The sequence below is a fragment of the Ascidiella aspersa genome, chromosome 6 (assembly GCF_963924565.1).
Source record: "Ascidiella aspersa chromosome 6, kaAscAspe10.2, whole genome shotgun sequence".
Taxonomy (NCBI): domain Eukaryota; kingdom Metazoa; phylum Chordata; class Ascidiacea; order Phlebobranchia; family Ascidiidae; genus Ascidiella; species Ascidiella aspersa.
The window spans coordinates 19660357-19732445 of NC_139452.1; the positions used below are offsets into that span (position 1 = coordinate 19660357).

General features: G+C 35.5%; 2 protein-coding genes across 2 annotated transcripts in view; one reads left to right on the forward strand and one right to left on the reverse strand.

Annotated features, from left to right (window-relative positions):
• The first annotated feature begins 15455 nt into the window (after positions 1–15455).
• On the forward strand, positions 15456–50224 carry LOC146140635 (cell division control protein 45 homolog). Its single transcript, XM_083391127.1, has 16 exons — positions 15456–15533; positions 18085–18210; positions 21978–22099; positions 25250–25370; positions 25671–25742; positions 34128–34223; positions 36635–36753; positions 36927–37040; positions 37119–37277; positions 37411–37537; positions 37978–38028; positions 38715–38782; positions 40208–40346; positions 40451–40543; positions 40895–41010; positions 50028–50224. Exons 1-16 carry the CDS (start codon positions 15456–15458, stop codon positions 50167–50169), a joined length of 1743 nt encoding a protein of 580 aa, XP_083247253.1. The 3' UTR covers positions 50170–50224.
• Positions 50225–68333: 18109 nt separating this feature from the next.
• LOC146140636 (uncharacterized) overlaps positions 68334–72089 on the reverse strand; it is a 20906-nt gene continuing 17150 nt past the window's right edge. The window contains exons 10-15 of the mRNA XM_083391229.1: positions 71694–71750; positions 70414–70495; positions 70210–70330; positions 70042–70123; positions 69137–69311; positions 68334–69048 (exon numbers count right to left, since the gene is read on the reverse strand). Of these exons, the coding sequence (XP_083247355.1) occupies positions 68706–69048; positions 69137–69311; positions 70042–70123; positions 70210–70330; positions 70414–70495; positions 71694–71750 (860 nt within the window). The 3' untranslated portion in view covers positions 68334–68705. The remainder of the gene's footprint in view (positions 69049–69136; positions 69312–70041; positions 70124–70209; positions 70331–70413; positions 70496–71693; positions 71751–72089) is intronic.

A 72089-nucleotide genomic window follows, 5' to 3' on the forward strand; every position in this document is an offset into this window, starting at 1 on the left:
AGTTGTTGTGTGCAAAATTTTATCTATTTTAACCTCAAGCTGTTGGGTTAAAGCCCCCAAACACTTGATTAATGCCAACACATCAAGGAATGCACTTATATTTTATCTGTGCTCAACGTATATATATATTTTTAAATATATTTTTTAAATACCAAGACAATATTTTAAATACACAGACAAGAAATGCCTTCTCATTTGAATTACAATGATCTTCAAATTACCACACAAGTGCAGTCATTGTAGCTCTGATAGATTCACTGTCGCGCCCTTACAGAACAAGACAAAGGCTTTCTAAGATTTTTAATGTTGGCATCAAAATGACTTCTGGTTGAAGAAAACTACTTGTCCTCTCATCTACCATTCCACTGCCTTATAACCAACATTACCATAAAAGTTTTTCAGACTTTTCGCATAATTATGCAGATTCCATACAGCAAACACCTAAGTATGAAAACGAACTATGTTGAAAGCATGCCTATAAGGACCCTTCTTGAATGTTCTCCAGCCCCGAGTACACTTTTAAACCGAAAACCGACACGCACTGTTATATAGGGCGCAAAATGAAATCACCATTCCAACGTAAACCAATAATTACTGCGCCTTAGGGACGCCAGCGAAATAGCAACGCGAGAAACGCGTGTACAAGGCGTGCATGTTGCATGGTAGTAGATTCGAAGAGAGTGCGAAAACGAAATACACGTACTAAAAGGATACGGTGGTCGAACTCCATGAAACCTCCCCAATAAGCCTGAAAAACAAATGTTTTGGTTAAAGGGTTAGCAACCAAATAGTGGAATCAGGAACCGCCGGTGGAGGTTCGCCGGGGTCTTCATCTTCGATCGTGGCATAATGTGGACGTAATTGCTTCACATGGCGTCGCCATGTGGTTCCCCCATTCCCCGGAACCACTCGTACGTTGACACTGCGACTGCCGTGCTTCTTGATAACAATGGCCGGAACCCAGCGGGGTTTCGGTTCCACCTTGGCCCAAAGTATAGAGCGTAACAAGGATCACCCAGCTGTTAACTTTATGTATTTTCTCCCTTGTTTGAGATTTGGTAGCCTCTCTGGCTTGCTTGCCCTGGGCCACGTGAGCTGGAGAAGGGAGTAATGTGTCGATTTTCGTGCGTATCTGCCGATTGTTTAGTAGTTCACTGGGAAAGTAGTATCCGCTTTCCGTGGGTGTCCGCCTGTACTGCATGAGAAACTCGAGCAGAGCTTCTCTCGGAGGCTTGGACGACTTGCATAAAGCCTGTTTAAAGGTTTGTACCAAGCGCTTAGCAGCTCCATTGTTTGCAGGATGATATGGGTTCCTGTCAGGTGAACTATACCGCGCGTCTTGCAGTTGTTGTGGAATTCTTCCGAACGAAATGTCGGCGCATTGTCCGACACAATGGTGTGAGGATAGCCAAAATGGGAAAAGTCTCTTTCAAGGTGATCCATCGCGGTCTTCGCTGATATCGACTGTGTAAAATGTATACAAGGGTACTTGGAGTAAGCATCAATCATCACTAACCAGTTGTACCCCATGAAATTGGTTGCATGGTCCACATGTTAAACGACTCCATGGATGGACAGCCACCTTTGAAGGAGCGTTTTGGTGCTCGGCACAGGTGTTACATTTCCTGCACAGGACGACTATATCGCTATCCATGCTGGGCCAATAGACGGATGTTCGGGCTAACTGCTTCATACGCTGCATGCCGAAATGACCTTCGTGTAGTAGGGCCAGGACGTTTGTGCGGAGACTTGTTGGCACCACTATTCGTGAGCCGCTTCAACTTTCCGAAACTTTTCGACTGGATCATCGATGTCGACTCTATTTTTAGCTGGCCAGCCTTCGCGAGTAAAACGCATAACTTTGGTATCTATGTCCTCGGCACTTTCCCTCCCATCAAAATTGGGTCGTTACCAACGGGTAACCGGCTCAAAGCATCTTCATTCTGATGTTCAGAAGTCTTGCGGTATTGTATCTCGTACCTGAATTGACTCACAAATAGCGCCCATCGCGCTAGACGATTCGCCGCGAGTGCTGGTGTAGGTTTGTCCGGTCCAAACAATGACAGCAATGGCTTGTGGTCGGTCACCAGAATAACCTTTCTGCCGAAAAGATATTGATAAAAACTTCTTTAGCGCATAGATAATAGCCAATGCCTCTTTCTGGATCTGGATGTAGTTGCGTTGACTATTTGTCAACGTTTTTGATGCATTGGCGATCGTACGCTCGCTACCATCGGGATAGTGGTGAAACAAGACAGCTCTGATGCCAACACTAGACGCATCACATGCGATGCCAGTTGGACGGTTTGAATTAAAATGGGTGAGAACGTTGTTGGACAACAAAAGAAGCTTCAGTTCATTGGAAGCATCTTGCTCTTACTTACCCCATTTCCAAGCAATGCCTTTCCTAGTGAGCCGATGCAGAGGCTCGGATGTAGTCGCGAAAGTATACGGTAAAAACTTTCCGTAAAACTTTCCGAAGCCAAGGAACGAACGTAGCGAGGACACGTCTTGCGGAGAAGGCATCTCATTGACGTCATTGACTTTACGCCCTTTTTGAATTCCTTCTTTGGAGAGGACGTGGTCCAAATATCCCACTTTTGTTTTGGCAAATTGGAACTTCTCTGCAGCAAGCGTTCAAGATTTTGCAAATGATCTTCCTTTGAAGTTCCGCTCACAAGGATATCATCAAGATACACGGCAACCCTGGAAGGTCGCTAGTAAGGCTTTCCATGATTTCTTAGAAATGACCAGGCGCAGAAGCGATTCCGAGGGGAGAACATTCTGCAGCAATACACCACGGTGTGTACTAAGTGCCAGTCTCTTGCGACTTTCAGGGCACAGCTTGATCTGGTTGTACGCGGCGGCCAGATCAATTTTTGTAGATCCATAACCTCCTCCTAGTTTGCGCATCAAATCTTCCGGGAGAGATAGCGGTTGACGATGACTTTCAAGTTGCGGATTCACCGTGACGGAATAATCACCACACACTCGGATACGTGCAATAGCTTGTCCAGGAAGTGGCGATTTACGGACTGGTACTACGGGGGTTCCCCAGTTGTTGAGCTGGGTTGGCGTCCAGATGCCTTTTGCAATTCCCTCGGCGTATGCTCCGTTAAGACTGTCCTGCAATGCAAAGGGGACAGCTCTTGGTTTGCAGTACACTGGCCTTGTATCCGGTTTAAACTTTACTACCAGTTCCAAACCTTTAAGACAACCAAGTTCGGCTTTAAATATAACCAGATACTTTTCGCAAATTTCCGTGCAGCTTCCTGGAGATGAAGATCCGGTTTTGAACATACGTCGGTAAAAACTGAGTTGACGAGAGAATCTACTTTGTCCTTGTAGAGAACCTCGTCTAGAGATATATTCAGCGCTTAGATTCGCTGCTGCAGTGAAAGAACCAAGGATTGGCAAAGGGTGCTTTGTTGCGGATTGGTAAAGGGAATCAGGCTTCTGTAGCTGTGGTTCTCCCAAACTCTTCCGAACTTCGGCAGACAAGAAGCTCCCTCCTGCCGAAGTATCGAGTTCGATCAAACAAGATTTAAAATTGATCAAAATAGGAATCTCTAACCTTCCCAGAAACCTGACCTGCAATGGCCCGGATGGTTAACCGGTCGACCCATTTGACTTGCATAGTGTGATTGCAGAAATGGCAAATAGCGTCCTTGTAACGGCAGTCAGGTGCAATATGACCGACTTTAACACATCGGTAACACTTCCTTTGTGTCTTGCCTTCCATTTTGCTACTTTGAGTACGCAGGGGTGATGATCGCCGCTTGTCGGGTAGTCTACGAATTTTCGCGCACTTTGTTTACTACAGACCTCTGTTTTGTTCCGTAAACCGGCAGCATCCTCGGTTTGTATAGGAAACTTTTATAGCGCGAGAAAAAGGCAGTTCGTCGCATCGAATCTTGAAGAGTTAAGCACTGCTTCGTTATTGACAGAGCAGATGAAACGTGTGCGCAGCGACTCATCCCATGGATCCTCGATTGTAAAGAAATCGCACGTGCTGGCGTCTAACGGATCCGTGCTGCCAACTCTTGAATGGATTCACCCGGCTTGCGTTGCATGTCGCTCAAGAATTTGAAACGTTCACGAATCACGAAGCGTTTTGGGGCGAACTGCTCCTTCATAAAGGCAACTATCTCATCTAATGTAAAGTCGTTGACTTGCTTGGCCGGTCAACTTTCAGCAGCGTGATTAGAAAGCAACTTGTAGATTGTTGCTGCCTGGCTTGTAAGAAAGACTTGCGCTTTTCTATCCTCGGGCACAGCGTGCGCTTTAGCGAAGGTGCTAAAGCGTGACCAGTATCGCCAGATTATCGCCAGATATGTAAACTTATTATCGCCAGATATGTAAACTTTTCAAGGCATCAAACCGTCCTGACAGTAAATGCTAATGTTTACACAGTAGGCCAGACTTTTCTGTTTCACCATCAGAAGTCTACATTGTTATTTCAACTTTTCTTAATTTTTTAAGTTTGTAAATATATGGTGTAAGCTTTAAAATTTTCTATGTATATATTAAACCTACTGTGTAATTAGGCCAGTAAATCTAGGCGAAAAAAGGCTTAAACCTAGGACTAATTGCAACAGAAGGTTTTTTTGCTGAATCATATAGAAAAAGGTCCCCGGAACTCCTAAAAAAAATTCCCCGAAAAAATATAGTGTCTAACACGCAATAATGACGTCAAAACCATAAGCATGGTAATATAGGCTAAAATTTCATAATAGTCCTAATACCTTGAGATTAGTCTCATATGAAAGGTGAAGTTAAAAGAAAAAAAATAATTTAAATAAAAACGATTAGACCAGCATATGACGTCATAATGACATCACAATTTTAAACTTTAAGGCAACTGTTCCATTACCGCGATACACTTTAACAAATACATTTCGAAACATTAAATTGCATAAACGCTTTGGTAAATAGTCTCCCATTGTAAAACCAAAATATAAATTCAGTTAAATCCAGGGATTCGAACCGGAACCGAACCGGAACTTTATGAACCGGTTTTGGGTCAATTTTGTCCGAACCGTAACCGAACCTGAACCGTTTTTTTCAAGATTTTAAGGAGCCGAACCGGAACTGAACCGAATATTTTGAAAGTACCTGAACCTTAACCGAACCCGAACCTGTAAACAAAAGCGGTTCGCTCCAGCATGACGTCACAATTTCTATTTTGCATAGTTAAGTTACGCCATGTAAGTTTTTAATAAATAAAACGTATATTTTTTAATTTTTAGATATTTCAATAGTGAGTTGCTGTTTTTTTAATACGTCGCGTAACTAAGATTAAATGACTCACAATTCAAAGATTATTCTCTACATTTATCGACCCACATTTTGAGATTTAACGCGAATTATATTGTATCCGAACCGGAACGTTATGAACCGGTTTTGAAATAACGATGGTCGAACCGGAGCTGAACCGGAACTTTTAAATTGCTCAAAACCGAAACCGGAACTGAACTGGATTCCGAAAAAATCTTTGAACCCGAACCGAACCTGAACCGGAAAAGTCAAACGGTTCGACTCCCTGGTTAAATCAAGGCTTATGTATTGGTTAAATTAGCCAGATTGCTTTGTTTCGAAATATGTATTCAGCTTATGAATATTGTATGTAGCCTACCTAGGTGCCAAAACATAGAGTGCTATTATGACGTCATATTGACTCAAGATATATGCAAGATTAATATTTTTGTGCAATAGAACAGACAAGTCGTAGTTCATTTGCTGTTGTAGACGTAGACGGGCTGATTAACGGCTATAAATAGTTAATTCTATTGTAAATTGTAGCTTTTATATGGCTTAAAAATGTGTAATGTGGACTATTGCGGACCAACGAGTATGAGCAGAATGTACAGGAGTTGTTGAGGAACCGCCAAGTACTGAGGCAACTCCCTCACACTCATCCTGGCATTTATACGAGCTTTAAAATGATTTCCACATTGTGAGAAAAAAAAAGTTTTAAAGTTTGGGCTGGACTTTCGACCGATCTTGGTATAGAACAAGTTCTTATATGAGAAGCCTAAAATTAACTGGTGGCTCGACTAGGGGCCGTGGAATGACGAAGCAACAAATAATTACATTTATCAATGCCAAAATGTGCAAAATTTACTAAGACTCTTTAGTATTAAGCCTTGCAGCATTGTAACGAAGACGTACGCTGACAAAGATGTTAACATTTTGGAAGCAAAGTCACCTGGCCTAAAAATCCTAAAATTAATGAACAGGAAAAATGCTTCAGAAATTGTTTTTTGGAAAATTCAACAGGTTAAGGTTATTGGGCATAAGTCTATGTGTAAACTTGATCGTGATGAAATACACATCAATACACAAGTGTTGTTTCAACGCTTTGTAATTGCTGCGAAGAACTTTGAAAATGTTTTCAAAGAGTGTTTTAAGTTTGAATCGTGTACTTATTCGCCAGTCCTTGTTGAGTTCCCTTTCGTAATGCGGTAAGCATGCAAACCAACTTTGGCAAATGCGTTATGGACAAAACCGAAATCTGTTAATGTTGATATAAAATTTGCCCCCTAAATCCGCTTCTATAAAATAGCATAGTATGTATGCGCACTTTCAGGTTCAAAAGTGTAACTTTAAAGCCTATTATGACGGATTTATGAGCAGCTCCACAGAACCGCCTTAAGGTGATACGATGTAATTGTACAACGACATGAACAACCGTAATCTGTACGTGCAGAAAGCATATTTTTCAATGTACGTTTGCATGCGGTCAATGCTAGGGAATGTCCTGTAGAAATGTTTTGCCGAAGAAGAAACGTTGGACGATAATCTATAAGTGACAACTGTTATCCATGTGGTAGGCTACCTTAGTTTATTCTTAATTTTTTGAAAATTAACAGAAGTGATTGCGTAATTTTCTTTAGTTTTAATTAAATAACTGTAACTAGTAACGTCATAATGATGTCATATCATGTGTTATTAATATAACAATTTAATGTTTTTTTACTTGTAAGCGTAAGTTTCTTTACGAGGTCATTTTTACTAGCCTGCGCTACGTGCAAATTTTACCTCAATCACAGGATTTTTTTCTTAAAGGCTCCTTAATGACGCCGAAAGTTAACTTAATCGATTTGACCCAATTGATTTTTTTGTTAACAATAATATATTCTGTAATTTGAGACCAGTCGCGAGTGTCTAGAACAGTGGAACTCAAGCTTTTTTAAAAAAATTACGAAACGGTCCCCCAGCATTTTTTTTAATTGCTCACGGTCCCTTAAAAATATACCCAATAAACACAAATCAACACGTTGTTTTCAATGGTATAGGAAGGGTGCACTTGCTTCTTTACGTTATGCTCGGCTATGTTAACCTTTAACGAATCACTTTATTTTAGTGACTGACCGTAAAGCCCACAGTGTCAGCGCAGCAAACTGTAAAACGCAATTCTCATTAGCAGTACGCAACATTATGACGTCATAATGGAGAATTCAACTTAAAGCGGGCAATAACGTGAATGAACAACTATGGATAATAATCAGCTTGGTTGGGAAACGTAAGTTGCCTAAAGTTTTTCTTCATCAGGAGCGTCGTGTTGATGTTTTTCTATGTGCTTCACGGTCCCAGAAAATTGTCTCGCGGACCCCATTTTGAGAACCACTGGTGTAGAAGCACTTTGAATTTTTGATCCTACAAGGAATATTGATGACGTCATTATGACGTGTTGCACTGGTTTAATTTCCGGGGACTTTTTTTGGGAGGTCCTTGCACCTTTCTCATCATGAATCAACAGAAAAATCTTCTGTTGCAATTTGTTCCGTTTTTTTCACTTAGTTTACTGGCCTAAATCTCTACCTGTTTGGTGTTTCAGAGATTAACAAGTCGCTATATATGGAACTGATTCTGAATGTCAGTGTTGAAAACAAGTCAAAGAGTCAGTCAGGTCATTTGTAAAATTACTAAAGTACGTCTAAGTAAAGTCATATGTAACATAACTTTAGTCCGAGTAGTCTTTTTGAGTAAATAAGTAAGAATTAAAGCAAGTCAATTCCAAGTCCTTGTAATAAAAAAAATGTAGGCTACTTTAATCTATTAAAATTGGGTAACTCGTCCTATTATGAGCAATATTTTCACTAAAAAATACAAAAAAGGCCATAGAAGGCAAGAAAATGGTTTCATGCGCAAAAATTAGGCTAAATAACCTAATTTTGCAAAAAAAATGATTAATGAAAACACTTATTTCAACCCAAGTCATTTGTCTAAAAGACTTCAGTCAGTTGCTATCTGTTGTATTATGTCTTTATTATTCCTTGACAAGGCAAATGGATGTTATTTACGCTGGATCAATAGAGCGCGGCCGTAAGAAAACTTGTTGTAGTCCTTCATCCGCTGATGCTCCTTCGCCTCCCTGTGACGGAAGGTGAGTATAGTGATGTTATTTCTTGGAGCGGGAATCTCGTCGGTGGTAAATTCTGTGTCGTACCGCTTCACTGATTCTATCGCGAATTGGTTGCTGAGGCAGGTGACCAGATCTTCGGCCGCCATCTCGTCAACGCAGATAAACTTGAATTCGCCGCGTCGTTCGACGATGCCTTTAAGTCGGGTGTAATTGTAGCGCGCCTTCTGCAGAAGTTCATAAATGAAGTTGCAATATCTCTTGTTTTGGGGTTGAACCTTGTTACCGTTCAGGCGGAAAAACTCCTGAAAAACTAGTAGCCTGATGCGCTCTTTGCTGGCAACGGCGTGGGACGGGTTCCGGGTGCTAAACCTGTTTAAGGAATTCCTATAGTCCAAACCTTCGGGACTACGCTGGAGTTAATTCTCTTTTTCTTCCTGATCCAAGTAGATCTGGCAGGGTATTGCACAGATCTTGCTCTTGTAGACGGTTTGTTGAGTCCTCTCGGATCCCTATACACACTTACCGTTCTAGGTCTGATGTTGAGGACTAGTTTCACTGACAACTTTCGGAGGCTATGAAGAATAATGATTTTCAATTTGAAATAGCTAGCAACTGGCTTGGCAAGTGCTTAGCTTTGGTTTGTACTCTTTTGCACGTATGTTTCGAGTCAAATCAAAAGAAGCACTGACGTTCACCAGTCAACAACGAACAAAATAACTTTTAACGAATTTAACTGTATAACAGCTTACAAAATGACTGAACAAACTGATAAAGATTATGACGATGCTCAACCATGGATCAAATGTATTAATTTAACAGTAGGGGAGCGTGGAGAAATAATTACAAAGAGGTTGGTCATTTTAACCATATATCATCGAACACACTATGAAGCTCCAGTAATATTTTTTGGCTAACAAGCATTTCTGTGTGGATGACACAATATTGGCCTCACACTGATTGCCGACCGCTGGTTTAAAACATCTGTTCGCCTACAAATATTATTATAACATGTTTTATTTAAGCTTTCATATCGGGCTTGCCAACCAGTAATATAAGACAAAAGCCTTCTACGCCTTAAACGTTTTCTGTCAACTACGAGAAGCCACAGAGTACGGTACACTTATACAATTGGCGACGACTTAGAAAAGCTGTACACTGCAGAAAGGCTCAATTTTCTAGGCCTGTAACCAGGGTCGGATTAAAGGTAGGCCTACTGTAAGCCTAAGGCTGTTTACTTGGGAAGGGCCTTATTTTGCAAACCAAGCTACAAAAACTCACACATATGGACAGGGCAGATAATGACTGGAATCAGTCATTCGTTTTTAAGCAAAAACTGTACCGGTTCTGTAGTGGTAGGACTGGATCTCTATACCGTTTGACTTTTCCGGTTCAGGTTCGGTTCGGGTTCAAGGATTTTTTCGGAATCCGGTTCAGTTCCGGTTTCGGTTCGGAGGAATTTAAAAGTTCCGGTTCAGCTCCGGTTCAACCATCGTTATTTCAAAACCGGTTCATAAAGTTCCGGTTCAGATTCAATATAATTTGCGTTAAATCTCAAAATGTGGGTCGATAAATGTAGAGAATAATCTTTGAATCGTAAGTCATTTAATCTGTAGTGTCATAAGTAATAATTAGTTGATAATTTGGAATTCATCGTATTGCATATTTTTACCTCGTTTGTTTTCACATAAAACCTGTCGTTTATCGCTATGACGTAATGGAAATTTTCCGTTATTTTTCCGCTCGTAAGAACTTGCTAACCAAAACATTCCCAGCAAAACGCGCCGTTATGTGATGACACACATTTGCGCTGCCCTAAAAAGGTTTTTCGTGCTGTGACACGTAACCTGTTTCCGTCATGCGAAGTGTAAATATATTTATGTGTTGGCGTTTCGATATACCCAGTTGGTCGCCAGTTAAATACTGAAAGGTTGTGTTGCTCGCCGGCTTCTGGCTGGCTTGCTAAACACCAGACTACAAACACTGAGTGGATTTGTAATCAGACTACAACAATACCTTGAAGTAATACTGAGGTTGATTGGTCGAGGCAAATTAGTTTAATGAGACTTGCAATTAAACCCGCCTGCTTCAAACCTAAGTTACGTGACTTAATTGAAAAAACAGCAACTCATTATTGAAATATCTAAAAAATAAAAAATCAACAATTTTTTTATTCAATATTCATATTTTTTTCATAAAATTTCGAACATGGCGTAACTTGACGCTGTAAAAAAGAAGTTGTGACGTCATGCAGGAGCGAACCGTTTTTATTTACAGGTTCGGGTTCGGTTAACGTTCAGGTACTTTTAAATTATTCGGTTCAGTTCCGGTTCGGCTCCTTAAAATCTTATAAAACCGGTTTAGGTTCGGTTACGGTTCGGAAAAAAATGATTCAAAACCGGTTTATAAAGTTCCGTTTCGGTTCCGGTTCGACTCCCTGATATATATTGTACAAAGTTGTTTTAAATAAAAATAAAAATTCGCCTATTTGTTATGATAGGGTGGGTAATGAATAATGATTGAATATGTATGCATATTGCTATTAAAATAACTTAAGTGACTTAGGTATTTAAAAAAAAAACTGCTTGTTACTTGAACAAATATTCTTTTTGTTTTTTTGATATAATTGAATCCGACCCTAAATCCTTCTTTTACCTAAACACCGTTATTTTACCTTAATACCGCTAATCAAGTTTATACAATAGGGAAATTTCCCGAATTTTAAAGCTTCAAAACTTTTAGCGGGTTCGCTGGGTTGAGTTATTGTCTTATAAAGCGCTGGAATGCCAGCAGCGCGGCCGACCCAAGCTCTAGGTTTTTCAACCTAGATATAGCCTTTTTCGGAGTTTATCTAGGTTTCTAGGTTTTTTTTTTAATATTAAAAACTAAATCTTCGATTTAGTACTAGCTTTGTATCTAGAATAATTAAACTATAGATAATAAAATACATCTAAAAAATAAATGATAACATTTTAAGTATTTTTTTGAGTTAAATTTGTATTTCACAGTAAAAAAGCTCGTACTAAATGGCAATGTAGATGTGCAGTTATATTTTGAAACTCTTTGCAGTTATATTTTGAAAGTGTATGGACGTTTCACTTTTTGGCGCTCTTTCACTATTGTACGTAAAAATTAATAAAAAAAAACGCATATTGTTTGGGTTAGGGTACGGGTTAGCGTTTGGGTCAGGGTGGGTCAAGTAATATTATGTTTATTATTAATAATAACTTGACCCACCCTCACCCAAACGCTAACCCACACCTATCTTGGTACTAAAATGTTAATTATACCCTGCCGTTCTCAAAGCCGCCAATGTCCTTTTAGCCTTTTAGAGTGATTTTATATCAAATCACCCAATTTGGCGCTCTTTTACTATTGTACGTAAAAAATTATAAAAAAAAAATTTTCTTCAAATGCCCCATACCACAACACATATTGTTTGGGTTAGGGTGCGGGTTAGCGTTTGGTTGAGGGTGGGTCAAGTTATTATTAATAATAAACATAATATTACTTGACCCACCCAAACGCTAACCCGCACCTTTTTTGCTAATTTTTCACCCATTTTTTATTGGATCTACAATTTTGGGCAAAGGTAAAGCCCAACTATATAGGCCTATACTAGTGATTTACAGGATTACCTAATAATTTACCTAATGGCAGAAATAAGTAAGGATTTATCATTGCATCATATAGTACAGGGTCGTCCAAGTGGCCCGCGACATCATTTTTCGTGGCCCGCGAAGCACTATTGAATTATTGCAACGCATACCTTTGAGTTTATTCAAAGAAAAATCTAAGTGACCAACAAACAGTAAGCATACTGCAATTCTTTGTATATGATCACATTTTTCTGTTTATACCATTGATTAAACCAGTTTCCTATCGCTCACCAAATTCGGATCCAGGGGGTGGCAAGAACACCTAATTTTTGGGATGGGTTAGACCGGTTTGAGAGAAGTGCGTCTTATATGGAACTTTCTTTCTAAAATGGCTGTTTTGCGAACTATAAGTTATATTTGCGTTTTAAGCAAATGTACGATAAAATATATCGCGCTGCTAGAAAATATTGTTTTAAAGTTTTACCGTGACTTGAGGCTAAACGCCCTGACCCTTTCCAAGATGCAATTTCAGATAAATTAATCTGGTTGAAACGACCTTTTTCCGCAAAAGGATAACTTCTGTGTATTTAGCGATTGTGTAGTATGCAACATCTCTCTTACGCGAACATTCTACAAATACAAAATGTCAAATACGCAAATTTTTCTCGCTACGCGCACACCATTTTTACCGTTCTCATAACATTCAATTTAATTTGCGCACAAGTTCGACGACAAAACAGGTTTCTGAAGCTTATGTGTCTTTCAATGTTACTTTGTCTAGTTATCTTTAAACATTTTATGCCCCGACCTAACGAAAATTGTTGATCCGCTCCTGGTATGCATGTAGCCTACCTTATGTGGCCCGCAAAAAATAAGGCAAGAATTATTGTGGCCCACGATGCAGTCAAGGTTGGGTGATTTTAATATGAAATCACTCTTTAATAGAAAAACCAGGTCACTTGTATTTAATAAACATCTACTTCAGCAGAGTTGGACTCACTAATTTTAACCACTTCTCCTTTCTCCAAGAACTATTCTTATCAAGAAACAACCAAAGCTTTCTACAACTGTATATATCAAATTGTTCGTCAAATTATTAACCTTATAAACTAAAAATCATAGAGCAGTAATAACATATAGTATACCTTATAGCAGACCCGGGCAAAATACGGCCCGCCAAGCATTTCAATCTGCCCTAGGCTCATTTTTCTTAAAATACAAATCAAGGCAACTTTTTACATGTCTGGTTAAAACATAACTATTCACTCTTTCCAGGAATGGATCTTTGCCTCTGACAAACTGCATTCCTAGCCTGTTTTAAAGTCTAAAATGGAATTTTTTTTGCATGCTGTGCGAATTCTTCTGTCGTTCGTGAAGTAGGTTCCACATGTTTTTGAGCGTCTTTACGAGGAAAGTCGTCCTCTGCACTGTGGAACTCTTTCAAACATAAATTTGTCAAACTTAGCCTACTATAATTTTAAAATAGATTTTTGCGCTGTAATTGTAAGTATTGCGTCTTAAAAATACAAATTTATATTAGGATAATAGTCGTTTTTCTACCTCTGAAGCATACTGATTGACATTTTATCAACCTAATTGGTAATGCCATGTTTGTGTTTCTCCCGATTTATACTGTCTTTACAATATGTTCATTATATCCTAAGAAACACATGGGTAACTGAAACCCCTCACAAATCAAAAAAATCAAGTTACTGTGTGCAGAATTTTCATGTATTTCAACCTTTAGTTGCTGGGGTAATGCCCCCAACAATGCCAACATATCAAGAAATGCACATAAATTCTATCTGTACTCAATGCACATCTCCTAATTTGAACTAAAATTTGTATTTTGAGCGAAATTTGTTTGCACTTTTTGCGATGCCTTTTCACCGTTTCTTTACGCATTTGGGTACAACTACCTTTTTAATGACGTCATACCAGTCACTATTTTCTGATGTCATTATTGATGACTGAAAAATCCGGAAATTCCCTAAGTTGAAAATTCGGGACCACCATTTGCTTTTTTAGATTTTTGATTCTCCCTGCTTGAAATCCCTATGGCGATGGGTTTCTGACCCACAACTGAGATGCCAGATTTATATTCAGGATGTAGCAATTGAACTCCGTAATAAGGTTTTCTAAATGCTCCAATTAAGATGGTTTTGATGACATCAAATCTGCTAATTGCAATTTGATTCCATTCCTCCAAATACTCGTTCATGGATGGAACGAGCTATTCGTAGTAAAGCAAGCGCTATAAATGTGTTGCCGCAGAAACATGTCTTAATCCAAACTTGCCACTCACGTTCGCACAATTTGGCGCAACAATCAGCGCTAAAAACTTGAATTATATCAGTTTCAATTACCCGAAATAAACGACATAGTTGGATTCGAATCCAGGATTCAATATTCTACTTTGAACATCCCTACATAAAGCAACCCATCTTTTGACAACCACTGGTATAAACATTATAAACCATCTTGTTATATTTCCCCTTGATTACTTTTTTTGGACTCAAACATGAACATAGATAATTTCTATTAGCTGGTGCATGAAAAATATTAGTTTGCTGTTTCTCCCAACTATGCAACTGGTTTTCAACCTATACAAATATGTATTTAGCCTTGGCAACATTTTAATCTATACTTACTATTGCATTGCCTATTACAAGTTTAGTATATATATATTGAAATAATGTTAATTTTTTGATACCACCAACACTGCAAAACAGTACTACACACTTAACCACAAAACATTTTAGGCCACAAATGGATTAAAAACCACTCCTTAGGAAGTTAGGACGACTTAAGGATCGAGAAAACTTAATACGTTCCAGCGCCAAAATGAGAGAAAAGGGATTAACGGAACATATTCCAATCTGGCTAAACGTGCATGTAAACAAGCTTATTTTGTACTGTATGTGATACCGGTAAATAGAAAGATAGTAAACAATAGTATTTTGTATAATACAGGGGTGTCCAACTCAAACATGCCGGCGTGCCAATTTTTATCTTATAACTTCTTCCCGTGCCAAAGTTTCGTAACCGAACCAATTCTTTTTAATCATAAAAGCGCTTTTTTTACCAAAAATAAGACCGTTTATTTAAACATAAAAAAATGTCTAGTAGAAATGCGCATCACTACATCAATGAGTCTCTCTGAGCTGACTTTTGTTTCTTCACACCAAGCTATATAATATTATGTGAATGCTAGCCTCCACACAGTATAATGTTATTATATCAAAAGTAATTGTTGGTTGTCGTGATTGCCGCGATTGTTTTATATTGTGAGCAAACAATGGCAATTGGCTGTATAACAAACTTTGTATTTTCTGACAATTGGCTGAATAACCATTTTAGTATTTTTTGGGGAGGGCTTGCGTGCCAATGTTTATTAGGTCGCGTGCCACATTTGGCACGTATGCCGCTTGTTGGACACCCCTGGTCTAGTATAATGTATTTATCATATTTTCTCTTTTTGTTGTAGTTTCATGGTAATACAGTTAACAAAAATTATAATGCTGATAACAGATCCTGTTAAGGACTTCTTTCACAAAGTCATAGATCAGGTAAAAAAAAGTTTTATTTATCATATTTTTTAAAACTCTTTTTTTTGTAGTTTCATGCTAATCTTGTTAACACAAATTATAATGCTGATAACAGATCCTGTTAAGGAATTCTTTCCCAAAGTCATAGATCAGATGAAAAAATGGTTTATTTATAATTTTTGTGCTTATGGAAAAAATATGGATCAAATCCAACGGTATGACCAAAATGCTACGTAAACATACTTTTATATGCGTTTTTACAACTCTAGCATTTATATGTAGTTTTCCAATTTTGGTATGTCCTATAACAGGGATGGTGAACATTTTTTAATGCGCGGGCCACCAACGACATCTTAATCCTCAAAAACTTAATCCTCAAAAAAAGTCTGCTTGAGACTAAGAAGGAGGGAGCTTTTGGCATGATGTACGCAAAAGTGTCCAACCGGAAATGTGTAAACATTTTGAGACATCCTGGCATGTACGCATTTGCACATTCTTAAATAATTTGGCGGTTTATTTTTGGCATGTGCAGTGTGCACATCTTATGAAAGTGTGCTAATTTTTTTGAATATTTTGCCGAAAACGCAACATTTCCTTATGGATTGCAATGTAAGTGAAAGTAGAATAGTTTCTTGACGGAACTATGAAATATTTCCATTATGTAACGCATATATTTCTTAAGGAATGTTTTTATGTTATAATGAGACGTCTAAAACAAATAATCTTAGGAAACACAAGGTTATTTTCGAGTAGATTACCACCATTCATGTGGAATTTGTGTTTGAAGAAATTTAATGAGGTGGCGGAATGGGCAAGTGAAAAAGGGACGTTGTCTAAATAAAAGGTATTTTTTACAAAGCGGTGTACCAGCAGTGGCGTATCCAGGGGGGTTTGGGGGTTCGGATCCCCCCTTTTCCTATGTGATATTATCGCTTTTGTCAAGGTCTTACCCACCGTCAGAAGCGGCAATGTTTTTAATGTAATTGGGTCACGCGTCTTAAGCTAATGCAAAACCAAAATCAACTGCAAAACGCCAATTTTCGTCTCTTGTTTGATTGACCATAAACGCAGAATATGTATTCTCTTTCACCTTTCATTGTTAGTTCAGGTTGGCTGATTAGCTACTGAGTATTCGACAAGTCATGTCTTCTGCCTTTTTTTGCTAAAGAGGTCAAGTTAGGGCCTAACCCAGTGGTTCTCGACCGGAGTGCTATTTCTAATGCTCAAGGGTGCCGATAGATATTTAAAAATCTTTAGGAATCCAAAACTCTTACAACATTTTGTGTAGGATTAGAGTGGAATAAATCCAATTTGTCCTATGTTGTGTAGAGCTGATGTGTGTTGTTCCAGTTCTGTTTATTGTCACTTTCTAGTGAATTACCTACGGAAAAACTTGTTCGGATGCCGCTACCCATGAAAGGCTTAGAAACACTGGCCTAACCTAACTGTTGGGCGTATGTTTTCTCGCTGTTAGTTGTCTGCCCTAATATCTGATGTTGGTGTAATAATGTCATTTTTTAAATAAAGTCTTTAAAGGTGGTCTAACTGTAACTGTTCAAAGTCGCTGTTTTATGTAATGATGGTTACCGCACAGTTATTCGCTATAAGCATATCCTAAGACCATGTGTTTAGTGTGCATTTCAAATAACTTATTTTCTCTTAATCGCAGCCTGTAGTTTAGCTGACTCGGCACACTGCTTGGCGCAGATGACAATATCTTGCCAGCCTTCTGGAGACAAGCATTTTTTGCCTGTTAAATAGATAAACTGTTTTCAGACGAATTTGTGTGGAAACATGCAGCTGAAAACCATATTAAAAAGCGCACACAAAATATTCTTTGGATAAATTTTCAATTTATATTCCTCAAAATAGTGATATTTATAATACAATTTAATAGAAATTGTCACAATCACAGTGCAACATGCCACATAGTATGCATATTACTTTTGGGAACGATAGATTTGTTTGAAACAAAGACACTTAAACCTAGCAAAACCAGGTTCAAGTTCAGTATACAGAAAATTTAACTTAATATAGGATTACTTGTAATATAGGATTACAGTAAATCTGCAAACACACAACAATTCTATAATCCAATTTTTGTTCTTTTTAAAATAATAAACAATACATATGCCTAATACTGGCTTTTTCTCACTAAACAACGTGTTTAACACTACCGTAACTTTTTTTCAAATGGCACAACAAAATAATTTCTGCCAATTGTAGTGTGTAATCTTATTACATATTCCTCATTTTAAAAATAGATGTGATTAAATATGTTTGGAAACAAAAAAAAATTATTTTCCTTCTAAAATTTTTTTGATTCAATTTCTTCGCTTTTCTGTGTGATTCTTCAGCCGACATAGTCGCCAATTCACCAGCATTCTGCCATGCTGCCTATAACCTCCTCTAGTTGTTAAATTTAAAAATTCTGCAACTACAAGGCCTGGAATTATTTTTCCGCAAACCTAATTTTTGAGCCATATTTTTCATAGAAAACATGTCATTAAAATTTTTTTAGTATTGCTTTGATATGGAATACCCCATTTATCTTTATATTCTTTAATTTCAGAGAGTGCTTGTTATGGTTGCACTTGATGTTGATGCGTTGTGTGCGTGCAAGATTTTACAGTATTTATTCAAATGTGACAATGTGCAATACACCCTTGTTCCAGTTACTAATAAAGTGGATTTAGTGGTAAGTTAACCTTTGTTATTTTATTTAAGTGTTTATAACCAAGGTTTAATGCTGGGTGGGCAACTTCCCCAGTCAGCGGGCCCGATTTGGGAAAATAAAGTAATTGGCATGCCAGATTCCTAAATCGATACTTTAATCTGGCAGCTAATGTTGTACTCTTCAAACACGGCAACGATTTCATTGCACATCAAACATACTGCTTTCTTGCCGACTTGGGTATCATTCTTGTTAAATTCGCGACACTCTTTCGCGAATTCAACTTTAAGTTATTGGCAAAAACCATGGGAAAATGTTTGGTTGTAAATTCTTAATCTGAAAAGTACATTGTAGCCTATAGAAGTGTGGTAGGTTGCTTTAGCAATCAAGTAAACTTTCGGCTTAACATGACGACTGTTTTTTTTTTGTGTCAGTACAGACAAAATGCTAAATCACCCCATATAGGCTATTGAAAACACAATGTTACTACAAAAAAATTGCTAGATGCATTACAGTAAATCATTCAATGAATAATTTTATTACAAACCAAACTCTACCAAGTGAACCAAACTTAACTACCAGGCAGGGTCAGAATTAGGCGTTTCATGCTACTATACACCATGGTTTAAAACAGTGGTCGGCAACCTACGGCCCGCTGGCCGGATCCGGCCCGCTGATGTAATTCATCCGGCCCGCCGCCTCTTTGACAAATTAGACACGAGTCTATTACATAAACTTTTTGTCCATTTTAACCACGTAATTGCGAAAAATTTTTGCGCTATGCGCAAATGTTTATTCTACATCCGGTTTGTTTACGTTTTGATTCTGCCTTTTCAACTAGATCAGCGATTCTTTACCATTGGAAGGCTGCCATGCGTCGCGCAAAAACGGAAAACATATTAAAAAATATTGGACGTATATTTTTTAACATTTTTTTATTTTTCATTTGGCAATGTAATAAAAACTTGCAAGAAATTGAAAGAAATACCACTATATCAAAAAAAAAATCGCGCTCGCTCGCCAGGTGCCGCCTTGACTTAATAAGTTAACAAACACTGAGCTAGATTAACTTTAAATGTTATCGCGTTCCCTTAAAGTATTTTTGTTTGCAAACATGCAAAAATGCAAAAAAAATCCTTGATCAAATTTAATTGAAATTGTTTGCTGAGGTTAGAGTCAAATGCAACACTCCATATTATGATTAGTGGCTACGTGCTGAATAGATATGCTTAAAATGGAGACAGAATCATAGCAAAACAAGGCAAAAGTCTGCCCGAAGTGCGGAAATTTTTTTCCGGTACTTAATTAAAACAGCCAAAAATATAGTTTAAGCCTAGGATGGAACAGCATGGCCTGGTACATCCTTGTTATGCCCATGCGAATGTCATACTCATACCTGTCTATTTAACAGGAAAGGCGAATATTGTGATTACTTTTTTACTCAATATAGGAGTACTTGCCAAATTGAAGTAAAACTGCAAACACACGAAAATTCTATGATCGAAGTTTAGTACTTTTCAAAAAATAATAAACAATCTATATAACTTACACTGGCTTTTCATTTAAGAATTGCAGAACAAAATTGATTCCTGTTAACTGTAGTGCATAATGTTTCTACGTATTCTGCATTTCAAAAATAAATGTGAAGTAGAAACAGCAAGTTATTTTTAGTTGAAAATTTTATTTTATTTTTTTTTTTATAAAAATTATTTTTTGCACAAATTTTTTAGGCCCACATAGTCCCCAAGTCACCGGCATTCTGCCATACTGATAGCATGTCATACACATTTTAAATACTGTAAGGAAAATCTGCGATATTTGTCAATTGGAAATAACACTCAGACAAAAAAACTTTAGGTTGTGGCAGCAATTGTTTAGAATTTCTTGATGGCGTGATATGTAAGCCAATAAGTAATCAGTAATCACAGTGCTAAACTGTGTCAAAGATGAGAAATCCTAATTCAAAATAAAAATTGCTTAACTGTTAAACAGGGGCAATAAACAAAATATTTTGCCAACTCTGCCTAAGTAAAACACATTGTAAGAAGATCCAAGCAAAACCACAAAGGTTGTAAAAAAGCAACTTTATTTAACAGAATACTATATAGTTGCGCCAATTGCATCATCAGTTCTGCTAAGATTCTGCAAACAAAATTTTTTTTTGGTGATTCGTTGTTTTTGCAGTCTTGGAAGAACTGATGATGCTATTTGCATAACTCTATAGTATTCTGCTCTTGTTAAATAAAGTTGTTTTGGACCTTTTTTACAACCTTTGTGGTTTTGCTTGGATCAAACAATATGGAAAAAGATCAACAACTAGAAATGTCGGAGCAGGCTTCGATCCCAAAATCCGTAATGTGTTGTGTAACATAACATAATTCTTTGCACTTTGTGTCAAGTTCCAATAGTTTCTATGCAGCCTTAACGCTTTTGCTGAGTTTATAGCCCTCGCTTATTGTTTTTCAAAATTGGCTTACGTAAAGCAATATTTCAAGCACAAGCAATGCGAAATTTTTTATGTGTGTCATTAAACTCAATTTATTTGTTATTCATCAAATTAACAATTAAGGGTTGTCTCACTGTTATAATCAATGGTACACTAATTTCCTTTGGAATGATACTTATTTAATATCTGAGAAGGGTGCAAGCCACTTGAAAACTACAAAAGAGGTGTGTTAAAAAAAAACGTTAAGAACCACAAATTATAAACTTGATCCTCTACCTATATATTTTAATAGTTTAATAAGAGTGCAAAATAATAAAAAACTTAAAAATACCTTGGATGTTTAATACCAGCGCTAAAACTTTCTGTGTTTAATTTAAACATTTATAAAACATATTTTAAAATTTAGAATTGCGCAGTGGGGGCGATGATGCTGTACAGATTACTATAAGGGTGTGAAAGTGCATATAAATTTGAGAACCACTGTGTAGATTACATGTATGACAAACAATTCAGATTGAACATCAATTTATTGTCTTCAGACTATCTAATTGCTAACAAATGTTTATAAGGGTTTAACTTGCAAGATGATATGAACATAAAGATGATATAAACATTTTAGAAAAGTTTTACGCATGCTTGTAACTTTTGGAAGTTGTTTAGCCCATTTTTCTTTAGGACGCAAAAGATCTAAAGGTGCTTGTCTAAATTCTCCACATTTTCAAATCGATCTGTAGGACGTCATTTAGTGGCACAACAGGGTTGCACTTTTTATTTAAAATTTAGTTAAATAGTGATCTTATTCCTCTAACTTGTAAAAAATGGCTTTGATATGAATGGCCTGATTTCCAAATGGTTGTTTTCGGTTGTCTAAAAGCTTGAAAGCATTGCTATAGAATAATCATTTGGAGTACTCTACTGCTAACTTTTTAATGGATTATTATATTTTTGTATTTTTCTGTGGTTTCATTGTGGTGTAATTTAAATATTGAGAAACTAAGATGCTATGTAGTTTAAATGTTAAGACATTAAGATACTAATTATTTAAAATTATTGATGCAGATTTTCAATATAGGTCAATATAGGACTTTTAAAATTTTAAATGTTTGTAATTATTGCATTTGTTTTTAAACCCCAAAGGATATTGATATCTGTGATTTCTTCAAACAGAAAGTTTGTTTATTTCCATATTTTGTGAACTACCTTAACAAATATTGACATAAGCCAAATAATTATACAATAACAAACTCTGGTAAGTATCTTCAAACCGACAGAAATCTGTACTTAAAACTGCGCTTTAGATAGACATCAGACAATAAAAATAACCCATGTTGTTCATGCTTTTCAGCGCGAGTTTGAGGAACATAAAGAACAAACAAAGCACATTATTCTTTTAAATTGTGGATCAAACATTGATTTATTGGACACACTTGATCCACCTGACAGTGTATCATTTTATGTAATAGACAGGTACCCATGTTGGTCTGTTTCCTTTTATTATATTTCTTGCTTAGTACACTAACAAAACAAAATATTAGCTGTAGAATAATTTTTTTTTATTTTTAAGAAAAATTTTATCAATACCCAACATAATACTGTTTTTAAGATTTTAAGGTGGTTTTTAGTGTACTTTTGGATACTGGTTCTGTCAACCTTTTTTTTTGGTCTATATTTTTACAAATTAAAGTTAAAATTTAGAAGATTGAGATTAAGAATAATATTAAAAATATTTGCATTAAATGTTTGAAAAAAAATGTTGAAACTTCAGTGACATCATAATGAGAAAGTATGTGTTAAGTCACATTGGTAGAGGTAAGTAAGGAATATACTGGATTATGGATTGTAAGTTAGTAATAGTGGTATACAGGAGGTTGAGTAAGTTAATTGAAAATCATAAAACAAGACCATAGCCTGCCACGGCCACTTATTATGGCTTAGTGGGACGTATTTAGCAAAAAAACTGTAGATATCTTATTCCTGATGTTCAGTGAGAACTGAATATTCACATTGCATCATGTTTATGTAATCAAGTCAATAGATTTAGGCTTGCTAAACCTATATGCATTGTGCAAATTGTTGAGACAAGAGAAGTTAGAACATGTTTCCAATAAAATAATTTATAAATATATATATATATATATATCTTCTGCAGATTTACAATCCTGCATTTTGGTCTTTAAATTCTTGCAATCCAATATTGTACTAAACCAGTGATCTGCAACCTTTTATCACTTGCGGCACACCAACAGGATTTAAAGTTCTGGGTGGCACACCAACAAAAATATACCCAAAATGTCAATAAACACATGGGCTAATATTCAATGCAGCCGATGAATGATAAGGGCAAAATTTGTATGTTTTATGTTTCCTGATCTCTAATTTTAGACTTTTAAGTTGTGAAGCAATCCACTCAAAGGCTTGGGTCTTGACTCGGTTACTCTTCATGGTGGCTTATTAATGAATTTTAAAGACTTCTGGCAAACAGAAAAAATAGGCATTAAAAAATAAAACTCACAAAAGCATTATGTTTCGTCATTCTTTAATGTTCCAATAGTTTCTGGAAAACTAACCAACATAAAATTGTGCCACAACAATCAAGATTAAAATAATTACAGTGCTAACCAGGGCAGATAATAAAACAAAAATGCCTATTATTTTACTTGAAAGTTGCAGGGGTTTCAAGTTTATGGATAATATATCAGGGGTTTCTCGTCTGTACAGCAGTTAAAAAAACCTTTGTTGTATTGTTTAGACACGCAAATGGCGTGGTATTTGACCTCTGACTTATTGCGATTGAATGAAACATAAATTTTAAAACAAATTGTGGATACTATTAATACTGAAGGTTATACAGTTACAAAGTATTGTTACACCGCGGCACACCTAGGATGTTGTAGGTCGTGTCTTTGTTCACTTTAATCCTTCACTGAGACCATTTATCTTGCGTCTGCAGCTGGTAACACTGTCTTAAAACTAGCCATAGCCAAATTTGTTACTGCCCCCCAAAATTAATATGTTACTTAGTTTGGCTGGCAATCTTACTTAGTTAAGACATATTTAACAATAATCATGTAAAGTAAATGTGCATAAACGAAAACCAGTTTCTCAGGAAGCCAATGAATCTTTTTGAATAAATTTTACACACAGTTAGGACTTTGTTTTTTAAGAAATAATAATTATATTTTGTTACTGAAGACAGGTATTCCCATCTCAGTTACATAGTTTATTATGATTAGAACCAAATGAAGTCCAAACAGGTTGAATGCCAGTCATTTTAATTTTTTAAGATTATAGACATTTATATCTAATTACAGAGTAACACCTACAGAATGAAATAGTGACAAATATTACTCTGGTTGACTTAAGTGCAAAACTCTACCCAATATGCTAATGCCAACTGATACAGATAACTAATTTTTATTACTGAAATTATTAGGAAATTCACATCATTACATTCTATAGCAAGGTGCTCCAAGGTTGACAGCATTTGCAGGCCACAACACAAAAGTGCTACATGCTTGCCAGGAGCGAATCAACCATTTTCGTTTGGTCGGGGCATGAAAATAGTATGAGCGAAGCATGAAAAAATTGCATATTTAACAAATCTTTTAATTTAGGTTGTAAGCGTAAAATGTTTTTTTGACTGGATTAAGTAGGCTGAAATCATGATGGAATGGGTCAGGGCGTTAGTCCTTGGTCACAGTGAAAACCTGTAAAACAATATACTTTCCAGAAGCCCTGTAAAACAATATGCTTTCCTATATTTTATCGCATTTTTGTCGCAAAATATATTTTATCCTATTTAAGTGGCAAAAATAGTAATTTATCTAGGGTCGTCCTTTTTATGTTATGTTTATTTTGGAACAATGGAAAACAAGTCGCAAATTAACTAACAAAATGCAAAGATATAGGTATAAGGGTTCGCAAAATAGCCATTATGGAAAGTTTCACATAGAACGTATACTGCAACTTTCGAACAGGGCTAACACATATAAAAAAAAGAGATTTTCTTGCCACCCCCTTGACCCTAACTTGATCGATAATTAAAATAGATAAACTGGTTTATTTAATCGTGTACCGCTAACTGGAAAAATGTAATCATTACCAAAGGATTGCGGTATGCTTGCCGATCATTGGTCACTTAAGTTTATTTGATTAAACCCGTAACTCAACGCATTAAAATAATTCAACAGTGCTTCGCGGGCCACAATGATGTCGGGCATGGGTTTGAACCACCCTGATCTATAGATATATGAAGTGAATACCTAGTAATTTGTTTTGACCTGTTTGACTGTTTTAAGTTTGTTTTAAATTTTGCTTTTTTAATTGTTATAATATTATCACTACATTGCTGTTATTTTCAAATTTAGTTTACCAAGTGGGTCGCATAAGTTTTTGAAAAAAAAAATTGGATTAGGAGGACAAAATGGAAACCACTGTGTGAAACATTATAACAGATTTATGTATTAGCCATATGGCTAACAGCCTATTTATTTTATTTATGTATACAAACCTGCAAAACCTAAAACTGTTGTGTGCTTTTGTAGCAAGTAGTGCACAAAATAGTTTAGGTATGTGCAGTTAAGTAAACGGGTTAATTATTTGTTGTATTTCTTGCAGTCACAGACCAATTGATCTTGTAAACTTTTATTGTAATGAACAAGTATACCTCATACTTAAGCACAATCAGGAAGAGATCCAGTGTATCCCTGACTATGACTCAATATACAGAGAGGACAATGTAAGTTTGTGAAAAAGGGAGTGATTTGTTCACAGTTGTTCCCTAAAGTGCTAATGAATAAAATTATTCTCAATTAGGGATACATATTGCACTAGTTTGAATGGTGGTATTTTGACTGCTATTAAATTTAGTTTCATTATTTTGGATATGGTTTTAAATATTTAAAACGATATCTTAATTTGTAAACATTGCATAATCTCATTTATGTGCTATTTACTAACAATACAATTTTTACACATATCTATGTTTAATGTTGTGCCTTTTAACAAAAACTTTTTTCAAAACCTGCTTTTAATTTAGTCTGCAGATGAGAAAAGCGATGATGATGATGGAGATTCTGCAAATGGTTTAAAAAGAAGAAGATTTGACGAGGTCAGTTTATATTGTTTTTACAAAAATCCTTGAATACTTGCTTCCAAAGAGAAATAAAACACATATTTTTAAAATGGAAGAAATTTCACTTTACTCAAAGATGCATGATCATAGTTCCAAATAACTAGAATGCTTGTGATTAAAAAGTGTCATACTCAAGGTTTGCATTGATTTAAAATTTGCTGCTGTCAGTGGGGTGACTATTTACCAATCAGAACTCACCTGGACAAAATAACACTTGCCAAAAATGCTGTCTCATGGTTTATGAATTTATATCCTACAAATAATGTTTGTTATAATTTAAACTGTCTTTCTATTTTGATATACCTAGTTCTTAAACGTTATTCCACCTTTCAATCTAAATAGGCTTAACCGCAGAAAACCCTTTTTTAGTCATCACTCTCTTTCTGTTGGTCGGCTGACATAGATTCACTTGAGCAATGCGACAGATAAATCAACGTTTAGCCATTTTACAGAGCGTCTTGTCTTTTATTGACATCATGAGAATTATGAGAATTTATCTAACTTGTAAATTCTATAAAATTGATGCCTGGTGAAAAGAGTATAACTTTGTTTGATACTTTTTTTTTTATTGACTCCCAAATATCATTTTAAATTATTTGGCTTGTTTTTTCGGACATGTTTTCATTGCAAGAAAGATATGGACCAATGTGCCTGAAGAGCATACTCGCTAGGGTTGTTCAGACTTTGATTTCAGATTTTTGAAAAAACTGTTTATAATTACTTCTGGCTGCTTTTTTACTTCATCCATTTGGGACACACAACATTGCTTTTTGGGTATATATTAATTTTGCCTTGTGCAGTGTTTTAACAAAACAGTAAGCTTAATTTGTTTTTTCATCTTAAGTATAAAACAGTGCCAAAAGCCCTTTTTTTACTAATAAAAGCTACATGCAGATAATTGAGATACTTTTCTTGAAAACGTTTAATGCTGTTATGCTACAAGGTTTTCGTGTATAATAGCAAAATTTAGAAACTTAGTTTACAAGACAAACAATTCAATTTGACTTTTTACAGACACACCAATATCTGCGATAATTTATATTACACCAGTTGTTTAAATGCCGCTTTCCACACAGGCCTCTTTACATAGGGATGACCATCTCCTTTCTGTTATCTAGATGTAGAGTATGTGTTTCCGATCACAGTGAAACACTAAACAACGCACATATCACATGTTGTAAAATTTTATTTTACGTAGGGGTATGTAGTAGACTATTTAGGCAAGGTAAAATGTTGTGTCATTTGAAAAAATATTTTCATGTTATTTAGTCCTCCACCGAAGATGTTACGCTACTTTTTTAGTTACACAGTAATTGCCACATTCATTTTTTATAACTCACAAGGGTAGCAAATTTATTTAGACATTTTACAACTTAATATCCTTTAGTGGTAAAGAGCCCACATCACTATGGATTCTTACAAAATTCTGCTACTACAACTGCAATAGTTCTTTAACAGTTAGAATTAAACTGGTCTATTTAACTTAGGCAATGACGCATACTCAGCACTTTTTCGTCCAGAGTAGGTTGAATTAAACTAATTTGTGCAATTTGTTATCTGCCCATGTAGCTTAAATAAAACTAATTGACATGCTTTCAATATTATTAAAATTGATATGTTTTCATTTTACAAACATATGCAACTTATCGAAAGTAAATTGGCTTGAGATTTCAATTATAGTCAAGTGGGGTAAAAATACAATTTTAGCTAACTTGTTTGCCTAACTTTTGTTTTTGGCATCAGAAATGTAATTTTTCATTCTAATTGAGCTTATATGTCTACCTTTCCAGTTACGTTTGACTTTAATTGAGGTACGTAGACCAAAGATACTCTATTAAGCCACAACAACACACAATTTTCATGAATACCTTTATTGTAAAGAGAAGTTGATTAAAAAAACGCATTTTTCATGATTACATTATGGTACCCCGAATTTGCAGCAGTTTAAAAACGTTTCAGCAATTAATTTCTCCCTTGTTAATCATAACTGTACCTTTCACAGTAGAACTGGTCAGTAGTGGTATTTCTCGCCCCCATAAGGAGTGAATTACATCAACAATATCAGTTTTTGGATTTATGACCAGTCTCTTATTTTTGGACAAGTCTAAAACTTATTTTTCTAAAATACTTGCCCTTGCCAAAGTCTGCTGTGATCTGCACTGGTTTAGGTTGTAGGATACTTCTTATGTTTTCTAAAAATATTTTTTCTACAAAGGTTAGTTTCACTTTCTTAGTGGTAGTTATGTTACCTAATATTTCATTCCTTTGGTAAATAGCCTTTTTTCTAAATAAGACTGAGAAGTATGATTATTCTATGTGAAATGCATGCCTATTAGTTGTCTACTTTAGCGTTTTTTAGCTCATTAAACAAGCCTCAATATATAGCTTAGGATGGGTGCATATTTGCTGGGCATATTTAGTTCACTTTATAAACCTGTACAAAATATAATTATAGGTTAAAAAACACATTGGGGTAAAAAAAAACATTAACTTTGACCCCATTCCCATAGAATTAGGGTAAAAACAAACAACGGGTTAAAAACAAACAACAAAATATCTCTAATAGGTCAATGTTATGACTTTAATAGATAAATGTTATGACTTTAATAGATAAATGTTATGACACAACACAGAATAAAGATCACTGCCAGAAACTTGGCTGTATAAGAAATACACAAAAGTTCAAGACTTTTTAGGATACGATTTTAACAACAGTTGTTGAGTACTAGAACGGCCGGAAAAAAATTTTTACCTCCCAACAGCCGGTGATGTCAAAATCGACACCATCCTCAAAAATGTACTTTTTTACTAAACTTATGACAAAAAAAACTCAAAAAGAACAGCTAACAATAAAAGTAGCAAGACTACAGCAATGCGACTTTATTTTTATTTATTACTAGCGACAAGAAGCAATAAACAACATTATGATAGATCATTTTACAAAATGCTAACCACTGCAGAAAAGTTCATTTACTTTTTCTATACACAATATAATGTGGTAAAACTTTATATCAGGACCCATGTTGATCATTTTACGTAGAGCACTTTCTCTGGACTACCGCTGCACCCCGTAAACATCTCACAACCCCTCGATAAGATAGACTGCTAGACTATAGCCTACAGCTTCGTCAGCTGATATTGCTACCGGAACGTTTTATGTAGGCCTACAGAATGCAGGAGTTTAGTGCTGCTACAGCCAAAGGCCATCTTACTGGGTTTTAAATGTTTTTGCTATGTGGTCAAAAACGTCTATGCCTACCTTGCTTTGGTTGTAGAATTGTATAAAAGTAGTTTTTTTCTGTTGGATCTGTGATTTGTCTGTTGTGCATTGTCGATACAAGGTTAACATCTTTTTTTTTGAACTGATAATTCACAAGCATAAAGTTAATCAGTAAATTGTAGCAGAACTTGCTAGAAAGCTGTTTTTTCTTTCTCACCTTTGGTTATTTCTTTTGGAAGTCCTTTACTGTTAGAACGAACCTTGCCAACAATTGTCATGTTTTGCTGGTCTAGCAAGATTCACACTGGTAAAAAAGTTATCTGTTGTGATGTTGTCCATTTTTATCCAAATTTCTGACAAATCTCATCACAACATCTTTAACTCTTTGTCTGGCATATGTTCATGATCATCAGACTCGTCAATGTCAAAGTTTTTAAGAATGAATTTATAGTTTTGACTAAACCTGTGCTACATCTCGTCAAATAGTTTTCTGCCTGTGTCCTACATTGTGTTGACTAATGTAAAGTTTACAGCCTCACTGTGCAAGTACTGTATCACACAAGAAAAAGCAAATACTGGATGCACAAAACCTGTAGTATTAAGTCCAGCAGTTAGTTTCAGCAGCCAAGCAAAACACGGTTGTACATGTACATGTACAAACTACCTCTACATGTCATAAACAGTTTATTAATCACTTGAAAGGATAAAGACCCCAGGAAAATCAAATGTATAAACTGTTACTACAATCATACAAAGTAAAAAGTTGTTATACCTCCAAATTCCATCTGGTGTCGATTTCGACACCTTGGCTGTTGGAGGTAGTATAACAGGTTATAAAAAATAAATTTAAAAATATATTTCTTCAAATATAACTTATTCGTACTCGTTAGTCCAAATTCTTAAATCGTAGCAACTGCATTGCAAAGCAAAAAATATACATCAGGATTCAAAAAGTGTCGAAAATAACACCTTGGCCGTTCTAGTGTTAACTTTACTCACAGAAAAAATTAAGATTGTTGATTGCTTATTGGTTAGCTTAAGAATGTAATTTATACCTAAAAAAAAAATTATTAAAAATTTAAATAAGTCATCCCGCTCTCCAATGGTATTTTCATGTGACAACAGGCCTAGGAGACTTGTTGTCCTTTTTGCAATATGGCATTGTATTGTCTGTAAAACCTTTGAATCAAGATAAATGCCATTAATGCTTGTGCTGCGGAACTGTGTATTCAATACCATTAATTCATGTTTGCTAAAAATGAAACCAATATTTTGTGGGCTTAATGCACTACATTCATTGTTAAATTAATTTGTTTTCCAATTCAAACAAATCAACATAGTTTTTCGAATGTAGTGCAAGGTCGAAAGTTTGGTTGACAGCAACAGATATCTTATGACTGCTTGGTTTATTGACACAATCTTCCAAATATTCTTAGGCTCACTAGTTGTGCAGTCCTAACAAATTAAACAACGCTCAAGAAATCTGATTTTTGAAAAGTATTACAAATCAAAAAGTAAATTTTAAAAGAAAAACAGCAACTTGTAACGATAAAAATTGCTAGGACTACCGATGTTGTCCCGGCTTGGAAAAGTAATTCCCGTGCAATAAATGCAATATTTATTGTGGTAAAATATTATTAGAAAACCTTGAACCTGTGATCACTGTTAGACATTACAGGGTTGGCCTTAAGCACTCGCCCACTCGCAATGCGAGTGCAAATGCAAATCGCTCCGGGCGAGTGCTGATTGACACCCACTCGCCCGACTGGCGAGTGGCTTCGGTGAGAAATTTAATTAGTTGGTGTAGGACAACTTGTGTTGAGCACCACTACTAAGCGAAATATTACTTAGCGCCAGTTATTTCCCTAAACACTAAGACGCAAATGCCTTCAACACTACACAAATAATAAGGTTAATCAAAGTCATGTTCGAAGCTCGTAATAAAGACTCTATCAAAGACGTCATTGCTGCAGTGGCAAATAGTCATTGTTAATTTTTAAATGTTTAATCCAGTCGTTGATGCCTTTGGAAAAGTTTATTGGACTTGCGATGTACCCCGGATAATAATTCTAGTTTTTTGCATTTATTTAATTGTTTGTATTACGAAATTAAGAGCAATTGCTACAGTTTTTGCTACAAATAAGTTTCAATGCAAATATCTTCTAATAATATTTGTAAGCAGTGTTTTTTTATGTTTTGAGGGACCGAAACCTCCACTGAACACTACAATATTTGAAAATATTGCCTACTTGTGTAACTACAAACTATAGTGTTAGGCGAAATGTGGCGTTTTGTTTGTGGCGTGAAACAAAAAATAGAATCGTCACAAATTTACATTATAGTGAAACAAAGGCAAACAGGCTGTGTTTACTTTTATAAGTTGGGGAGTGTTCATTGCAAAACACCAGTCATAATTATTTTATTCTCTGCCAAATAATTACAGTAATTATAAGATTAATTCAGCAGAATTTTTACTTTTAAATTCACTTGAGTGACCTATTATTACAAAATTTCTGGGACACAGTAAGTTTTAAAGTTTATATCAGGGTTGTCCAAACCCAGGCCAGACAAAGCACTGTTAAGTTATTGTTATGCATGTCGTTGGGGATTTAATCAAAGAAATATAGGTGATGACTAACAATTAGGGATGTTCAAAGTAGAATATCGAATCCAATTCTGCCGTTTATTTCGGGTAATTGGAACCGATATAATTTAATGTTTTACCGCCGATTGTTGCACCTAATTGTACAAACGCGTGTGGTAAGTAGGCCTGTCGCTGCGGCGACCAATTTATAGTGCTTGCTTTAAATGTAACCTGGTAGTGCAGTGTCAGCGTTTTTTCGGGCGACCAATTACCGCGTCTCGCTATAACGTTCGTCTAATAATTAAGTGTCAATCAAGCATTATTGGGTGTAATGTCTGCTGTGGAACGTGTAATGTCTGGTGTGGAGTTTGCAATTGCCTTAAATGCGTTAAGTTGCAAAAGTAATATTACGTTGTAAAACGTGCTGGCCGTCTACAAAATGCGTTATAGGGTTACTTAAGGTCAACTTTAGGCCAATATTCAGCGAGGTTATGCAGTTATGCACAGCGTAATTGTCAAGAATTTGTTATGTCAATAGTAACTTTGTATTCTTTGCAGTACATTATTTGACTGCATAACAGATCATGTTAGTCAAAAAAGAAGCACTAAAACCCAACAATGCTTTAAAAACAGGACCGAATTGCTTATGACTTCTGTGTGCAGTGTTTCATTGTACTCACTATTGGCAAAAATATAAGTTTTGGCAACAACCGGGACAGTTGACATAATACAGTTTATAGAACTGCTTCAAATGACAGTTGTTAAGAATGTTAAACATATGGGAGATTTTTTTTTTATGATGTACACATGTTAGCAAATTGTTTGGGCGATTTATTGCTGTGATTGTAGGCCCTGTCCTGTGGGGTAGATTAAGATTAATCCCTTCCCCAAACAAAACCAAGGTTAGATAATTTAATAAAAATATACTAGGATTCGCTATTCTGGATTCGTTATTCTAGATTCGAAACCTATTATTCTAGAATACCTTGGGATTCTACTTTGAACATCCCTACTAACAATCATGTTGAAGTTGTTTGATTCTGTCTTTTTTTTCTTCTGTAGCTGTGACGACACAGTGGTTGCCTCATCTTCGTTATTTCGAGTGAACAATTGCTTTCTGTGACCTTAGCTTAATCATCAAGTTTCAATGAAATTGTATTGGCGAAATAATAACTGGTAGCGACATGTGCAAAGTTCGCAATTTGCTTTAATACGTTAAGTTGTAACAATAATCTTTATCATAAAACAGACTGGTCTTGAAGAAAATGCACTACAGGGTTACCCAAGGTCAACTTTAGGCCAATATTCAGCGTCGTTATGCACAGCGTAAATGTCAAGTATTGGTTACGCATAACTGACAGTAGTAACTTTGTTGTTTTTTGCAGCACAATATTTGACTGCATAACAGAGTACTTTTATAGTGAAATAAAACTTACACAACGATGTATTGTGTTGCATTGTTCTCACAAAAATGATACTAGGTTTCAATATTTTGGATTAGTTGTTTTAGATTTGAACATCCCTATTCGCGAAAAAGGTTGGGAACCATTGTGTTAGACCGGTTGTAAGAGAAGGCTATATGTAAGTTTCCGAACTTGGCTGTTTTGCGAACACAAGTCTCTGCATGATATACTTTTGTTTGTTTTGTCCTTTATATATATTTGAACATAACATAAGAATTACAACCAAATGAACGATACTTCCATTTTCTCCAGTCTAATTAGGTTTCGGGAGCTTATATGTCTTTCAATGTTATTTTTGACCAAACTTAATAGCATTATCTTTGAACATTTCATCCCCGACCAAACGAGAATCTTTGTTTCGATATGTAGCCTGCTGTGTGTAGCCTGCAAAGAATATGCAAGAAATATTGTGGCCTGCAATGCTTCCAACCTTAAACCATCCTGGTTTATATAGTCAAACTTAGCGAAAATCATGATTTGAATTGAGCCTTGTTAGGTTCAAATTTAAATTGTAAAACATTCCATGGCCTACAGTTTGTTAAACCCTGACAGCAACCCCACCCTCAGAAAATTGTCTCTAAACAACAGCTGGAAAAATAATCTATTTTTTTTTAAATTGCTTGATAGCTCTTCCAACCAAAAAGTAATAAAGCAGTAAAAAGTATTAAGTTAAAAGTATTGCTGCGCACATGGTTAACAATTAGGTTGAATAGCAGGATAGCAGGTAAATACTCTACCTAACCTGGACAAAGCTAGGTATTTCCTGTAGTATCATGATTTTAAAGTAAATTAATAAATGAAAACCAAATAGTTGTTTAATTATTTATATTTGAAATGATTTATTTTATTTGGAACATTCTTATTGATACTTGATTTTACTATGTACAAACTAACAATTAATTATTTTGTGAAATGCATTGTTTTAAGAGTTTGCATATAAAATTCAAATCTTAAAACATATTTAAATTGGTGAAAACACTACTGAATTTTTATAGCGGTTTTCTATATTATTAAGATGTAATATTTTATTAGGTTTACCAATCAATGTTCGTAAATATATATTTACTACTAAATTATTGTTATACTATTTTTAGCGTACAATTTTGCAACGAAAAGAGCGTTCTATTTGGGAGGATAAAAGGAGAGAAATCATCCTTGATTATGAGGAATTTTCTTTTTATGGAACTTCAGTAAGTAACTGCTGAATATTTAGGTAACACATTATGTTTTAACCCATTTTTGATTTCTGAGTTGTTATATCCTTCTCTGTTTGGCATAACAGTAATGTCAAGTACCAACCGGTCACCTTACCATGCCAAATTACATATGATTTGTTTCAAAACAAAATGATATTGCTTCCAAGCAACCTAAAGTAATATAAGCATCAGATTAGGATTAGAGTTCTTTAAGATTCGAAAACTATTTAATTATAATTTCATATAATGAAGTCTGAGTTGCTATAAAATTGAAATTTAGTAGTTTTTTAAACAAAATATGGACTTATTCCAACTACAATAAAGTGAGAAAACATTTCAAAAGGTGGCTTAAGATAACATATCCACAAATCTAAGCAAGCTTTGCACATATTTCAGCTTTGTCAGCTTCATGGCAGGTTGCCTTCCTCAAGAGTCTACCTGTATCTATAGAAGCTTTCACATTTTTACCAGCCCATTCCTTGGCTTCATTTGTCTTTTCTTTTCATAGTTTTGTCTTTATTCATACAGTTTGCTAAAAAGCGTTACTATTTTCTCAAAAAAAATATTCTTTGCTAAGCAAATGGCGTACCCAGGGGGAAGTGGGGGATACGGACCCCCCTATATCTTTTTTGTTAATTTCTGTCCTGGTTTATAACTCATCGTCCGAAGTGGCAAGGTGTAATTGGATCACACGTCTTTAAGCTAATGCGAAATCAAAATAAAACGCAAGTTTTGTCTCTTGTTTGCTCGACCGTAAACGCAAATTGTTTTTTCTCTTACGCCTTTCGTTATTCTTTCAGGTTGGCTGATTAGCAAGTGAAACAAATGACAATGCTAAGTCGAGACTTATTCCCTTTCTTCTTTGCTAAAAACGCCGAGTTAGTCTTAATGTTTCTTGCTGTTCACTGTCTGCACTAATGTCTGATGTTTGTGTAACAACAGAATTTTTAACGGAACCAAATCTTAAGAGGTAGTCTAACTGTGACTGTTCAAAGTCACCTTTTTATGTAATGCTATTTACAACAAAATTATTCTCTATAAGCATATTATAAGACTACGTGTTTTTTGTGCAATTGACGCAACTTTTTTCCCTCAACCCCAGCTTGTATTTTAGCTGACTTGGCACACTGCAAAAGGCGTGCTTGTAGTTTAGCTAAGTCTTGTACACGAAACTTAGGAAACTGCGCTGCTGATAGTCTAAATACCAAAATTTATTAGTTGTTTTTAGATAAATTTCTGCACAGAAAGAAGACTAACAAGCATACAGCTCATTTAAAGCTATCTCAAATTTTTTACAATATGTCACCCAAGTAATTTTAAAACAGCTCTATAATTATGATAATGGCATACAAAGATTAACGCAGTCCATTTATTACATTTCTTAATTATTGCATATAACTTAAAGGATATTAAATTTGTTTTTCACACTAAATAGCGGCATCATCAGCAAAGAGGTCAGGAACAGTAGTTATGTGCGATAGTCAAAATAGTCAAAAGCATGTATAAGCTTTGCTTTTTGCTTTGCAATGCTTTGCCAAAGCCACTTCGGCACTGCAGATTGCAATCTGCACAACATCATGCAGAGTTGATATTGAAATAGGATTTACGCTAATTTTATTATGTCATTTTCACTAAAAATAATAATAAGTAAATCAGATATTAGTAAAATGAGTACTTCCTAGTACTTTCCTTTTTTGATTATTTATAGCACTTTTTCCATTTAAAGAAATGCACAGATTAACAAATTTGAAAACTAGATTTTTTGGGGTAGCGCAGGAATAAACCTTTTAGCGATACCTCGCTTTCCTATAATTTTGTAAGGGTTTAAATCGCCGGCAACCGATATTTACATTCATAACATATCGCAATAATTTTTTAAAGTCTTTAGTATGCTCAATATAAATCACAAAGTTTTTTAAATAATAATTTTCTTTTTAGAATTTACAAAATATTTTTTTAAATATTAATTTTCTTTTTTTTAATTTACAAAAAAAATTTTTAAATTATCTGTAGAAATGTTCATTTTTGTGTTGAAATTATCTCCCAGAAATTTTTAGCTGACCAGACTTCGGTCCGAACAAAAGATTTCTGCACAACCGGCTATTGAATTTTTTATTCCTTTTTTGTTAAATATTGATTTTGAAGAAATGTTTAGGTATAGTTATGCACCCTTACCACATGTTGAACAAGTAACAGAAACATTAGACTGCAAACGTTCTTTAAAAATTCTATATGTGGAATGTCCACAACTAAATGACCAACAAAATTACAACAAAAATCAATAAACAATGAAATATATTAAAAAGGGGACATTTTCTAATTTAGTGCAACCATCAGTGTCAGTTTTAAATATATGAATATTTTTTACATATGACTACTTTAATAAAATTTTTGTTTTCATGAAGGCTTCCGTCATTGTTTATGAATTGGCTTGGAAAATGTCAAAAGACAACAATGAACTTTTATGGTGGGCCATCTCTGGTGTAACTGATCAGTTTCAGAACAAACGAATTGGCCGAGATAGGTAAATAAAAACTCAAACATTAAATTTTTACCAATTTCTTATAGGTAAAAGTAGCAAATTTACCAGAACAATGTAACCTATTTTGTGACAAATTTTATGCACACTCTGTATGATTTGTGAGTAACTTTGAAAACCTTAACAACACCAAATATTAACAATAATTCTATTTGCAGATATGTTACAAGCGTTCTTGAACTGCAAGGCCATATGTCAAGGTTAAATCATACAAATGAAGATGAGGAAAATTCTAAATCAATTGATTGTATGAAAATTACTTTTGAACATGAGTATGTCTTGGAACAAAGAAAGTTACACAATTATATATAGAAATCGATATAGACTTTTTTAACTGAACTAATTTGTAGTTTAGATCTTGCCCTTTACCGCCATTGGTCCTTATTCGAAAGTCTTTGTCATTCATTATCAACAATATCTGCTTTAAAGTTGTGGACAAATGTGGGAATGAAAAAACTTCACCAATTTCTTGCGGAAATGGGAATTCCTTTAAATCAGTGCAAGCAAAGGTAATACTTACACCTCAGGCTTTACTGATAAGAAATTCATTAAGCATAGTATAAGTTAAAAACTATTTGTTTAGCCTCCAGTTTATTATTTTCTATTAAACAATTATAATTACTAGCTTTCATAAATAATTAGCTATGCTTTCATGGATACAAAGTTGCGAGATAACCTTCAATCACTCTTTGAGGATTCTGCATTAAAATTTGGTCTAAAAAACATCAAGTTTCAAACATTTTCAGCCCAATATGGATTTAACCACAAAGTAAGTTTATATATATAATATAATATTTTGTGTGATTTCACTACCTCATAATAGCTGAATTTTCTAGCTTAAAAAAAACAAAGAAATAGCGTAATAACATGTCATTGACTACATAACACACTTTCATTTGCTAATAGCAAATATACTCGAGCAGTTAGAAGTAAAGAGGTTGTGATTTTCTGTCTTACATAGTCCTGTAATATAGGATGTATGAATTATTAGGTGTGGTTATCACTTCCATGTCATATGTACAAATAGTTTAACCAATTTTGGTGACAATTCACTTAAACTAGTATTCCTGACATTCATTATAAAAAGAGGAAGTGGCTATTGTTGTGGTACAGATTATTTTGAAGTGGGTTTATGTTCCAAAGACACAACACAGCATAATTGAAAATTATTAGTTATTAAATTTAATTTTTTTTGTTTTGTTTTGTTAGTTATGTGCAAGTGATGCAGTATATGCCATTGGAGCTTTAATTGAAAATATAGTAAGTATTATATGTTTTTGCTGTACAGCATAGGCTTTAAATTCCTAAATTAATTGTTTGCATGTAAAAACTCTTGTTTTATTCCTTTTCTATTGTCTTACCAAAACAGTTTGACCTCAATACCTTAAAATAAAGGTCATGCCATATGAATTCGTTTCGTAGATGTTAGCGAATAATAAAAATTTCACTGTACTATGTAACACATACTCTATACAATTCTGTTACAAAACCCTTGTAACAAGTATAATAATGAAATTTACAGTTTTAGTTTGTACATTATGTTAGCAACCCTGAGCCCAAGAACCAAATATCTTACTTAGACATGCTGTGTTAACTGCAAGGACCCAATTGGCACACATAAGTAAATTGGCAGAAATTTTGGGTGTGTCGAACTTAGCTGTGATAGAATTTCGTGTGGCTTGCAACACATTTGTCTAAATTAGTAATTCTTACACTCGTGGAACAGTAAAAATATAAAAATCCTATTATAGACACAATTTCAGTTACTTGTTTTACAACCAGATTTTGTAATGTAGTACATACAAGTTTCAATCACGAATCCTAGATTACTCCGAAAATGCTTTGGAACCTATGGCAGTGTTGGGACACTACAAAATTGTTTGGAGCCCGACCTGATGTAATTCGAAAAAGGCTGATATAACTGAATTAATATCTGTTTCTTTCAGAAGTGTAGTGACAGAAATTCTGGTATGAATCAATCAAATTTTGTTGATGCACTTGAAGGTCTTGGCAGGTAAATAAAATATAATGCTTAACTATTAACATGTATGGACAAATTTATCTATGAAGAAAAGTACCAATAAATCTTTCGGACATCTGTGGAACTCTAGGTTCAATTAGCTATAGCTTTTTTTTCATCAAATACCCTCCACTGCAGTGTTCCCTCTATTTTTTAACATGTGCGCAGGTGCCAAAATTTTGCGCACAAGCCAAAAATAAGTGCGCAAAGTGCCTAAAATGTTCAACTAAAAAGTGCCCAAATTGGATACGCGGGAGACCTTTTTTGGGGGTCTTCACTATTTTCAGTCTGATAATTTCCGCGAAGTTGCCAATTTACCACCGCAAGTTAGTTCGGAACTTCCGTTTTGTTTAGTTATATAATCTGTATGCTAGCTTTGTCGAACGGATGTTTTCGTTGCAATGAAGAGGAGCAATATGCGCGGGAGAGCACAAGAAGCATCGCAATAATCTTAATTAATTTCTCCCAGACATAAAAATGAGTCTCTTTATTTGGAGAATTGCACTCGCTTGATACGCGACTTCGCTTGGTAATTTGTGTGGCGGACTTTTTTTTAAAGTGATAACTTTGATTAAAAACAAATTTGGCCTTCACGTCTTTCCTGTTCATATTGACATAAATTTAACCTATACTCCTTTAGTTGACACAACACGCAACTTTGCTTTGTCGGGGCATATTGTAATTTGCATTGTACCATGTTTTACCAAAAAAATGAGCTTAAAAACTTATCTTCGGAAAGTCCCAACCTTTTAAGCATTAAAAAAACAGCATGAAAATTTCATTTTTGCAAATAAAAGCATATCGCAGGTTTTACGATACTCGGGGACCAATTTTACGATCTCGGTTACTAAAGATGTTGCAAGACCGCAACAGCAGGTAATTGTAATAATTGTGCTTTAAAGCTATTACGATTAGGTTTTTTTTATATAAAGCAATTACTTTTCTATAACACAAAACATACAGTGCAAAACACAGATACCTTGAACTAAAAAAAAAATATCTCCAAATTAGAAACAAAATAAACCTGTAAAATGAAAGATGGTGCTCGAATAAAACTAATTTGGGCACTTTTCGAAACTTTACGTGAAGCAAAATTGGGGTACATAAGGTATTATATGTAATAATCTTTGCAAAATAGTGATATTGTGAACTTCAGGAGACGACTGGTGGTCGAATTTAAGGAAAAAAACACTTTTTAATTTTTTTTTGCTTGCGCACTTCCATGAAAAAAAGTGCGCAAGTGCCCAAAATTTTGCGCAAATGCACAAATATTACGAATAGCAAAAGGCTTTATTTATTCTTTAGGGAATTGCTTTATTTGAGGGCTGTTCAAAACATACAGGAGCTATAAATTGTTTACATTAAGAATAATAGGGCAGTTTGTCAAGGTCAAAATTGATATTGTTTTATTATTTACAGAATTACAGCTCCAAAAGTGAAAGAAGGGCTTGAACTTGCGAAACAACAGCTAAAAGCAATTTGCAGCAATGTAGGAACATTTATCGATGTTGGACAAGTTTTAAGTTATGGTCCATTTTTGTTCGCTAGTGTTAAAGAGGTAAGTAAAAATATTTAAATTCTAATGGATGTAAGACCCCTACCCAAATTATGATTAACTAAATGTTGAGTTACTAAAATGTCAAATAAAATTTTCTTTTTCAGGGCATTCCTAATTATAACTATTTTGGGCAACCACTATTTTTAAATCTATTCTCACATTATTTACTTCAGTCTTACATCAGGTCACTGGGAAAGGTATGTTGTGAAATTAAAATTGAAAACTAATTAGAGCAGGGGTGTCCAATAAGCGGCACACATGCCAAGTGTGGCATGCGGCCTAATAAAAAATGGCATGCAAGCCCTCCCCAAAAAATACTAAAATTGTTATTTAGTCAATTGCCAAAAAAGCTCAATTTCTTATTTTTGGTAAAAAAGCTTAATGATTAAAAAGAATTGGTTCGGTTACGAAACTTGGGCACGGGAAGAAGTTATAAGATAAAAATTGGCCCGCCGGCATGTTTGAGTTGGTCACCCCTGAATTAGAGACTTAAGTTTAAATTATTGTTAAGTACAATAAAATTGTCACATGTTTTCTCTGTGTTTTAGCTAAAACGTGAGAAAGCCATGCACCTACCTTTAGTGATCAGTGCACCTTTTGATATTGATAATGGTAGTTCTATTGTTACCGGCATTCCTCCACTTGCCGATGAGGGTAAAAAAAAGTAAGTTGACAATACCAGGTAAAATAATGCATTTTTGAACTCTTTTTACATCTAACGCACATCATTATCATCTAACGCACAGCTTATAAAGCTCGAGATTAGTCTCATATTAAAAGTATACCGATTATAACCAAAAAGTCTATTGGATGATACAGTTGTAACGCATTGATAACGCCATTAGGGTGTAAAATGAATATTGCCAATTCACCGAAGGCTTCTGGTAATGACCACAGGTAGAAACTAAAGCCAACAACCTCCAACCATTAAATGGGCTACTTAATGATACAATGTATGAAGTCGTAGTAATGACTTCAAAAGTTATTATTATTATCTAAGCATAATCAAATGGAATGTTTGTGAGCTGCATGTTCGCATTTTAGGGAGAGAGACAGAGCAACCGTGGCTCATTTTGCTCCCTCTTAAGCGAGTCGCCAGGCATGTGGGAAAAATAGAAAGAAAGTCGTGTGCTCCAAGACAGAAAAAAATTTGTTTCTTTCCATGAGAGAAAGTTTTGCATCTCAAGCGAGCGCCGTCGCAAAACTGTCACGAGTGAGCAACTTTAATTTTAAGGCGTTTGTTAGCAATTCTGGATCGATGAATGTCGCTACATATTTTGTTGCCGTGTGTAAAAAAACGTGTGAAAAGAGTAAATTAATTTCAATTCTTATAAGTCAAGGGACGACCAGCGCTTTGGTGTAAACAATAGGCTCAAGGCAAAAAAACACAACATGTTATGAAATTTATTGTAACCGAACGTGTGCAACGTTCCAAGTAAAGACTTAAGTTTAAAACTTTTAGCAGTATATTTAACCACGCAAAATTTAGTCAGAGTTGGCAAAACATCGAATTTGTTGTCGCCGTTTGACCATTAAGCAGATTTACTTTTCAAACGAGGTTTTCTTTCGTTGAACGTCAAATACTGCTACCACACGGGTCGTATGCTAAACATACTTTGAATAAACATCAGGAAACCTACACAGGGTTGCAACAAAGTCTTTGAGTCTTTGAAAGTCTTTGAATTGATTCGTGTATTGAAAAGTCTTTGAATTTATTTTATATGAAACTTTGCTGCAATATTGCGGTAGTTGAAGAAATTATTTTGATTCCGTATTAATAGAAACAAGTCATTTTTTTAATGAGATAACTTACTGTTTGTATGTATTTCATAGCATCAAAGCAAAACAGCTGGACGGCTTGCAGTGACTGTTTGTAGAAAGCTAGTGTTTCTAATGTAGCATAGTGTTTTTAGTTTGAAAGTCATGGATTGTGTGTTGTGTTTTTTATTTTACTGTGTGATGTAAAATAGTTTCAATATAACTTAAAATATAACCTAATGCAATCACAACCCTGATTTAGGTTGTGGCCAAACTTAAAATTCATACTGAGTTTTGTTGTTGTTGGGATGTTTAAATTTTATATGTTTGCATTTTGTGAAACATGAGGAGATAGCCAGTGTAAATTTTGTACAACTTAATTTGTATACAGTATTTTATGTTAAATTTTTTTGCAGTATTATGATTTCCAACTATTTAACTATTGATTATATTCAGTGGTGGGATTCAAATTTTTTCTCAGCCGGTTCTGTTATAAATTTTTTTTTCCGGGAAATAGGTAGTTGCAAGAACAGGATGTAACCCACGGTTCGAGCGAATGTTGCGAACTGCGAACCGGCTGAATCCCATCACTGCTAACAGCCACACTAAAAACCAGCAGTCTAACAGCCACACTAAAAACCAGCAGTCTCATGACTTGTACTTATAAGGCGACAATTAAATTTTCAGACAGACAATCACAAAAGGAAAATTACTGCAATTATAAAAATTAACACAATGTATGACTGTTACGTGTGACCTAGACCAGTGTGGTCCAACTGCAGGTCCGCTGGCCAATGTTGGCCCGCGAGTTCCGTTTTTTTGGCCCGCGAACTTATAGTCAGCTTTGCTGCAATCTAGCAATATCACTTCAATTTTTGTTTCTTTGTTATTGCAATGGACAAAAAACTTCGTGATTGATCCTTTGTGATTTCATAACTTCTGTAGCTCAAAGGTGTAGATTTCAAAGTTAGTATATAAGCCATATGCCAGCGGTTCCTAACCTGGTGGGGGCGCCCGCCTAGGGAGGCGCCAAGCAATTCTTAGGGGGGCGCGAGCCCAAGTTTATATTTATTTTTTTTTGCAATGATTTTAATGGTTTCGTTTGGTTTGTACACCACTCCTACAGCGCTGTCATCTCCCGTTCAAACTATTTTTAACCCATATTTTATATTTGATAACAGGCTTGCAACAGGGGGACTCAAACTTTTTTGCGCGAATCTATAATGTTTTTGCAATATGGCCGTTGTATTGTGTGTCGTCACATCTTTTGAAACAAGATAACGTACTGTTTAAATTAATGTGTCGAACACGAGCAATTTGGTGTGTGCCCAATGTGAAAACCCTCCTGAATTTATAGTTTAGCGTCAATTCAACCAATTAAACTCAATTTTTTTCGCGCTTATCGCCACCGACGTCAAACTTTACTATTTTCAAGTTGTCTTAGTGATATTTAATTGAAAATGCCGAATTGCTTTTCGTAGGGGGCTAGAGGCCTATGAAAATTCTCAAAGTGGGACGTGGGCTATGTATAATTTGCCAGCAATAAGCCTGGAATCGCTATTTAAAAACATTGGCCCGCAAGATAAAAAATATTGTTTTTGGCCCGCGATGAAAAGAAGTTGAACCACGCTGACCTAGACCATTGCAAAAAAAACACAGAGTTAACAAGGGTTAGTTTAGATGTATATGATGTTACTCATTTATACTGTTTTGATTTTAAAATTACCCCCGACGTATTCCCAGTGTTTCAATTTTCGGTCTTTAAATATCTAAAAAATGTATTTTAAAAGTCTTTGAATGTCTTTGAATTTAATTCTTAGAACTTTGTGGCAACCCTGCTACACGTATATCGTACAAGCCTTCCCAGCAATGTTGTGATGGTGATTGAGGCCAAAGTCTAATGACTTCTTACAATGGGTTTAACCACGCAATACTTGGCAGAGGTCGCGAAATATTGCGTTCATTGCAGCAGTTTAGCACCGGGATTACGTATATGCTTAAATATCACGCTATCAAGCAAGTCTAAACAAATTGCTGCTACAAACTGAAGTTTTACGTTTGAGAGTTATTGACAAATGTCAAGAGTTTTCGTTACTTAAAAGGTGAATGACATTCTTAGCCAAGTGTTGTGTGCTATAGTCCAGTGGTTCTCAACCTTTTCAGCTCACGGACCGGTAAAATTTTAATACAAATTTTGCGGACCGGTGGACCTTCAAAAATTAAAATCAACCCAAAATGTAATTACGACAAAAGTATGCAACTGTAAAGCAAAGAACGAAACTTTGATTTAATGAGAAATTTGCTGCTGTCTCTTAGATATCATACGTGTTATAAGTGGTTCTATTGGAAGTTTTTTTTCAACTGGTCTTAAAGTTTAAGACTTAAGCGGGTTGTAGCCTACGTTTTAACAGTTGGGCACAACACTTTTAACATTGTGACGTACGATAAAGTCTAAAGTAGACCATTAAACTCTATGTTACGTCACAATGCTACAAATTACGAAACTGGCGAAGTTCTCGCAAAATCTCTTTGACGAAAAGGGTAAAGCGTTTTCACACATTTATAAGCCAATAACCTGCGTAAAGCACATTGCCTTGGTAAAAATAAAGTTTCATGTGGCAAAGTTTATACTTTTATGTTTGATAGCTTTTTGCAGTTTGTTTAACCTCGTAAAAGATAGTCTAAGTTCGCAAAATATTGCGTTAATTGCAGCGTTTTCCTTAACAATCTTTTACGAGGCATTTAGACACTTACACAGACAACTTACAACAACCCTAACCGAGTATAAACTACGCAACATTTGAACTGAGTTAGCAAAATATCGCGTTTATTGCAGCGGTTTAAACAGTAAGCAAATTTACTTTTCAAACGGGATTTTTTTTCGTGGGATGCAGTATGGTATTTACCGTGATGAAGTATTTGCTTAAACTTCGGGCAATTTGAACAATTGCTGCTACGACTTTACGTTTGTTAGTGATTTTCGATCGACATAAGCCACGAGTTTTCGTTACGTAAAATATGCGAGACGTGTTTAGCCAAGGTTGTGTGTTTAGTAGCTCAATTAAAACAAACACACAGCGTTGCAATTTGGTTTGATGTTAAATACCCCAAGTTTTTTAAAATCATCGGCTATAACATGCGGCTTCAGCAAGCTTATACAATGCTGGTAACACGTGATTAGTAATTAAATGGTCACAGCGCGTTCGCGACTTTCCTTTAGTAACCTATTTCACACACTAAACTGCTTTTTAGGTTATACGTTAATTTTTTATCTTTAGATTGTTTTAACCAAATGAAAAAAGTACTGGGAAATTACGAAGACAAAGAATTAGAAGTCACAGAATTAAACACGCCATTCCGCTTTCACACAGGCTGTGAGTGTTACGCTGATTGTGGGGAAGCATAAATTAACTGATTTTAGACACACAATATGACATGATTTTATATTTTTTTATTTAGTGACACGCAGTTGGCACGTTTAGGCATAAGCAATTTTTTTATGACATTTAAACAAATATCTTTGCATTATTTATGCCACGAAGATCTTACGCTATCCTTAACATGACCAACATTACCACCTAACTTAGCTTCCATAATTATGGGCTATAACATGAGGCTATCAGTTTAACATGTTACAACGTAATGTGCAATAGTAATAAAGAGCCACAGTTTCATACATTATGGTGATTATTGTAGGTTTAACCAGTAAGAATAACTGGTAAATATTCTATTTAACCTGGGCAACGCCGGGTATTTCGACTTTCGACTAGTTTAAAATTAAACTAAATACCCATTAAAGTAAATCCCCGACTGTGCGAACTTTAAGATCTTACAGATTAATTAAACAATTTCAGATTAATGAAAGACATGTTATCAAAAGTTTTATATTATGACATCCAATGCGCATTACCAATTGTGTGGGGGAAACGCCATTATAAAGCTGTGAAAAACACAAACATCAAAGCCGTTTTGAATTTAAAAAGATTTATTGGCGATAAAGCGAAACTAAGCAAGCACAATTTAAGTAGGCGGGAAAAAATAAACAATCGGGAAAACAATGACATCAAAAACCAAAATGAAAGTTATTTACCCTGATGAAGACGACCTGTATAGGACGTCGAAACGTCGGAATAAAAATTACATTTGCCAGAAGAGCTCTACAAACCTAATGACATCAAAAAGTTCACGCCATTTCTTGGTATACTTGTTCAATCTTTGACTGCGTTTGCTTGCACTTTCCGATTTTTTATATATAGGTATGAAATCAGGCACACAAGCTCGGTTTCTTAGCACTTTTAGCCCTATATGTGTCAAATGAAATTGGTGTGACATGTTTTTAGAAATTGAATAAGTAAGTTTCAGTATTACTAATTACTAATTGAGGGTCAAGTTATAATTAATTATTATGATATTTGTTTAGGAAATAATTTCTATACCTACAAACATTTATAAAGAGATCCAAGCAAAACCACAAAGGTTTTAAAAAAGATGCAAAACAACTTTATTCAACAAAAGCAGAATACTATAGTTACGCATAAAGCATCGTCAGTTCTGCTAAGATTCTACAAACACAACGAAACACCAACATTGTATATAAATAAAACTATTCCAAAGTGTAAAAAGCCAATAACAGAATTACAATACAGTTCAGACGTTAAAAATGCAAAATAAAGAGCTACTATAATAAAAGGAATCACAATGCCTGAAGCAAAACACCGCCAAGAAAACGCAAAGAAATTCTGAGGTCAAGTTAAAGAGATAAAAACGTAACGTACAAGGATTATTTAATAGTGGGTGTTATAATATGCTGAATTTTGATGGTAGCTCCTATTTTATTTAACCAGATATCCTCATGAAAGTCCAGCTGGACCATTTCGGGTTGTGCAACAAATGTTACATTGTAACACTCGTGTATTGGGGGTTTTCTTTCTAGTTAATTTCTGTGATGTTTGGCGTAGTGTCGTAGGAGGGCAGATTGGTCGATATTGCCTGAAATGTGAAACTTTTTCCAATGGTTTCTATGTGCATCTGGTAGAAAAATTTTTTTGGTTTGGCCGACATACTGATTTTTACATAATTTACATGTCGCGACATAAATTCCGTAGTTAGAACACGTTAGATTGCGTTTAAGTTTGATATAACCTTGTGGAGTGTAGAGCTGTTTAGAAGAGTTATCCATTGAAGTTTTATATTTTCAGCAATGTTGGAGCAGATCCCAAAATTAACAAAAATAATAATATTATTAATATTATTATTATTTCATCAATCATTTATAGAGAGGTTTTAGATTGTACTTCTTAAAAAATAAGCAAAAAAACATTATTTCAACCGAACCATTGTTGATGTCTGAGTCGTCTGACCAAGTCCAATTATTTCATTAAGCACTGAGGCACCATTAAAAATTCGGCAGTATTTCTGTGGTGCCCCAAGCTCGTTCTTATTTAGCTTAATGGTTGATCCCCTAAAAAACAGGGCAGAACAGGATCTTGTGTTTTAAAGTGTGGGGCGAGTTGTTACAAAAACAACATGTGTATGATTCTCTTATGTTCGTTTATGTTCGTTAGAAAGGAGCACAGTTTCGTTTAGGGGGTCGCGACCCCAATTTGGGTCGCGGAACCATTCAGTTTGGGTCGCGAAAGCCTTAATATATTTTAATAGCGGCCTGTATTTGGTTAGTTAATTGTTTCCATTAGTTTACAGAATTATATACAAGAGAGCCGAATTACTTTGAGCGGGACTATAATTGTACCGACAAACAAAACTGATCTGCTAAGCCGGAATCTGGGTTTACTTCCTAGTTTGTGTTTTTTAAAAACTCTATTTCACATCTTTTTTGCCCGTTTTCTGTTACCAAAGCGTCGTGAGCACGTTGTTTTATTAAAATTAAATTATGCAAACTTAAATCTGATAGGCTAAATATTTTTTTTGCTTAACGCTATATGAATATTATTGTCTCTATTAAGATTAAAAGTTTTGCTAACATAAACTGATTAACCAGGTTATGCAGTTTTTTAATAAACTTTAACGATATAAACAATCTATTATAAGACGCTTTACGCGATTTTTTTAAGTTTTAATATATTTTTCGTGTTGTTAAGCGTCGTCCATCTTTTTAATTAAAAAGTTTTGCTAACTAAAACCAGATGCAGGCAATCTGATTGCGCTTGGCGCAGTGTGTTAGGCTGGAAAAACCATGGTGCTTAACATCCTTGTGTTAAGATGTTGCGTTTTGGTTTAATTTTGTTACATCATGTCTTAAAACAGAGGTCGGCAACCTATAAGCCCGCGGGACGGATCGACCCTCCAGTGAAAATCATCCTGCCCGCAATATCTTTTAGAAATTGTACACAAGGCCGTGCCCCATATTTCGAACTGTTTTAACTAGCTTATACGAAAATGGACAAAATTTTCGCGCCCCGCGCGTATCTAATTTGACTTGGAGTTATATTTGCGTTTTGATGGAGTCTTCTCAGACCAAAGGTGACGTGCGCATGACAACTATAAGTAGGAAATTTTTCGTAGCATGAAACGTTTATATTTTATTTTGTGTGTGCCTAATGCGTTGTAAATGAAAAGGTTTGACAATTTAAGTCAAACAAACGCAGTTTTTTTTTCGCGTTGCTTCCTGTTGTGGTATAACTAGACTCATTTTCACTGGATCAAACATTTAGGTCCGTCCCTGATTAAGAGTTTTTTATAATAAAGTACTTAAAGGCCACACGTTTTAAAACAAAACTGTTAGTGGAAATTTAATTCGGCCCGCCGAGAACTTGCAGTTTGTTTTTGCCCGCGACTTGGTAAAGGTTGTCGACCTCTGTCTTAAAATTTATATTCCCCCCTGAAAAATCCTTGATCAGCGCCTTATAATGTTGAGTTTCCTGAAACGATTGCGAGACGTCGGTCATTTTTAGTAAGTGCCGCCGAAAAATCATTACACACCTTTGCCAGTAATTATTGCATCAAGCTAATTAGCGGACGGGGGTTGGAAGGGTCTATGGGAGGGAAGTTTGTGGGCCTGCAACCCCAGGAACACATATTGGTTGCTAAATCATATTTTTCATGCTAATGAGACATCACAAGTAGTAAAGACCAAGGCTTATTTTTAGTTGTGTTACAGAACCCTTTTATCTTTTAAAATGAATAAATTGCATAACATAGCTTTGTCTTAATAAATAGAAACACAATAAGTTCCTTTGTTTCTTTTATCAAAGCTATTTTATGAAAAACAACTCGAAGTATTTGGGTCGCGAGACCTCGCTACTAGTAATTTTGTGTCGCGCTAAAAAGTATTTGCGGACCACTGCGCTAATTTGCAAATTTCATTGACGACGCCTTCATAACGTTATAACTTGGACTAATCGATTTAGTCCTATTGACTTTTTTGTTATCCATAATAATATGTTTTTTGCTATGAGACTAATCTCAAGTGCCAATCGGCATTTTAATTTTGTAGTCCATAACAAATATAGTGATGGCGTCTTACTAACGTCCCAGACACGATATTTTTCTAGGAACTTTTTATAGAAGTTTCTACAACCTGCACGTATGAATCAGCAAAACACTTTGCGTTGCAGTTTGTTTTGTTTTTCACCTTGTACTGGCCTAGAATAAAGCAGAAACGGTGCGATATTATTATTTTTTGTTTTCTATCCCCAACATATCCGACCAAAATCTGCCTTCCCCGTGGGAAGAAGCTATGTTTGTTGTTATATAATTTTATTGGTAATATACAACTTATTATATGCAGTTTGATTAGTAGGAAATAGATTGTTGTCTGTCTGCCTATTTTCATTGATAGCCGAGTAAGGTAATTTATTGTAGAGAATTATTATATTTATCAATGATTTTCTACCACCTAATAGCATAAACAAAATATACAATATACATTTGTTGAATATCAGAATTTATTTCTTGTGATTTCAGTCTATTTGGTAATGCCTTTCTTCATGCTGCTGAAAGAGCTCAGATACAAACTGAACACGATAGCTTTGATTCTACGGTTATCAAGTTGAAAAATGAAGACAAAACTAAATTCCTAGATGCTCTTATCACCATCATGTCCTAATGTTTACTTGTTGCCTTATTTATTTTTTTTAAAATCAATAAAAAATACTGCAAGACTCCTTGCTTGATTTGCTTTTCAAGTTGGTAAAGAATATTTTAGGTGATGTTATTGAGAGTCTATATACTTATAACTAAATCGATCAATGTCAAAAATTAAAACCGTTTGATGGTTTTAAAAATCTCCAATAACAAATACCCGTACTACCTTGAGCAGGTTAAACATATTTATTTGCTGAGGTCAGTAAAATATATATCAAAAGTAAATATGTCACTCTGTACAGGCAAATCGAAACTAGTATGTATCCTATAATCATCACCCGATGCGACAACTTTAAATAGCCGGACGAATTTGAATTCGCAAAAAACTACTTAACCATGAAGCTGCCTTTCTTAACTCTGCAAAATGCTTGGCGTCTTCTATTATAACAAAACTGCTCCGTTTTTAAGTTATAAGTAAGAAAAAAGACAACCTGGGAAAAAATAAAACCAAAAACAGTTTACCTCATCAGACCTCGGAAAAGCCGCCATTTTGGAATTTCAAAATGACCGTCCGGGTCATTCCATTTCAATTCACTTACAGTACCGTACTTTGATCTGATGAACGCAGTTATGCGAAAGTTTGGCAATGTCATAAAATTCAATTTGTCGTCGAATTGTGCCAACTGATTTTTACATCTTTCCCGTCTTTTATTGCAATCCAGCAATACGACCGAAATTGGAGTAACATCCATGTCAGAATAAAACGAAATTCGGATTAAGGCCAAAATTAGACAAATCAATGAGGGTAATAAGACCTAACGTGCCTTGATCTTACCGGTTTGGTTTTATTCTGACGGGTTTTAAGTCTTATTTTCTGTCAATAATGTTATTGCGCATTTGGTTATGTTATGATTATGACGTCGGTCGTAATACCCATGTCGATAGCGTTGCTTTTTTTTTAACTTAAGATGTTTTCCCTATTGTTGTGATGTTTTTTTCGTTACGCAATAGTATTCCTAATCCTCTAGGACAGGGTTTCCCAAACTTTTTTTGGACCACGGACCACTATTTGTGAATCTGTTTTTTCGCGGAACGCAATACAAAGCAAAAAATAAATAAAACCAAATTTTATGTATTTACAAAACTGTCAACATTAATGGGACGGATGAGATTGCTTTCCTCTGCTTAATCAGGGTTTCTTAAACTGGGGTCCATGGACCCCTTGGTGGTCCGTGAACTAGTTTTAGGGGGTCCATGAAGGTCTAACTGAAATATTAGTGTATATTTAAAAAGTAATCAATTTATTAAAAAAAATAATTTAATTAAAAATAAAACAGTTTTGCACTGGAAGTATCTACACTTTTACAAATTTGGACCAAAATGAGCAAATTTTTGAAGTTTATTTTTACGAAATTTTTTTTTGCCTACAGTGGTCCATATACGAGATAAAAGAAAATTTTAGGGGTCCGCGATAAAAATAGTTTAATAACCCCTGGCTTAAATCATTAATTCATCATAAATTCAAAGCGCAACAAGTAAAATTTACGATACTGGATAGCAAAAGATTTCGAAATCAATAAGTTGTGAATAACTGCGGCAATTTAATTATTGTTGAAAGAGTATCCTACACATACTGTACAACAGGGGTCGGCAAACTTTTTCTTGTCGCGGGTAAAAACCAAACTCAGAATGGTCTTTGCGGGCCGCACAAAATGTTAACTAAGAATTATGTTATTAAAATGTTAGAACAACTGTTAATCAGGCGGGCTTCGGATCTGTTTTTGCACTCAAAATCGTGTTTAGTTACTTTTAAGGGAGGCAGTAACGTTGGCGCAAAGCGGGACATAAAGCGTTTGTTAGGTTCAAAATTCGAGTCCACACGTCATTATTCATATTGAAAAGTGTAATAAAACCACTTAACGCGATAACCTTAATGGTTAATCTAGTTCAGTGTTTGTTAACGTACTGTATTTAAGTCTGGGCGCACCTGGCGAGCGAAGCGAGCGCGATTTTTTTTTTAAGTATGAGTAATGGACTTGTGTCTAGTTTGTCAAAGGATAAATTACATTCCGCTGGCCGGATCCGGCCCGCGCGCCGTATGTTGTCGACCCCTGCTGTACAAAATATATGTGTAACTTTTTAATTTCTTGTCATATCGCCACGGACCACCTGTGCAGTTGTCGCGGACCACAGTTTGGGAAACCCTGGTCTAGGACAGGGGTGTCGAACACGCGGCTATCTAAAAATAAAAAAATGCCACACCTAATTAAAAAAAGGACACGCAGCCATCTAAAAATGCTAAATTTGTTATTTAGTAAAATGTCAAAAAATACTAAATTTGTTTTACAGCCCATTGCCATTGTTTATTCACAATATAAAACAATTGCGGCAATAACGACAACAATTACTTCGGATACTATAACACAGGGGTCGGCAACCTTTCGTATACAGTGTGCCGGTTTATGAATAATTTCATTTTTTTATGAAATTATTTTTGGTTTTGCTTGCAACCAGGGCTGTGGAGTCGGTTAAAAACAATCCGAGTACGAATCCGGCCAAATAATTTCATCGAGTTATTTCGCCGATTTACTAAAATAGATGGATATTCAGCAATCCACTTACAGGGGTCATGGAAAATATGCCACCAACCTATGCTATTCCACCGTAACAATTTACAGTTTGCTGCCTTATCAGTTTCGAAATTTGGTACTGCGCATGCGCACACGTCGGACTCCGGTAGTTTTACCAAGTCTTCTAATTTACGCATCTTGGGAGACGCCATTAAACCTGGTTTAATAAGTTAAATTATGTAAAATTACCCTAACCCTCATGAGAAACAACGAACTGTCACGAACACAGTACTGTACCCGCTATTTTGGCATATACTTCAACGTTTTTCAGCCAGTAGGCTACCTAGAAGTGTTAACCATTAGTTTCGCTTTAGCTTGGTTTGTCAGTCGCAAAACAACACACTTGCCTACTTTTAATGTGAAATACCCTGCTTTAGGGCAGTAGGCTAAACATCGCGCCAATTTTAGGGCTTTGTGACGTAATACGAATGGTTAGTCGTAAACAACAAGTTTAACGCCCACAAAAAATAAAGTTAAATACAAACAGTTAAGACACTAATTTGTGATTCAAAAACTACAGATCAAACTGGAAATTTGTGCAACCATTTAGTTAGCGCTAGTGTTACTGATGTAACAATCATCCTAATGATGTGATAGTGATGTAATGGTTAATATAACCAGGGGCGCATTAAGGCGAGGGCTGAGGGGGCTGCAGCCCCAGATTCAGATTCAGATTCAATTTATTTTTGTGCATGTTTGCAAACATCGAAAAAAACAAAATAACATAAATAATAACACAAGGACAGTGAAAGGACCATTCGGTCATCGAGTCGAGCTGCCCCCAGGCCCACCGAAAAAATAGTCCCACCGCATTAACTTAATAAGGCCAACCGACGTTGTCCTTGTAAAAAAATGTGAAGTTCTAATTTCTCTTAGAGATATCACCGATAGTGCTAGATCGTCTTATTGTTTAAAGTGAAATATCCATTAGGTTGTATTTTAGGCCATCAGGTTATTAGCGTCAATGCCTGATAGTTACTTTACAACATGATGCTACTATACGAAGCAATGCTAAAACAAATGACAAACGAGCTACCTCAATGTTTACAGACAGCACATGAGCTCAGTCAAATTGTCACAATACCTAAATATTGTGAATGTTTTAAATATTAGTTCAGAATTTCGTAAAAACACGTCGCTTGACTCGCCGAGCAAATTAGAAGAAGATTGGTATTTTTTGATATATTTTTCCCGAATTGCAGCATACGATCGTGTTTAACAAAGATTTTTGTTTCAGGTGGAACTAGATACTGAGTCTAACCCTATTATTAAAGAGAGTGCTAAACCTTGCTTGAGTATCAGGCTCTGTAGGCCTACTACTAAAAGAACACCATTTTAACGTTGATGAAAGTAGCAAAGAAGCTCAAATATTAACGAAAAAGTATTCATGTGTGCATGAGGTTAAGAATCAAATATGTTCGAATATGGGCCAAAAAAGTTGCATTCGTTATCAACAGCTTTGCTTTATCTAAAGCTATAAAACATGTTTATTGAATCTGTTTATCTAGTGCACGGTTTCTCAACCGTGGCCCCTCGATACCCTTCGCCTGCCGAATCATTAAGTGTCCGACAAAAAATTTTATATATAAAATAAAAAAAAAATTATAAAAAAAAAAAAACTCGACGTGGCCCAGGACTGCCATTCCCATATAATATGCATTATGGTCGGACCATCACTGCCATCATATAATACTTCAATATACTGATATGCAATAGTCTATTTAAGTTCAAAGCAAGCGCATGGAGGTTTGGCACTTGGAAATACTTCAGTGTTCGTCGAATGGGTTCAAATATACGGCATTTTCTTCTCGCAAGGTTATAAAACCCACCAGATGGACCAAGTGGCAAACCTTCACGCGCTTGCTTTGAAGTTGAACAGAACACAATAGAATACCTTACTTATCAGGGTTACTTATAAATATTATTAATTTGACTTTATTTCGTGGTATAGCATATACGTTGCATGTTCTATCGCTTCCTTAACTTGTTTCTCCAAGCAAAAACTGATATAAGCCGAAAATTGCCCGCCTCAATTTTTGGCTTAGATGTGAAAGGGGTAGTTGCCAGGGGTTCATTTTCTTATACGTTAGTTTGGTAACGACGGTGTGAAATTAATTTTAGAAAAATGTTGCAATCAAAATATTTTATTTATTTATTTTTATTTTTGCGGCTTTAAAACAAAAAATTCATTTCCAGAGACAATGACAAACTGGCCTTAACGCTTAACAGCTTAACTTCAAGAATTTTTTCAAACATTTTTGACTTATGGTCCAATCTGGCGACATGGCTCACGAACGTTATATAAATGAAGCCTCGAGCAATCGTTCCCTACGTTCTACGATGGGCGGAACTTCACTGCGTCACCTTGCCCCTTCATGTATTACCGCGAAAATAAATTCAAATACGGCCAGGTAATTAGGAGATGTTTGGAAAAATATATTTAATAAATAGACTTTATGTATAATAATGCGTACAGCCATATTATTAAATTTGATCTAGCTAACATCTTTAAAAATCAAATTAATATAATCATACCATTGGTCTTTATTTATCTTGTTTTGTTAAATATATTTAATAAACCATAATCATCATCAACCCTATTTTGCAGGCCATGTTCTCTTAAAACATCTATTTTTGCCTTTAGACTAAGTCTGAATAAAACCTTTTGGTAATCTTGTTTTACGTTTTGGTAGATTTTTTTCTGTTCGCTTTCTTTTTTAAATGTGTTTCATTGTGTGTTTCGCTTTAAAGTTAAAATGTTTGTTTATCTATTTAAACTAGTTTTTATTTTCTTTCTTCGCGTGTCACACCCTTGACATAAATTCGCTGATTATATTAAAACTCGATTTAAGTTACTTGTTTAAAGACGTGATTTTTCAACGTCATATATTAAAGTTGTTATGCCCCTACACAACAAAGCATCTTAAATCTATCTCTGAGTTTGTTGTAAAATGGGGGGCGTTTAAAGAATCTATCGAGCCAAAGGGAGCGGCCGCGTCAGTACAAAAAAGGTTGGGAAACACTATAGTTTATCGCTTAGGTTCAGCTCGAACTTCGTTGCATTAGCCTATATAGTTGTTTATTTCTTGATTTGTAGATATTTATTGAACAGTAGCCTATTTGCGGTCGTTTTTCGCTTGTGATTTGTGATTACCCAGTTCTTATTTCGCTAACTGGATCTTTGACCATTTTCTGCAACTATTTTTACGTTTGTACCGGTATTTCAACTGTTTATACAACTTTTTTTCCAAAATAACCCTTGTTTTTCTTTGGCATTTTTTTTGTTGTTTGGAATGTTTGCCTTTTCAAAACAGTGGTTCTCAACCTTTTTTTCACTGCGTACCACCTCGAGCTTCTATGATCTTGTTGCGTACCAACAAAATGTCGAAAAACTCAACTTTACTCAAAATGTATATAGGATTATTAACAGGGGTGGATTAGGTAATTAGTTAGCCCGGAAATTTCAAAACAAATGCGGCCCACCTCAAAAAAGTTTCTCTTTTTCAACTTGCAAGATACTGGTAGTCAAGTTTTGTAATTCTTCGTTGTTTTCCTATGATGTCATAAAAGAAATTTGCATATATGTTCCGGAAAGATAATAGTTCCTATTGTTAAAGAAGCATAAAAAAATTAACTATACAATCATTACGATGAATGTATAGTTTACAATAAAAAAAATGCTTAACACTTTAGTAAAACTGTAATTTTACTTAAAAACATACTGCGTACAGCGTGCCACCCAAAATGACTTCGCGTACCACTAGTGGTACGCGTACCACAGGTTGACAACCACTGTTTTAAAATGACAAAAAATACATCTAAGCATTTTCATGAGTTTTACATAAACCCGAAAAAATAACTGATCTGTGTTCGACCGGTTGTCAGTAAACATCCAAAATAGTGGTTCTCCCGAGGGTACACAAAAACTTCTAAATATACCTCTATTGAATAAATTATGCTTGGAAACATGCTCGATCACACCCTTGTTAAGTGACAAAATCACATTGTAACATGCTGTAAATAGCAGTCAGTGTAACGTAACACTTCCATTGAAATGTATTACAAAAACATTGTAAAATGGAAGGCGGCATTTTTACAACTCAAGTGGACTGGATTTTAGTTTATGGCCATTCGTAAAGATGGCATGCGTCCAACATTATCAAAACAATCACGCATTTCAAGATTCCCTTCGGAGATGCAGCAGCAGAAACCACAATAAAATAAACGTGTCATGAAGATTTGGTGTTGTCTGTTACTTTATTCAACATAAGGTGCACTATAAGCAAATATAACTCTACTGAAATATTAAAAAGAACTAAACGCAAATATTACACCAGAAAAACGAAAGGGTTCCGCGACTATTTGAAAGCATCAAAGATTGGCTAGGGGTACAAAAAGGTTGAGAACCACTGATCTAAAACGTGTGGTTGACGACGCCAAGACAAAAAAAAACAATCTGTTGTTTAGAATTTAGATCAATGTATTTCTAATAGGCCAAACTTAAAGCTTGCAACAGTAAAACCTCAACTCGTCTAGCTGCCAACCCTAAGTAATATTAAAGCAGATATCATTTTTCCTAGTACGGTGCTAACGGAATTAATTCTCATTTATGGGTTCCTCAGCTGCGTCTATAGAACCGTCTCACGAATTTTTTAGAGATCAGCCAACTGGTTAGCATTACCGGTTACTGTCAACGGGTTTTTGCATCTTATCTGACACATCGATTTAATTATTTATTAAGATTCAAGTATTTGACCTTGTTCCAAACACCGCTGTCCTTGAATATTCGAAAAAAAGGTTAGCTGTATTAAAGCCCTGCTGCTAAAATGACAGCTACGTTGGGAAGTTCGTGTAACGGTGATGCATGACCAGGGATGCCGGAGCGATTTCAGGGCAAGGGGGACGACTTTTTTGGTAAGGGCAACATAGACCGCAGGCGACCGTAGCGAGCCGAAATATTGGGGGGTCCAGGGGTACTACCCCGGAAAAATTTTTGCGCCACGCCCTCTAGATAAAAATGCTTTAACAAATGTCAACCATGTAATTTTATGAATTTTTTGTGATTTCCGTCGCTTTATGATTTTCGTCGCATAATATTTAACGTTGTGAAAGCAATATATCATTTTTCATGAAAAGGGCACTTTCCCCCCCTACCCCCCTCTCCGGCGTTTCTGTGCATGACCAATGACCAATTGACCATGTTCCCAGTGGCGCAGCCAGCCGACCGAAAAAAAACTTGGGGGAGGGCAAAAAGTTTAAGCTTTTATTGTTTAGTTTTTGTATGTATATTCATTGCATATCCAGTATATTAACTGCCGTGTCAAACAAAGATAAATATGCTACCAAAGCGCAGGCAAACATAGTTTTGGGACACGACCTCGTAAAAAGGAAATATTTTTTTAAAATATTTTTATACGAAACGTAAATACATTGTAATTAATATTACACCAACAGCCTACTGTGAGTTATTCGCAAGCAAATAGGCAAGAATAACATTTTGGGCCAGCGAGTGCTTTTTGTTCCATAAACAACCAATTTACTAAATTTCTGCAAAAGATATCAACCTCGCGCACGCAACTGGCAAAACAAAGACATGAATGTATGTGGTTTAAAGTTTAACCGATCACGTGGTCAACTCTCAGTAACGCCAAAGGTAAATACAGCTGAAGCAACCATGTACAATCTGTCAGCATTGGGGCCATAATTGACGCATACATTTTTTCGCAGACCGCAAAGGAAAGTTGTTATTTTAGTTCTAAAAATGGCAAAATAATCCCTTATTTTCAGAGATGGCCCGTTTCAACTGCGTACTTTTCAAAAAATTCACATTTATAAAACAGCTTTTTATTTTTTTTTTGAATTAAAATAAAACATACTGGAGCAGAAAACATACGTCACGATTGACAAGTGTGAAAAAAAATGTCATAGTGTCACGTTTTTGTTATTAGTTTCTATTATTGCTTTTATAGTTAATTGATTAGGCGTGTAAATAACTATAGCTAGCTCTGTTTTATATCTCTTAGATTGGTTAAATGTGGCAACTAACAAATTTAATTGGCATTGTATCAGATCTGATTGAATACATGTTTTGCTTTTTGGTTAACCAACGTATAGTTTCTCAACAGTAATGATATCAACGTTTTCAATAATTGCTTTGGATTCAGTTTAACCTTTGCTTAGCCTCATCACAGGCGCACATCGCTAAAGCCTTAAGGCTATGTTCATCAACGGTTTGTTGTTCAGCAAGTCACCATTGAAACCATTTCACCAAGCGTTTCGCCTTTTTTTATCTTTGAAACCAGTGTCAGTGTACAACAAACCAACCGCAGATAAATTTTTTTCATTAAATAAAAGCTGCACTTGCACAACCACAGTTATAAAAGTTTTAACTAACGATATAATTTAATGTTACGAAGAAGCAAACAACAAAACATGCGAAAATCCCAAATGTAAGTAAAAAAACAAACCTGTGATTTTTTACTTTTGTAACTACTGGTCGCAAGTAGTGGTAGGGTTAAACGGGATTTCATATATTAACGTGAAACGCGAAAATTTCCAATGTTATATTAACTTGGCATACTGGCGTTCGGAGCAGCCTGAAGTTATTTTTGACGAGGCCGAAATACTAAAAATAAGTGTAAGTATACCAGCGTAACTTTGGCGACCCAATTCTCTTCATTAAACTTTTTGCAAGCTTTAATTAAAAAAAACACAAATAGCACAATAGCAATGATAAATTCAAAATAAATTAGTATGCCCATGTTTTCGTTTATGCTGGATTTACGCCAGTATTGTGTCTCAGGGTCTTTCAATAGCAATTAGGAAAAACATGTATTGTGCTCTTAAGCCTTATGATGTTCTAATGAAAAACTAAATTCACTATGACGTTACGGTACAAAAAATTTATAGGTCTAGGCTGAAAATAAATTACAATTAATAATACAAAACGGAATGCTGGGGAGTTTATAAAACCAAATTGGATTTGTTTCAAAATTTTTTTTATAGTTTTATTGAAACGCAGTATCGTTACAGTGCAAGCACACTGTTGTACGCACTTTTATTTGCCTATTACGCCATAAACTACGTAAAGCTGGTCTAAACCCAGGCCCGTGGGACACATAATCCCGGAAACTTGATTGCAGAACCGTTTTGGAATTCACATATCACAAGAGGAATTAACCAGGAATAATCAATCAAGGAACAGTAAATGTGTTGAATCAGCTAGGATATGGTTTCAAACTTTATGTGTTCAACTGATGAAATTAAACGCCTAGGTTTACGATGCATTCATGTAGCCTACTTCATGTAGCCACGAGCAATAAGTAAATAACGTGGTGACCAGGTTCTGCCAATCTTGTACCATCCTGCACTGAGTGATCGCAACTTAAGTCTAACCGAGTTCGCTAAGGCTACCAGGTGCAAAACAATAGAACTAACGAAAAAGCGTTTCAATTATTTTGGGATTAGTTGTTCTTTAATAATGTTTAATATCAAATCCTGCAAAAACTTGTCAACTTTGCATATGTTGACAACTTGCTGTACGATTTGATTTTATATATTCTTTTAGAACATATAAATGAGACGACAGTAAAAGCTTAAACTCGAAACAAGACCATCCAACTAGTTATAACAAAATAATAACAAACTTTAAAGCGTTGACTGAATAAAGCCAGCTCTCATGAATAACGAGTAGGAAAGTGTTGGCACAATATAAGAACTAGCAAGCACCCTTTAAAGTCGGCTTATTAGCCGCATATCGCAGTTTTTTAAAGTTTTCTAATTTCAGGATACCAGGAGTTGCCACTGTATCCCAGTTGCATTCATTGCGGTGCATTTTTCGAATGTCATATATGTTTTTGCGCGGCTCGTTCGGGTTTCTACTGCAAAGTAAATTAGATGATACTTTGCTGTGCTTCTTTTGTCCTGAAACCGTCGGCGATGCAACGACGTGCATTTTCGCATTCGCTGTCTTAATCGTTTTGCTTGACTGAACATAACAGTCAGGGTCGATGCACTCATAATCGTGATCTGACTCGCAGCCAGTTAGTATCGGCGGATCGATTTCTTGATAGTAGTCATCGCAAACTGAGTCGTCAGTGCTAAACGACGACCATTCATCACAAGATGTTGTTTCAGGACAAGTGGAATACGAATAATTGCTTCCTTCGTTGACCACTTTGTTTTGTAAGTACAAATTCCGCTTTGGTCTTTCAAGTTGGGAGGATAAAAAGCTCTCTATGTGCGAAACGTACAATTCTGGAAGCTCAGTAGGCGGACTTGCAACATACTGCAACTTTATGGTTGTATCTGGGGGACATGGTGACTTAGAGACGTGACTGTTTACCATAGCTGTGTTGTGTAGGCCTTTATGCTGGTGCCTTTTTTTCGCAAATTTTTTTTTCTTTTTGTGTCGACGAAGAATGCACATATTGTCGACCGCGTCACTTTCATCGGCAGATGAAATCTCTAGTGAGAAATATACATCCCGTGAAAAGCACAGGGGTACTTCATACCCACCCTCATCTACTTGAACAACTGTTTTCGAAGCCTCTTTCATGGGATTTCTTTCAGCATTATCTAAACACGAGGGATTTATTTCGGTACATTCTCGTTGCACCAATCTGCAGTCAGAAGCGGCGACTTCCTCGTTTCTGCTACCATTATTTGTAATCATTTGCAATTCACCTGTCAATGAGTGCACTTTAAACAATGTTCCGGCACTAACGATTGGATAATTGATGGACACGTAACCCCCCAGTTCAAGTGAATTACGTGTACGTGGTGTTCCAATATCAGGAAGCGATATTGACTGTTTAAGCGAGTTTCTTTTTACTAGCAGCTTTGCAAATTTTTGGTCCAACTTGTCATCGCCTTTATGAAACTCGTGGCTCAGCTTTTTAGGCAGATTTTTAGTTAGTGGCTTTGCGATATAGTCCTGTAATTCTACCCTAGAATTTGACTTCCAGTGTAAGGATATATGCGTTGGCTTCGCTGGGATAGGCGGTTTTTTCTGGTTCATAGTTAAATTGTCTTCCATGAGATACTGCGGCGTGTTCTGTATTTTCCACGGATTTTGCGGCGTGTTCTGTATTTTCCACAACAGCGGGTAAACTATTATTCTTCTCAAAAATGCTAAAATTAGATTTAATACTTATACTGTAAAACATATACAAAACAAATCGTATTAAACAGATGACAAAAATAACCCCGGGCAGCCACCGACAGTGTAATGTTATTCGTGACTTTGTTTTTTGACTTGTTTAACTCACAATAAACAGTCATTTGTTAGTTTATTGCTAAATGTCTTAGTTTTAAATGAATTTAAAATAAACCATCTACCAGTTGATTAGCACTTTGCAACTTAACATCAATGGTTGACAACCTAAATACCAAAGCGAGATAGTTGTAAAAACATTTAAACGTTTCTTCTCTCTCGACTGCCTTGCCTTTGTCTCTTTCTTAACGAAATTAAGGGAGATATATTCAGCAATCCACTCATATGGGTGCCATTATTGATCCACCCACACTGCACGGTTCACATATATTTCACTATATGCTATTCCTCCATTACAACTTACAGTTTGCCGCTCTATTAGTTTTAAAATTAAATACTGCGCTTGCGCACGTAGTAAGACACGGGACTCAGTAGTTTAAGGGGAAGGGGGCAAAACGGAACCTTAGATGGCTTGGGAACCAACCTAAAGGTCTTACTACAGGTTACTCAAATCCTAAAAAACAACTGAAAGAAGAATATCCTACTTTTGAAATAAATTAACCTTTTTTGCTGATTTTTGCACGGGGCAAAACGGACCCCATTGATTAACCATTAATGAAAGCTAATTTAATTGCTTCGTTGAGAGGAAATGCCGGATCAAGGAATTGGTTAAGGGGCGCATAGAAATGTCCAGCAATAACGTGACGTCATAATTCGAGTAATGGTATACATGTCATAAAGCCTTATAGGCTAAAAAAAAAAAAGTAGGTTAAAACATTCCAAAAAAAATAAATAGCACTATGCGAAAGTCCGATTGCATCAATGTTTAAGTTAAATCAGTGGTTCACAACCAGGGGTTTAGGGTAGGGTTGCCATACGTCCGGATTTCCCCGGACACGTCCGGAATTTTAGTGTTCAAACTGCGTCCGGGGGGGAATGCCTAAATGTCCGGAATTTTTTAAAATTGTTTGTTGCGTTGCAGGTATTAATTTCATTGTTACGCCAAAAACGACAATATAGCTCTCTATTTGGGATACATGAATGAATGGAGCTGGGCTAGTAGCTGAAGGCCTTATATCTTGGTCGATATTGCAAAATTTAGAACATGTCTGAAACGATAAGAGTGTATGTTCGCTGAAAAAAATTATAAAGCAGTAGAAAAATAGCGCAACAAGAAGCCTGTTGCAGACCAAATGAGAATACCAAGAAAATTGTAGTTTTGTTTAATACTTAATGAGAACTTGCATTCGTGTATTGCAATACAACATTTTTTTTCTGTTTGGGTATAGTTTCGTGTTTACAAAACCTTCTTTACAAAAAAACAATGGCGGTAAAGTACTTTGGTAATATTCTAAAGCTGGTTTACCATGCAACTGAGGTAAATTTGTTATGGATGCGCAGTATCAAATATAGCAACCCTAGCCTAGAGATCACCAGAGGTCAAATCAGAGATGACCCAATAGCCTAGTGAATTCAAGACACTATATGTTCCAAAATCCGCTCCGGTATACAATGGATAGGCAAAGCATTGCAAGTGTAACGTCATATTGACAGACAATGTTTCATATCTCATTTCAAAAACCGCTAGCGGGGACTAAAGAGTGTCCGGATTTTAGGCCACGAAAATATGGTAACCCAAGTTTAGGGACCCCCAAGGGGACCGCAAGTGGGCACTAAAATAAAATTGAGCCAAATGTATGAACTATTTGAAAATATATTGCGATTTGTTGACCTTTTTGCTGTTTGTCACCTTTACCAAATCTCAGATTGAGATTATTTGTTAAACGATAGTCTTTATTATGATGTCACAATGTATCTTATTTTAATGCCAACAGATCAGACTTACCAAAAGGGATCGTTGAAAAGGAGGGTAAAAAACAACAAATAATGCAGAATACACATTAATCAGATTTACAGTTGCATTAGGTCGCGAGAGTACCAATAAAACTAAGTGTTTCCCTGTGTGGAAAAGTATTGGTTAATAGTACCGGTAGGCAGTGGTGGGATTCAAATTTTTTGTCAGCTGGTTCTATTACAAAAGTTATATTTTTCAGCCGGTTCTGTTACAAAAGTCATATTTTTCAGCAAATCATTCAAGATATTGCAATAACAGGGTGCAAATCCCATCACTGCTAACAGCTACACTAAAAAGCAAAACACGTGAACTTCTTGGACCTTAAAAATCGGTGTGTTAGATAAGATACAAAAATCCATTGAAAGTAACCAACAATGCTAAACCGGTTCGCTGATCTCATAAAATTTCGTGAGACGGTTCTATAGAACCGGTGCGAACCGGCTGAATCCCACCACAAAACCCGACCACAATTTCATGATTTGGTATGGTTAGTTTTAAGTACATAAACTGTCTTATTTTTCTCTTATCATATAGGCTACCTTCAGTATTAAAACAGATATCAATCGACCTTTCTAATAGGAGATCTTGGTAAAATTTCTGATTGTCTAGCTCTAGCCTTCCTGCAAAACCGATCTAAACATAAAGTAATGAGATGTTAAATAATTTTATTCAAGTTCCAAAATGCCTTATTAAAAAAACAATAAAAAACAGGGGTCCGTTTTGCCCCAACACTATGCGTCGCATAAAACCCTGATTTCTTTGAAATCTCTAAACTTAAAAAGTCCAACTGTCTTTTAAAAAGTCCAACTGGGATTAATAAACAGGCCCTTATCTACAAATTATTTAGCAAACAAGTTACGTCCTGATTTTGGGCCACAAACGTTTTTTCGACGATAGTCGCTGTTCCGCAAAAAAATATTCACGCTGAAAATTTTCGTTAACGAGATAAAAGAGGGTTTCCGTTTTGCCCTGACGTCCGTTTTGTCCCGCTTCCCTTAGGTGGTCTTACTCGATTCCCTAGTCTTGAGTCCGACTCCGTAGCCCTGTTTTAAACAGTAGCGTTTGGTTATTGAACCCCCCCATTGGTGCAACAAAAGCACAACTACTTTCTTTATTGCATTTAGCCTGGTGCTTCACTTAAAAGATAGAAACTCATAATTTTGTAACGAATGCCCAAACACAAATTAATATAAAAAGCTTCTTAAATTAAAGAAAGTGTTGCTTTCTTTCTTTTTGCAACAGCCTACACTACATTTCAAATTTAATCTCTGGGTTCAGTTGTAGACATTTAATTAGCGGTAACATGTAATATAATCGTTCAAATTGAATACACCCCTGCTTAACATACATACCTATCTTCAAGGGCTACGCAGTCAGCAAAATAGTGGAATACCTAATACAATTAGCAAAACAAGGAATATCTTAAATAAACATTTTCTCGATCTTTTTTTGCTGTAAGCCTCATCTAGTCTAGTTACAGTGGTTAGACCTGTCGTTCGCTCGCAGCAAGTGTGCCAGATGCTACCAAGGTGACACAGGCTTTCTAAATTGCCTTTTTCTTCAGATTTTCGCTCGGTTGCGGATGTCACAAATCGGCAGTTTTAAAACATATTCTGTTTTTTGGAGAAGTGTGTTTCCCTAACTTTTATGTCCGTGGAACACTGCGATTAAGGTCACTTTAGTTCAAAAGGACCCTTTTCATGTCAAACACGAATACCACAAATGGCCATATAACATCTATTCTATCAGTTGTTTTTAATTATTCACATATTTTAAAAACCTTGTTTACCGGAATCCATAGGTTAGTTAAATGTTAAATCGTTTAACTTTTTTATCACTAACTGCACCAAGTTTTTCTAGAAATAAGGTCAAGCAAGACTGCAGAAAATGCATTTTGATTTTTGAGTGACGCAGTAACTCATTTATATGTTAATCCTAGTAAATCAACAACTCTGAAAATTTAAACAGGTGAGACAACGACCGCCGCATTCAGACAATGATCGCCGTACTAACTCCACTAAATCGAAACTAAACAAACAGACAAAATTTAGCAAAGTTTAACTTTCAATTAATGCAACTCACAGTGCAGCAAAACATCACGGCGTCCAAGTAGGCCTATAGCAATAGAATGATTTTGTGTTTCTATCCACACCTAGCCACGCAGTGAACATAATATAACGAGAAAGGACTGCGTTAAGGATTAGCTGGTATGTTGTCGACTACGACAGTAGGACGTAAACGGGAGAAAAGAAATATACCAATAGTCGCTTGCTACAACTTGGCAGGCGAAGCAGGTATAATTCCTACGGTTTTCTGAGGTTGACTGTAATTTTTTCGATGTTCGCATGTTACAATTCTCTTTTAGGCTAGTCTTTTATAAAAACAATGCAAAAAATTTGCCAAAACTTATTTCTGACTCGAGGTTGGGGTCTAATAAGAGATTGGAGTCTAAGTAATTAAATTCGTTACTTTGTTTTTTCTTTTTTTTTGTTAGCCAAACAAAATGTATTAAATCGGGATAAAAGTCTGCCGGTTTATGAACCCATAACAAGCTGTTCATTGTTTGTTTGAACTTCTATTTGGAGGCCTAGACATAACAGCTATAATATTTTAAGTTTGCTTGCCTTCTTGTCAAAACCAAGGTTTGCTGTTATTAAACCTTTTGCATTACGTCACACTGATGTTAGCCAACCGGAAGACCGCGGCAACTGCAGCCACATGTCTGCAATAACATAATAACCCTTTTAGGCCAGTTTTAGAAGTCTAATTTCCGCCTACGGTGGACAAAAAGTATGTATCAACGACCACAGGCTGTGATAGAGTAGACAAAAGGAGGAGTAAAAAAATTGCCTTACAAGAATAATTTTTTGAACAAAACGTTCTTCAGGGTAAAAGAAACAAATGTTTCTTCAGGGTAAATCAGGGTAAAAGCGTCAAGGCTTACTTAGCCCAAATAGAGTTTTATGGAGAATGAGGCGCGTGGCTTATGAAATTTCTTGGTTGGTCTGACACGGCCAGGAGGCCGTAGTTCACTCAGGTCTCGCCTAACGCAACACAAACAAAATGGTTGAGAAAGAGTTATATGCGAAATTCATACATATTGCTTAGCTATTATTTATTCATTACTTTTATGATCATGAATATAAATGTAGTTTTATTGACTAGACGGAAACCTGTATTCCTTTCATATGAACAAATATTTTTTAAGAAATATAATTATAAACTGGTAGTAAATAAAAATTTAAAGATGTTAGAATTTTAAAGTTGAATTTCCCAGATCCCAAGGTCTAGAGATAGTTCGGTAACCTTTTGCTATAGTCGCGGGTCAAATCAAACCAAGCAAGGTTTCGGCCGTATTACATTTTGACTCATAATTTTGTTGTTAAAATGTTTAGTTTGACACATGTTAATGTAAACAGTTAGCGATGGATGATGTATCCAATAGCGACCATTTTTGTGCCCGTTTTTCAACTTAAGTTTTCGTAAGGTAAAAGTCTTGTTAACTGAAACAAAATATCGTCATTTTTAGGTTTCACGCGATTAACTTAACTTCACTTGCATAGGCAAACGTCAGTTGAGAAACAGCGCGCTTTCTAAATTAGTTGAATTTAGACATCGCGTTATGACGCGATGACCCTTATATAACCATCACAATGGTTATTTTTAGATACATACGAAGCGATGCTTTGTTCACATCGAGCAAGTCAAACTGGTGATATTCAAGTTAGATGGGTTTCGGGTAGCAGTGTTTGTAACAGGGTGCATCGTTTTAATATTATTTCTTCTTCTTTGGACGTTGGTTTTGGTGAGTATGCTACTATTGTAGCTACATAAATTTGCTACGATTTAATATGTATAAAAAATCATATTACTTTTACGTTTTTAATTGATTATAAAATTTTAAATTCGAGCCTTACATTCCCGACAGTATCGACACTTATAGAAGCATGTTTTTTTCACACTGACGTTGGAGGGCATCCTTGTATTGTAAAGCAGGGTTTATAAAACTTTGGAAACGAGCCTTCGAACCGGTACGAAATAACCGTAAAATTGCAAATTGAAAGATAAAAGAAAAACAGATTCTTCCGACTTTAACAAATTCGTTTCTCCACTCTCGTCTGACTTGGATATACGCACGCGTTTATTTTAGTCTGAGATATATTTTAGTACCTTTTTACCTGCTTTACTATCACATTGTTTTCTGTCACTGTTTAAGGAGGATGTCAAAATGGTGTAATTTCTTTTGTATTTTTTGTGATTCGATTTTGTAATGTGCTAATTTTATATCTAAATAAACCCATAGAACCATACTTCGACAATGTGGGTTTTTAACAGTGTGAGTTTTGTTAAGACTGAAAATTAATTTAATACTAAAAAAAATACTGGTTTAGACAAAAGTACGGAAAGGCTGCCGTTATCAAATCTTTAAGTATACAACCACAAAAAATCCAAGTCTTTCTCAGTCTATATAATTTTTGGTACGCAATATTGAGCTCTGTTGCGAAGTCATAACACAATAAATCGTTTTGTTTTGCGACATCCGCTTAAATTCAGTACGTCAACACTGTTCTGTTAATTACAACCCTACTATAGCAACACACAATTATAGTGTGTAACACAATAGATAGCATGTTTAAAATTCCGCTTTATTTGCCAATAATGCTCGTCGCTCGAGTCAAAATGCTACCCGAAATCGTTCGTCTCGACAGTGTCATTAACTTTAACTGGGCACATGATTTGTACTATCCACTCATTCACATTTAAATTAGGATTTGCAACTAAAATTACATCAACGTGAGTGACCAAACGCGTAACCGACCATTCTTTCAGTTAACTAGTTACAGCAGCGTTGTACCGCTTTATTGGCAGATAATCTCTGGCGTTATGTTCGTCTGAGATGGCAACGTTTGATTTTTAATGGTCGCCAAAGGTAATTGTACAGGATCTGAATTTTCTGAACCGACCGACTGTCCATCTTTACAATCCACTAGTTCCCTTTGATTGGCTATGGACTGCCGAAGACTGTGGTCTAAATTAACGGTGTACAATTTGAGAAGTTTCGCTTTTCCCTTGTTCATGGGGCTGTCCTCGGGGTTTCCTAGTTGCTTGATGAAACTGTAATATGTGTCTGGATCAGCGTCTAGTGATAAAAGTTGTTTGTTGTCTTCCGATAAGCTGCTGATTTCCTTCCTAACGTTTGTTCTGTAACATTAATAATAGTTCGGAGATAATTAATAATGTCAAGTCGTGATAAATAGATATTATTAGTAGGTAATTGTATGTCATTTACTTATATATGTCAAAAATCGTTGTGGTATCCTTAATTGATTCATCTTCTTTCCCAGCGCTCGATCTCTGATCCGCATCCTCAATAACCTGGAGAAGGTAACTCATCCTGAAAGGCCACTGGTCCGTTAGAATTACCCATCTGACGATGTCCCGAGCAAGTGCGGAAGTACGTAAAGCTTTAGTTGGAAGGTAAATATTGTTATGTTGCGCAATTTCTAGTTTTAGTTTCTCAACTGGATTCTAAGAAGTATGTTAAGCCTAATGAGAATATCGTCAATAAATAAAATATTTTCCTAACATTCTAATCAATAGAAAGTGAGAGCTTTCCGGGAGGCAAAATTGTTAATTCAGCAAACCTTTATGGACTGTGAAAGTTTATGATGACCTAAGTCCAAGCACTCGACTAAAGTGTCTTTATTCGTAAATTATTTGACTTAAATATTTTGGCTAAAAGGACGTGATTTGATTAAAGATATTTTTGGACAAAATTGAAAATTTAACTTAATAACAATTAACTTTACTTTGTTTTATTTGAATACACTTAAAATTGGATTATTAACCTTAATTTCCATGTGTTTGGTTTATCGTGTTTTCAATTTAAAATCATGTTCGAAATAGGATTGGATCATACAGTACATATAAATTGTTTAATATATAAATATTTTTTTTTTTTTTCTATTGTACCTGTCGTGCTATGGTATGATTAGGACCGGGCGATGACTTAATAAAATAATAAATTGGACATCGACTTTGGCATGTTGGGCTTGACTTGTATTTACGTTAAATTGCAAAGGACTTAACTGGGGCTTTGGCCTAGTCATTTTAAAATGACTTGTTTAGAACATTGGCTATAAATACCCTTACGTTTGCTTTACTCAGTATTAACCTAATTTTTTTTAAACATACAAACATGCTTGCTGGAAAATGGGAGACTGTAAAGTGACGTTCGACGGCTGACCATTTCCTCCAGCATTTGCTTCTTCTTTTTCTTAAGATAATAAGCGACATAATGTGTATGATGGTTTGATCAGTAAATTGTTTATTTTCTTAATTTAAGAGCGGTCAAATCGTTACCTCATTTTCTGTGCAATTTATGATGACGGCTGTTAGCGACAAAACGTTGAATATTCTTTTAATGTTACGTGGGTTACCATGTAAGTGATGGCGAATAACCTTGTCTGTTTGCAAAACACGTCTATCAAAGAAAACAAATGTTGTTACCTTAAAGCTTGTTTTGTTTAAGAGACTTTTATTTTGTTTTATTATCAAATCGCTCACCTGCATTCAAATAGAAATTCCTTATTTGACAAAGTTTTGTTGGTCGGAATAGGAGGGTATTCCCAATTTAAACCACTGCATTCTGAAAGGTGTGATATTAGTGTTAAAAAGGGTTAGAACAATACCAAAAAAGAATTAAAAATACTAAACGTTATTCCTTTTAAAAACATTTGACAAGTGATTTTGTTATTATTAGTGTATTGAAATAGTAATGTTTAAAGCAAACAATCAAAAAATATCCAAAGTGTATTTTTAAGACGATTAAAAATGGAAACACATAATAAGGCCGAAAAAGCAAGAAGACCCAAAGCAGAAAAATCTATAAAACCACAGCATTAAAACCAACGACATAATAAAGCCAAATACGCCATAATATCTGCAACAGAATAAGAACTCTTATCGTCTGAATAGGACATTAACCTGTCGGAAAAAGTTATAAATTCATCGGAATAAAGCCTAAATGGCCAAAATAACGCCCCAAACTGTAGGAAGAGAACATGTGACGATCGGGGGCAATGGGTCTGGCATCGGCCGTTATCGTGAATATGGAAAACGTGGTTTAAAATATTTTACTGTATGCTATGAGACCTTTATAATTTATAGTTTGCGGCCTTGAATTTAGCACTGCGCATGCGCACGTCGGACTCGAGACTTGGGTATTCTCATGTATTCTTACTCGAGTGCCGAGTCGCTTCGCTCGCCAGTTGTACCGTAACTTAAACGCTTAACAAACACTGAGCTAGATTAACTTTAAATGTTATCGCGTTCCCTCAAAGTAGTTTTATTATACTTTTCATAAGAAGTATGGATGACGACGTGTGAACTCGAATTTTATACCAAAATAACATTTTTTTGCGCTTTACGTGAACACTTTACTGCCTCTGCAGATGTAATTAAACACGTTTTTAAATGCAAAAAATAATCGAGGGTCGCCTGATTTACAGCTGTTCTTACATTTTAATAACACAATTCTTAGTTATTATTTTGTGCGGCCCGCAGAGACCTTTCTAACTGGGTTTTGGCCCGCGACTAGAAAAAGGTTTCCGACCCCTGGCCTATAAGATCCAACTTATAGATAAAAATGTTTATAGCGCGTTTAAGATTGCAAATATTATAAATTGACTCGCTAACCCTTTTAAATAAAGTTTTTATCGATTAAAACTATTATTTTTAAATGCTTTAAATTAAAAAAGGTTATGTAGCTCGTGGAAATTTTTTTCCGCGCAAAAGTAAACATCGGACAAAGCTGTGCACCATAACCAAACAACTATTTAACTTACCGTTATGAATTCCACAGTCCAAATTAGTGTGTGGCGATGAAGCGCCGTCAATATGCACTGCAAGTCATGTTCAATTTAAATATATATATTTAAAACTGTTCTATGCGTTAAACCACTTATCAAGCACTTGGTGCCAAACATTGCAGAATAATATATTAAAAATACTTAGAATGAAAAAAGATAACTAGTATAGGGCAGCGGTGGGCAAACTTTTAACTCGCGAGCCTCATATCAAACTCAGTAGTTTAATGAGAAGCCACATAAAGTAGACTAATGTGTGATAAATTTTGCTCACTTAAGAAAAGTCTGTGGCAGGGGTTTACAACACAGACTTTTAAGAACGAATTAACTTTGGATAATACATGTCGGAGAGACGCAGTTTGCCCACAGTTAGGC

Coding starts and splice junctions, on each gene's coding strand:
- LOC146140635 (XM_083391127.1), top strand. CDS start 15,456: ATGGTAATACAGTTAACAAAAATTATAATGCTGATAACAGATCCTGTT. Junction 25,743..34,127: donor AAAGAAGAAGATTTGACGAG/GTCAGTTTATAT, acceptor TACTATTTTTAG/CGTACAATTTTGCAACGAAA. Junction 40,544..40,894: donor ACATCAGGTCACTGGGAAAG/GTATGTTGTGAA, acceptor TCTGTGTTTTAG/CTAAAACGTGAGAAAGCCAT.